Raw genomic sequence first — 72,089 nt, 5'->3', positions numbered from 1 at the left:
CAAAATACAATGAGGTGATTTAAGAAACCACAGTAACCGTCCTACCATGAAATGCATCATGAGAATCACAATCGGATTTAACCTTAATTTCACAATAATTTCATATTTGTTCATTTGTTGCGGCGTGCAATCTGATCCCATGCAATAATAAATCATATATGTTGTGGCGTGCAGCCCGATACCATACAATAATAATCATATTTGTTGCGGCGTACAACCCCGATCCCTCTCAATATTAAATCATATCTATTGTGGCGTACAACCCGATCCCTCTCAATATTAAATTATATCTGTTGTGGCATGCAACCCGATCCCTCTCAATATTAAATCATATCTGTTGCGGCGTGCAACCCGATCCCTCTCAATATTAATCAACTAATTTACAACCAACTACGGTATATGTAATGATCCGACCGGTCGTTTTGCCTTATAGATCCATGTTCCCCTAAATAAGACTCCCTCTAGGTACTTTTACTATTTTATGACTTGCGGAGATGGTTAGTTCGGGAATTGGAAGGGTCCGGATTGAAATCGGAACACTTAGTTCCATATTGTTGGCTAAATAAGGCTAAGTTTGACTTTGGTCAATGCTTTGAGTAAGCAACCTCAGAATCGGGATTTAAAGGTTCAAATAGGTCCGTATGATAATTTTGGACGTGGTCGTATGTTCGAATCAGGTTTTGGATGAGCTGGGAGCGTTTCAACGCTTAATAGTAAAAGTTGACTATTTGAAGGTTTTAAAGTTCTTTAAATTTGGTTTGGAGTAGGTTTTGGTGTTTTAGAGGTCCGTTTGGAATTCCGAGCCCAGGAATAAATCCGTATGGCGATTTAAGACTTGCACACAAAATTTGGGGTCATTCCGAGTAGTTTAAGTATGTTTCGGCGCGCTCAGAGTAAGTTGAAAAACTTGAAGTTACTAAGTTGATTCAATTTGGTTTGGGGTGTGATTCTTAGTTTTGATGTCGTTTTATGCATTCCGAAGATTCGAGCGAGTTTATTTAATGATTTCAAACTTGTTAGTATGTTTGGGCGGGGCCCCGGGTGTCAATCAGACTAGGCACGGACCAAGTTTGGACTTAGGAGCAGCAGCTGAAGCACCAGGCTTCTAGTATAACCGCACCTGCGGAGGGCTAGCCGCAGGTGCTAGCTCACATAAGAGCAAGAAGCCGTAGAAGCGGCCCAGGAAGAGCAACCTAGGAACCGCAGATGCGGGTGGGCATGCGCACCTGCGAACACGCAGGTACGATGGACGAAACTGCATGAGCGGCCTAAGCTGCAGGTAAGGCGTGTGAATCGCAGGAGCGGACCCGCAGAAGCGGAAGAAGGCCACTAGGCCAGCCGCATCTGCAATGATGTTTTGGCAGATACGGAGCCGCAGAAGCGGCCAACCAGCTGCAGGTGCGAAAATCGCAGAAGGCGGAAACCTCATTTAAGACGGGACTGAGTCATTTTGAGCTCATTTATTTCATTTCTTGGGCGATGTTAGGATCTCTTAGAGAGGGTTTTTCACGTTTTTCACCTAACACTTTGAGGTAAGTAATTTCTACACAATGTGAGTTAAATACATAGATTTTGGATAGATTTAACATGAAAAATTTGGGGAAGTTATGGGTTTAGATGAAAAACCTAGGTTTTTGATAAAAACGAGATTTAACCAAGAAAATGGTTATGGAATTTAGTGAAAATTATATATTTGAGTTCGTGAGGTTATGGGTAACAACTTTCTTCCAAAATTTCTAGAATACGAGCACGTGGTCCCGGGGATGAATTTTATGAATTCTTAAATTGGGATTGGGTAATCACTTTAATGGTTAGAATATGAACTTTCGAACATATATTGATTGATTTTCCCCACATTTGACTAGATTCGAGTCATTTGGCACCGAGTTGAGGGTTTAAAGCACAACTGTGGACCGGAAAGTAAGCTTTGAGACAAGGTAAGTCTCTTGTCTAACCTGTAAGAGGGAATTCTCCCCATAGGTGATTTAAATTATTATTATTATTTGCTTCTAATTATGGGAGCTACGTACGTACGAGGTGACGAGAGTCCGTGAGTAGCTATTATTCATGCTAATGTCCGGGGAGTCTAGGACCCAAATCATGAATTATTTGAAATGTTGGCATCCTACTTGTTAATTAAAGTGCCTAAATTACTTAGAACTTGTGGATTAAATTGTGGAAGGCCATTAATGGAATTTGTGGTACTTTATGTATTATCCCTTAATAACGGTTGAGTCAAATGCTTATAAATTATCCTCTCTTCCTGTGGAGCGGGCCGAATACCTCGGCAGTAGATAAATGCATCTATGGTTTGTGTCGCTTGACCCTCGGCAGTATACACATTATTCTGGATCGGGCCGTGCGACCTCTGCATAAATCGTGCTTAATAATACTTGGTGCCTAACCTTACCTTATATTATGTTGTGGTTTGAAAGGTTACGATATGTAAAGAAAGTGATCTATCTATGATTTTTTAAGAATTATGGAAGAACTATTTGCCCCTGCTTGTTGATGAGTTATTATTATTATTACATACGTTACTCATGTTATTTAGAAATTCATTTATTCATATTGTTAGCCCATAGTAAGTGCTGAAGTCGACCCATCGTCACTACTTCTTCGATGTTAGACTTGATACTTACTGGGTACATATTCTTTTGTACTCACGCTATACTTCTGCACTAACCGTGCATGATCTGAGGAAGGTGCATCTGGTGGTCCTATCCGTAGACCTATGGTCAGTCGAAGCAGGCAGTTCAGATCTTGGAAGATATGCTCAAAACATGTGTGATTGACTTCGGAGGGCAGTGGGATCGATTCTTGCCTTTGGCCGAGTTTTCTTACAACAACAGTTATCAGCCCATCATTGAGATGGCTCCATTTGAGGCTTTATATGATCGGCAATGTCGTTCTCCTATCGGATGGTTTGAGCCCGGCGAGGCTAAGTTATATGGTACTGATCTGGTGAAGGATGCCTTGGAAAAGGTAAAGTTGATTCAGGAGCGACTTCGCACGACACAGTCCATACAGAAGAGTTACGCAGATCAGAAGGCACGTGATTTATAATTTATGGTGGGCGAGAAGGTTCTCTTGAAAGTCTCGCCGATGAAGGGAATCATGAGGTTCGGGAAGAAGGGCAAGTTGAGCCCAAGTTTTATAGGCCCATTTGAGGTGTTGAGACGAGTTGGGGAGGTTGCTTATGAGCTTGCTTTGCCTCCCAGTCTATCTAGAGTTCATCTGATTTTCCACGTGTCTATGCTCCGGAGGTATTATGCCGACAGGTCGCATGTGATGGACTACAACACATTTCAGTTAGATGAGAGCCTAGGTTATGTGGAGGAGCCAGTTGCCATTGTTGATAGGCAGGTTTGCCAGTTAAGGTCCAAGAGGGTCTCTACGGTAAAGGTTCAGTGGAGGGTCCAACCAGTCAAGGAGGCAACTTAGGAGGCTGAGGAGGACATGCGAAGCAGATATCTACACTTGTCCAGCACTCCAGGTATGATTCTATACCCGTTCGAGGATGAACGTTTGTTTAAGAGGTGGAGAATGTAACGACTCGACCGGTGGTTTTTCCTTATAGATCCTTGTTTCGCTAAATAAGACTCCCCGCAGGTGCTTTTGCTATTTTATGACTTGCGGGGATGGTTAGTTCGGGATTTGGAAGGGTCCGGGTTGAAATCGGAACACTTGGTTCCTTAATGTTGGCTAAATAAGGCTAAGTTTAACTTTGTTCAACGTTTTGAGTAAACGACCTCGGAATTGGGATTTGACGGTTCCAATAGGTTCGTATGATGATTTTGGATGTAGGCGTATGTTCGAACCGGGGTTTGGATAAACCGGGAGCAGTTCGGCGCTTAATAATAAAAGTTGACTATTTGAATATTTTAATGTTCTTTAAATTTGGTTTGGAGTAGATTTTGGTGTTATCGAGGTCCGTTTGGAATTCCGAGCTCGATAATAGTTCCGTATGGCGATCTAAGACTTGCACGCAAAATTTAGTGTCATTCCGAGTAGTTTAAGTATGTTTCGGCGCACTCCGAGTAAGTTGAAGAATTTGAAGTTCCTAAGTTGATTCAATTTGGTTTGAGGTGTGAGTTTTAGTTCTGATGTTGTTTTATGCGTTACGAGAATTTGAGTGAGTTCGTTTTATGATTTCAAACTTGTTGGTATGTTTGGGCGGGGCCCCGGAGGGCCGAGTATCAATCGGACTAGGCACGGACCAAGTTTGGACTTTGGAGCAAACGTGCAGGTGCGATGGACGAAACCGTAGGAGCGGCCTAAGCCGTAGGTGCGGCGTGTGAATCAGAGGAGCGGACCCGCAAAAGTGGAAGTAGTCCACTAGGCCAGGGGCCGCATCTGCGATGATTTTTCCGCAAATGCAGAACCGCATAAGCGGCCAACCATCTACAGGTGCGAAAATCGTAGAAGGCAGAAACCTCATTTAAGACGGGACTTAGGCATTTTGAGCTCATTTATTTCATTTCTTGGGTGATTTTTTAGGAAACTACTCTTTCTTCATATCCTATCGTGGAGTTGTTGTAGTACTAAGTATTTTTCTCTCATTCTCTCACAGATGGTGAGGACGCGCATAACGGATGTACCAGACCATAGAGAAGCTACTCCCCATATCGCTAGAGGCCGAGGTAGAGGCCAAATGAGGGATCCAATTCGTGGTGGAGGACGAGGGTGTCCTAGATTTGCTCCAGTTACACCACCAGTGGATCCAGTATAGGATCCTATTATTGAGGAGCAGGGTGAGCTGCCTGCACCAGGGCTAGCCCAGGTGGATTTCATGTCTGCACCGGGATTCCAGTAGTTTATGGGCCGTATGCTATGGTTCATGGATTCTTTGACTTAGGTTGGTTTATTTCCAGTAGACCCTGCCACATCTCAGGAGGAAGTGGGAGCACAGACCCCTACCGCTCAAGCTCCAAGGCACGCAACTGTCGTATATCAGACCCCGAGCGCACTGCCCGTGGGCGGAGCTAAGCTAGTTGCAGCAGCCATACTGGCGCACATACCAGCTGCGGCCGGCGATCCACATAGGCTATTGGACAGATGGACCCAGCTACAACCTCCTGTCTTTGGAGGTGTGCGACACGAGGACCCCCAAGACTTTATCGACCGGTATAGGGACAGAATGCACAACATGAGGATATCGGAGTCCCATGGGGTGGATTTTACTAATTTCTTGCTGGAGGGCAGGGCCCATAGATGGTGGCAATCTTATCTTCTTGGCAAACCAGCAGGTTCTCCTCCCATGACTTGGGACCAGTTCACAAGCCTCTTCTTGGACAGATATATTCCACCCTCTTAGAGGGAAGAGTTGCGATTTCAGTTAGATCATCTCTAGCAGGGCCATATGTCAGTGACCGACTATGAGGCGAGATTTTCTGAGTTGTATCGTCATGCACTTATGATACTTCCAACTGATTTAGAGATAGTCCAGAGGTTTGTTGCAGGATTGCACTCTACCATCCAGGCCACTATGGCCCGAAAGATTGAGATGGGGACTTCTTAGGAGCTAGTTGTAGAGATAGCTCGGAGGATCGAAGGTGCATGTAAGCGTGATCGGGAGCAGGCTACGAGGGATAAGCGGTTATGGAATTCTGGAGAGTTCAGTGGAGCCCCGTTTGGGGGAAGCAGTCAGTCTAGCAGGCCTACATATCCAGCACTGTCACCTCCTCGGTGTGCTTAAGTGCGACTTATTTTAGTGCCATGCCAGAGAGTTTTATCGTCCACCAGCTATTCAAGGATCCTCTAGTGGGTATTCAGGCCATCGGGGTTAGACTTTAGGTCAGCAGTCCACCATACCAAGAGGTTGTTTAGAGTGCGAGGATCTTAGCCATGTGCGGAGGTTTTGCCCCAGGCTTCAGGGCAGGGCAGTAAAGCAAGGTCAGCAGCGTATTATTCTAGCACCACCTACCCCACTAGCCGTCCGACCACCCAGAGGCGAAGGGCAGGTGGGTAGGGTCATCCTAGAGATGGAGGTCAGTTGGGTGGGGGCCAGCCAGGGGGCGCTCCAGCCATATTCTATGCCTTTCCAGCCCGACCAGATGCAGTGGCCTTAGATATCGTGATTACAGGTACTATTTCTGTCTGCAGTATGGATGCTTCGGTACTATTTGATCCAGGGTCTACATATTCATATATTTTATCTATGTTTGCTCATTTCTTAGGTGTTCATCGTGAGTCCTTGGGTACTCATGTGTATGTGTCCACACCAGTGGGTGATTCTGTTGTTATGGATCGGATCTACCGGTCCTGCATTGTTACGTTCTGTGGTTATGAGACTAGAGCGGATCTTCTATTGCTTGATATGACCGACTTTTAGGTCTTCCTGGGCATGGATTGGTTATATCCATATCACGCCATCCTTGATTTCCATGCCAAGACTATTACCTTGGTTATGCTAGAGTTGCCTAGATTGAAGTGGAAGGGTTTGTATGTCTATACAGCTAGTCGGGTTATTTCTTTCCTGAAGGCTTGTCACATGGTCGAGAATGGATGCTTAGCCTATCTAGCCTATGTTCGTTATACTACCACAGAGACTCCGGCGATTGATTCGCTGCCCGTGGTCCAGGAATTCTCCGATGTGTTTCCTTCTGATCTTCCAGGCATGCCACCAAATCGCGATATCGATTTCTGTATTGATTTGGCTCCAAGTAACCAGCCTATATCTATTCCACCATACCGGATGGCTCTGAGAGAGTTGAACGAGTTGAAGGATCAGTTTGAGGAGTTGCTAGCAAAAGGGTTCGTCATGCCGAGTGTATCGCCTTGGGGTGCACCGGTGTTATTTGTGAAAAAGAAAGATGGGACTATGCGGATGTGCATTAATTACCGCCAGTTGAACAAGGTTACCATTAAGAACAAGTACTCGTTGCCACGTATTGATGACTTGCTTGACCAGTTGTAGGGTGCTAGGGTGTTCTCTAAGATCGACTTGAGATCAGGGTACCATCAGTTGAAGATTCGAGATTCAGACGTTCTGAAGACTGCTTTTCGTACTAGATATGGCCATTATGAGTTTTTGGTGATGTCATTTGGCTTAACTAATTCCCCCATGTCATTTATGGATTTGATGAAGATGGTGTTCATGCCATATATTGAATTGTTTGTCATTGTATTCATTGATGACATCTTGATCTACTCGCGTAGCATGAAGGAGCACGAGCAATATCTGAGAGCGGTACACTAGACCTTGTGGGAACAGAAGCTATATGCTAAGTTCTCCAAGTGAAAGTTTTGGTTAGATTCTGTGGCATTCTTGGGGCATGTTGTATCAGGCGGGGGTATAAAGGTTGATCCCAAAAAGATCGAGGCAGTTCAGAATTGGCCTCGTCCTACCACCGCGACTGAGATTAGGAGCTTCGTGGGGTTAGGGGGATATTATCGTCGGTTTGTGGAGGTCTTCTCATCTATTGCAGCACCTTTGAAGTGATTGACCCAGAAGGGTGCTCTGTTCCGATGGTCCGACAATTGTGCGGTGAGCTTTTAGAAGCTCAAGGCTGCCTTGACTTCAGCATCAGTGTTAGTGTTGCCTTCTAGTTCAGGGATATATATTGTGTATTGTGGCTCTTCACATGTTGGTTTGGGTTGTGTATTAATGCAAAAGGGGCGAGTTATTGCATATGCTTCGCATCAATTGAAGCCCCATGAGAAGAATTACCATGTACATAATTTGGAGTTGGTCGTGATTGTTCACGCTCTTAATATCTGGAGGCATTATCTTTATGGGGTGTCCTATGAGGTTTACACCGATTATCATAGCCTACAACATTTGTTCAAGCAGAGGGATCTCAATTTGAGGCAGCGTAGGTGGCTTGAGTTACTCAAGGATTATGATATTACCATCCTTTATCATCCGGTCAAGGCGAATGTAGTTGCATATGCCTTGAGCAGAAAGGCGAGGAGTATGGGTAGTTTGGCATTCATTTCAGTAGAGGAGAGGCCACTAGCTTTGGACATTCAGTCCTTGGCTAACATACTTGTGAGGTTGGATATTTCGGAGCCCGGCCGAGTTCATGCATGTGTCGTCGCCCAGTCTTCACTATTCGAGCATATCAAGGCTCGCCAGTTTGATGATCCGCACTTGTTAGTTCTCAGAGAGACGGTACTACAGGGTGGTGCCAAGGAGGTTACTATCAGCGAGGATGGTGTTTTACGACTCAAGGGTCATCTATGTGTTCCTAATGTTGATGAGATGAGGGAGAGGATTCTAGAGGAAGCACACATCTCTCGTTATTCTATTCATTCCGGTGCCACGAAGATATATCGTGACCTAAGGCAGCATTATTAGTGGTGGCAGATGAATAAGGACATAGTTGAGTATGTCGCGATATGTCTAAATTGCCAGCAGGTCAAGTATGAGCATCAGAGGCCAGGTGGCCTACTTCAGCAGATGACTATACCTGACCGAAAACGGGAGTGCGTTACTATGGACTTCGTAGTTGGGCTGTTGTGGACTTTGCGGAAGTTTGATGCAGTTTGGGTCATTGTCAACAGGTTGACCAAGCCGGCTCACTTCATTTCGGTTGTGACCACGTATACTTCAGAGAGGTTGGCCTATATTTATATTCAGGAGATAGTTCGGTTGCATGGTGTACCTGTTTCTATCATATCAGATAGAGGCTCTCAGTTTACTTCACACTTCTAGAAAGTAGTACAGAGTGAATTAGGAACCCTTGTAGAGCTCAGTATAGCCTTTCATCCGTAGACCGACGGTCAGTCGGAGCGGACAGTTCAGATCTTGGAAGATATGCTCAGAACATGTGTGATTGACTTCGGAGGGTAGTGGGATCGATTCTTGCCTTTGGCCGAGTTTTCTTACAACAACAGTTATCAGTCCATCATTGAGATGGCTCCATTTGAGGCTTTATATGATCGGCAATGTCGTTCTCCTATCGGATGGTTAGAGCCCGGCAAGGCTAAGTTATATGGTACTTATCTAGTGAAGGATGCCTTGGAAAAGGTAAAGTTGATTCAGGAGCGACTTCGCACGGCACAGTCCATACAGAAGAGTTACGCAGATCAGAAGGCGCGTGATTTATCATTTGTGGTGGGCGAGAAGGTTCTCTTGAAAGTCTCGCCGATGAAGGGAATCATAAGGTTCGGGAAGAAGGGCAAGTTGAGCCCAAGTTTTATAGGCCCATTTGAGGTGTTGAGACGAGTTGGGGAGGTTGCTTATGATCTTGCTTTGCCTCCCAGTCTATCTAGAGTTCATCCGATTTTCCATGTGTCTATGCTCCGGAGGTATCATGCCAACAGGTCGCATGTGATAGACTACAACACAGTTCAGTTGGATGAGAGCCTAGGTTATGTGGAGAAGCCAGTTGCCATTATTGATAGGCAGGTTTGCCAGTTAAGGTCCAAGAGGGTCTCCACGGTAAAGGTTCAGTGGAGGGGCCAACCAGTCAAGGAGGCAACTTAGGAGGCCGAGGAGGACATGCGAAGCAGATATCTACACTTGTCCAGCACTCCAGGTATGATTCTAGACCCATTCGAGGATGAACGTTTGTTTAAAGGGTGGAGAATGTAACGACTCAACCGGTGGTTTTTCCTTATAGATCCCTGTTCCGCTAAATAAGACTCCCCGCATGTGCTTTTACTATTTTATGACTTGCGGGGATGGTTAGTTCGGGATTTGGAAGGGTCCGGGTTGAAATCGGAACACTTGGTTCCTTAATGTTGGCTAAATAAGGCTAAGTTTGACTTTGGTCAACGTTTTGAGTAAACGGCCTAGGAATCGGGATTTGACAGTTCCAATAGGTTCGTATGATGATTTTGGATGTGGGCGTATGTTTGAATCGGGTTTTGGACGCCCCGGGAGCAGTTCAACGCTTAATAATGAAAGTTGACTATTTGAATGTTTTAAAGTTCTTTAAATTTGGTTTGGAGTAGATTTTGGTGTTATCGAGGTCCGTTTGGAATTTTGAGCTCGATAATAGTTCAGTATGGCGATCTAAGACTTACACACAAAATTTAGTGTCAATCCGAGTAGTTTAAGTATGTTTCGGCGCGCTCGGAGTAAGTTGAAGAACTTGAAGTTCCTAAGTTGATTCAGTTTGGTTTGAGGTGTGAGTTTTAGTTTTGATGTTGTTTTATGCGTTACGAGGATTCGAGCAAGTTCATTTTATGATTTCAAACTTGTTGGTATGTTTGGGCGAGCCCCGGAGGCCCCGAGTATCAATCGGACTAGGCACGGACCAAGTTTGTACTTAGGAGCGAACGTGCAGGTGCGATGGACGAAACCGTAGGAGCGGCCTAAGTCGCAGGTGCGGCATGTGAATCGCAGGAGCGGACCCGCAGAAGCGGAAGTAGTCCACTAGGCCATGGGCCGCATCTGCAATGATTTTTTGGCAAATGCGGAACCGCATAAGCGGCCAACCATCTGCAGGTGCGAAAATCACAGAAGGCAGAAACCTCATTTAAGACGGGACTTAGGCATTTTGGGCTCATTTATTTCATTTCTTGGGCAATTTTTGGAGCTCTTAGAGAGGGTTTTTCACCTAACACTTTGAGGTAAGTAATTTCTACATAATGTAAGTTAAATACATAGATTTTGGATAGATTTAACATGAAAAATTTGGGGAAGTCATGGGTTTAGATGAAAAACCTAGGTTTTTGATAAAAAAGAGATTTAACCATGAAAATGGTTATGGAATTTAGTGAAAATTATATATTTGAGTTCGTGAGGTTATGGGTAACAACTTTCTTCCAAAATTTCTGGAATACGAGCACGTGGTCCCGGGGATGAATTTTAAGAATTCTTAAATTGGGATTGGGTAATCACTTTAATGGTTAGAATATGAACTTTCGAACATATATTGATCGATTTTCCCCACATTTGACTAGTTTTGAGTCGTTTGGCACCGAGTTGAGGGTTTAAAACACAACTGTGGACTGGAAAGTAAGCTTTGAGACAAGGTAAGTCTTTTGTCTAACCTTGTAAGATGGAATTCTCCCCATAGGTGATTTAAATTATTATTATTTGCTTCAAATTGTGGGGGCTACGTATGCACGAGGTGACAAGAGTACGTGCGTAGCTACTATTCATGCTACTGTCCGGGTAGTCTAGGACCCAAATCATGCATTACTTGAAATACTTGCATCCTACTTGTTAATTAAAGTGCCTAAATTACTTTGAACTTGTGTATTAAATTGTGGAAGGCCATTAATGGAATTTGTGGTACTTTGTGTATTAGCCCTTAATAACGGTTGAGTCAAATGCTTATAAATTATCTTCTCTTCTTGTGGAGCGGGCCGAATGCCTTGACAGTAGATAGATGCATCTATGGTTCGTGCCACTCGACCCTCGACAGTGTACACATTATTCTGGATCGGGTCGTACAACCTCGGTATAAAATCGTGCTTAATAATACTTGGTGCCTAACCTTACCTTATATTATGTTATGGTTTGAAAGGTTACGATTTGTAAAGAAAGTGATCTATCTGGGATTTTTAAGAATTGTGGACGAACTATTTGCTCCTGCTTGTTGATGAGTTATTATTATTACATATGTTACTCATGTTATTTAGACATTCCTTTATTCATATTGTTAGCCCATAGTAAGTGTTGAAGTCGACCCCCCGTCACTACTTCTTCAAGGTTTGATTTGATACTTACTGGGTACATATTGCTTATGTACTCACGCTACACTTCTACACTAACCGTGCAGGATCTGAGGCAGGTGCATCTGGCGGTCCTATCGGCGCGCGTCCCAAATAGCTCGAGGCCTAGTGGTGAGCTGCTTCCCAAGCCGTTTTGCAGTCCCTAGAGTCTCTCTTTTGTATTTATATTATATCTACTCTATTTCGGATAGTAGCTAGAGTTTTGTATATTCTACTAGTTTCTCATAAACTTGTGACACCAGGTCTTGGAAATTATGCTAGTAGACACATGTTGATTTTGGTTATCTATTTTCCTCTCATTTACTCTTAAATTGTCTATTGCTCACTTTTATGAAATGTTTCACTTCATATCTATTCAATAATTAAAAATCAACTATTTCTAAATTATTAAAAGAAACAATCACGTGATTAGTTCACTATAGGCTTTCCTAGCAGTAACGTTGGGTACTATCACGGATTACACGGGAAATTGGATCGTGACAACACCACAAAATCAAAAGAAATAACAAGGATACACAAAGAAGTCACAACTAATGAAAATGGCTACACGATAGCTCACGAAATCAAATAGCAAGAAAATGACAATACATAAACCAAGGCACAATTTATGAGCATCAATTAACAATTAAGGCAGGTAAAGCATGAATTCAATGAGTGGTTACAATCAACAATTGGAATATAAGGTGATCTTGACAACAAAGATGGAACATGTGCTAACAATTTCCAGTAAAGCACGAACAAACAATTCTAACAACAAAAGATATAATCATGAAACAATATGTACAATCAATTATATACAAGGAACCTAACAGTCCAAACTGGTCAAATACCACATATAGGTCATGTTCCCACTCGTCACCTCGCGCACACGACCGTCACATAACACGAATGACAAATTCATCACAAATCCTAAGGTTAGACAAGACACTTACTTTAACGAAGTTAGGCCGATATTCCAAAATAGCCTTCTTGCACGAAACAACCCTCGAAGGGCTCCAATCTAGTCAAAATATTTTTATAAAATAATTACAATTCATAGAAAATAATTCTCGATAATAATACACTAATTTCCAATTTTATTCTAAAAGTCAGCCCCAGAGCCCGCATCTTAGAACCCGACAAAAATTGATGAAATCCGAATACCCATTCCGATACGAGTTCAACCATACCAATTTTATAAAATTCCGATAACGAATCGACCTCCAAATCTTCAATTTAAAGTATATAAAATTTCTACCATTTTCAACCAAATTCACTAATTTCATGATAAAAACAACAATAGATTCATGTATTTTAACCAAAATCGAGTTAGAAATTCCTACCCTAATATTTTCCTTGAAAAACTCTCGAAAAATCGCCTCACCCGAGCTTTCTTCGGCAAAAAATGGAAGAATGCGACGAAGTCTCATTTTTTGACTTTTTTCTGCTGCCCAAGGGTTTGTTCTTCGCGTTCGCGACCCTCCCCTCGCGTTTGCGACCCTCAAATTCCTCGATAGCCATTTTTAAACTCTTCCCAGATAGCCTCTAGTATAATGGTCATTACTTTTTGTACGAAACTCCAAATGACAAATGGTTTAACTTTATGAAAAGTAAACATCTAGGGCTACAACTTTCATTTTTGGATCATCTCTAAATTTTTATAGATTTCAAGATATAAGCTTCCAAAGTGAGACGACGGACAACAAGAATTCCTTCTTCGCGAATGCGAGAGTGTCGTCGCGAACATGAAGAACAAAATTCCAGAAGCCAAATACTTCTTCACGAACGCGAAAGGCTCCTCGCGAACGCGAAGAACAAAACCAGACATCAGAAAACCAGCATCCAAAGTAGCCCAAAATGATCTGATAACACCCGAAACACACTCGAGGCCCCTGAGACCCCAACCTAATATACCAACAAGTCCTAAAATACGATACGCACTTAGTCGAGGCCTCAAATCACACATCAAACAACACCAAAACTATGAATCGTACCTCATATCAAACTTATGAGTTTATGAAATTTCAAGATTTTATAACTTGTGATGAAACATATCAAATCAATCCGGAATGACTTCAAATTTTGCACACGAGTCTTAAATGACATAATGGAGTTGTTCCAATTTCTGAAATCAAAATACGACCTCAATATCAACCAATCGACTCAAGGTCAAATTTATGAATATTTTAAAACTTCAACTTTTCCAATTTTTGCAAAAATGTGCCGAATTGTCCTACGGACTTCCAAATCCAAATTCGGAGATATGCCTAAGTCCAAAATCACCATACGAAGCTATTGGAATCATCAAAACTCCATTCCGAAGTCGTTGCGCAAAAGTCAAACTCCGGTCAACTCTTTTCATTTAAGCTTCAAAAATAAGAATTGTTCTTTCGATTTAATTTTGAATCTTCCGAAAATCAAACTCGGCCGCACACGTACGCTATAATATGCATTATGAAGCTTCTCGAGATCTTAAACTGCTGAACGGGACGCTAATTCTCAAAATGACAAGTCGGGTCGTTACATCCTCCACCTCTTAAACAAATGTTTATCCTCGAACGTGCTAAATATTATTCTGAGGTTATCAAATTGTTGATTTTACTCTTTCACACAAATTTGCGGGTGATACCATGTCACGCAACCGACATAGGTTCGACAACACCATCTCAGTTGAGATTAATTTTCCTATCCACACTTATAAACCTTAAAACCAATTTTCTTACACTCCAATCATTTTCAAAAGGGCCCGATTTTTATATCAACACATGGTATTAGTCTCAGTCGGTTGCAGCAACTCGTGCCTACGCTCACACGGCACAACCACATAACGTAACGCAATATGCATACGCCCATAACCACATCTCTAGTCATAATAGTTGTTCATAGCCAATTATAGCATCGTCGTTTAACTTCATGTTAACAAAAGCTTCGTTTCAAACCTTCAGAATACTGACAACGAGGCATGAAGGCCTCATAAGTTTTTTCCTGAATTGACGAGTAACATTTAAAGTCACCTGGGCACTCACCTCGTAGACATGTAGCAAGTAAAGCATGAATTCAACGAGTGGTTACGATCAACAATTGGAATATAAGGTGATCTTGACAACAAAGATGAAACATGTGCGAACAATTTCCAGTAAATCACGTACAAAAAATTCTAACAACAAAAGATATAATCATGAAATAATATTTACAACCAATTGTATAAAAGGAGCCTAACGGTCCAAATCGAACAAATACCGCATATAGGTCGTGTAACCACTCATCACCTCGCATACACGACCTTCACATAACACGAATAATACAATCATCTCAAATCCTAAGGGGTGGTTTCTCCCACACAAAGTTAGACAAGACATTGACCTTAACGAAGTTAGTTCAACATTTCAAAATAGCCTTCTTGCACGAAACGACCCTCGTACGGCTCCAATCGAGTCAAAATATTTTTATAAAATAATTACAATTCATAGAAAATAATTCCGGATAATAATATATCAATTTCCAATTTTTATTCTAAAAGTCAGCCCCGGGGCCAGCATCTCGGAACCCGACAAAAATTAACGAAATCTGAATACCCATTCCGATACAAGTTTAACCATATCAATTTATCAAATTTCGATAACGAATCGACCTCAAAATCTTCAATTTAAAGTATATAAAATTTCTACCATTTTCAACCCAATTCACTAATTTCATGATAAAAACAACAATAGATTTATGTATTTTAACCAAAATCGAGTTAGGAATTCTTACCCCCAATGTTTTCCTTGAAAAACTCTCGAACAATCGCCTCACCCGAGCTTTCTTCATCCAAAAATAGAAGATTTTTTACTTTATTCTGCTGCCCAGGGGTTTGTTCTTCACGTTCGCGACCCTCCCCTCACGTTCGCGATGAACAATGTAATGACCCGACCAGTCATTTTGAGTTCTAGCGCGTTGTTCAGCGGGTTAAAGCCCTAAGCAACTTCACTTCAGGTATTATAATTTGTACGCGTGGTCAGAATTTAAGTTCGGGAAGTTCGGAGTTGATTTGGAACGAAAATTCTAATTTCGAAAGCCTTAAGTTGGAGGAATTGACTAAAGTGTGAGTTTTGAGTAAACGACCTCGGAATCGGGATTTTAAGGTTCCAACAGGTTCGTATGATGATTTTTGACTTTGGCGTATGTCCGGATCGGGTTTTGGATGACCCGGGAGACTTTCGGCGCATATTATGGAAGTTAGAATTTCGAAAGAATTTCATGAAAAATGGGTTGAGGTGTATTTCAATGTTATCGATGTCCGCTTGGGATTTAGAGCTTGGGAATAGCACCGTATGATGATTCTGGTATTGGGAGCACGTCCGAAAGTGGATTTGGAGGTCCGTAGGTCATTTCGGGGTCATTTGGCGAAAGTTAGAAATTTGAAGGTTTTAGAGAGTTTGACCGGGAGTGGACTTTTTGATATCGGGACTGGATTCCGATTCGGGAGTTGGAGTAGGTCTGTAATGTCAAATATTACTTGTGTGCAAAAGCTTAGGTCAATCGAACATGATTTGATAGGTTTCAGCATCGATTGTAAAAGTTGAAGATTCAAAGTTCACTAAGTTTGAATTGGAGGGTGATTCGTGTTTTTAGTATTATTTGATGTGATTTAAAGGCTCGACTAAGTTCGTGATGTGTTTTGGTACGTGTTGGTATATTTGGTTGAGGTCCCGAGGGCCTCGGGTGGATTTCGGATGATTAACGGATCGAGTTTGGACTTGGATGAAATGCTAAGGCAGCTGACACCTGGTGCAATCGCACCAGCATGAAAAGGGCCGCAAGTGCGAGCCACGAGTCGCACGTGCGAAGGAGAGGAGGCGGGTCAGTAACTGTAGGTACGGAACATTTGGGCGCACCTGCGAAGGCGTAGGTGCGAAGTGGGCAACGCAGGAGTGGGCGATGGGCACAAGTGCGGTGCATGAACAGCAGAAGCGGACGCACAGATGCGCTACATGGAACGCAGATGCGGGAATGTTGGGCTGAGCTTGAACCTCACTTGCGATGGAATTTCTACAGAAGCGGTTATTTGACTACAGGTGCGAAGGTCGAGCTGGGCAGAATGGTTTTAAAGCGGGGTTTGGGTTCATTTCACCCATGTTTCATTTAGTTGGGCGATATTTGGAGCCCTTGGAAGGGAGATGTTCGTCATCTATTTCAAGGTAAGTGATTCCCACCTATTGCAAGTTAAATACTTGGATTATATAAGGATTTAGACATGGGAATTAGTAGAAATTTGGGATTTTGAAGAAAAACCTAGAAATTGGTATTCTTGAATTTTGATCATGAATTTGGGCATGGAATTTAGAATAAATTATATATTTGAGTTCGTGAGGTTATGGGTAAAGTTTATCTTCGAAAAGTTTTGGAATCCGGGCACGTGGGCCCGAGGGTGCTTTTATCGACTTTTCGAGCGGAGTTGGAAATTATTATAAATTGATTAATTATGAGTATTAGAGCATATTTTGATAGGGTTGCATCTTATTTGACTAGTTTTAAAGCGCTGGGCATCATTTTGAGTTGCTGGAAAGGCTTTGCAGCCGGTTATAGAATTTCGGAGCGAGGTAAGTCTCCATTCTAACCTTGTAAGAGGGAATTAACCCCATAGGTGAATTGATTAAATATGTGCTTCTATTTGTGGGGGCTACATACGCACGAAGTGACGAGAGTCCGTACGTAGCTACTGCTATGCCTATGTCCGGGTAGTTTTAGGTTTACATCCTACCTTGTTGATATTGCTATTTGATTTGTGGTTACTGTTTCACTTGAAAAGAAGTAAGATTAAGGTTTGCGTATTAATTGTCTTGAGAAGAATTTAAATTGAGGAAATTAAGTTTTCAAAAAGATTTCATTTGGACTTCGTATTTTCGAAAAGAAATTTAGGAATATTATAATAACTTAATAAATTTATATTTGACCGCGTCGCATGTATGATCCGCAAGTGGGTTAAAATCTTCAAATCAAATTGCATTTATTTTGAAAAGAATCAAGAAAAGGATGCATGATTTACTGATAATTTATATTTGACCGCGTCGCATGTATGATCCGCGAGCGGGGTAATAGATGCATGATTTATTGATAAATTTATATTTGACCGCGTCGCATGTATGATCCGCAAGCGGGGTAATAGATGCATCTATTGTTCGTGTCGTTCGACCCTCGGCAGTGCACAGTTTATATTTATTTGTTGGATCAGGCCATACGACCTCAGCATGACTTGCGCATGATTGTATTAATTGCTTCGAAAATTATAATAATTGATACTGCTTCATTGGCCGGAGATATAAATTGTTAAACGATGAAAATGAATTTGGAGAAAAGTTTTATTAACAAAAGAATTGTTTACTTATTTCATGATATTGGGCTTACAGCCATTCTACGTGATCCATGTTTAATTATATCATTGGTATATTAACTATAGCCCATAGTAAGTGTCCGAGTAGACCCCTCGTCACTACTTCTTTGAGGTTAGGTGGGATACTTACTGGGTACGCGTTGATTTACATACTTATACTACACTTGTTGCACGTTTTTGTGGAGGTATATATATGTATAGGAGCCTTGTGTGCACAGAGGCGCGGTCATTGCGGGGACTTAGGTGAGCTGCACTCTCTACTACGATCCGCAGCCAGCAGAGTCTCCTTCAGAGTATTCATATTTCTCCTGTCCAAATTTGTATTCCGGACAGATGTTGTATTTTATTTTCCTTCCTCGTTGATGCTAATGCACTAGTGACACCGAGTTTTGGGGTGATTATGGGTTGTCCTATATTGAACTTGTTGAACATTATTATTTATCTTGTAAATTCCATCTTTTACTATTTAATTGAAGTAAAATATGATTTCAAAATATTAAAAACGAGAACCATATTGAGTATTTATTGTTGGTTTTCCTGACAACGGTGTCCGGTGCCATCACGACCTTTAAGGAATTTTGGGTTGTGACAACATGGTATCAGAGCACTAGGTTCACTTAGGTCTCACGAGTCATGAGTGAGTCTAGTAGAGTCTTGCGGATCGGTACGGATACGTTTGTACTTATCTTTGAGAGGCTACAGGACTATTAGAAGCACTTCCCTTCTTGATTCCTCGTCGTGCGATTCGAGTCCTTTGAGGCTTATGCGATGTGAAGCGCTTGTTATAAATTTGGAATCGAGGAATTTTAATGGTACTGCAGATATGGTGCGGGATGTTTCTCTCTGCGTAATCTATTGGGCTAATGTCGTCACCTTGTGGAGGGATGTTCTATCATCTCAGCTCAGTAGCTTTATTTCTGAAGGTTTTGAGGTTTGGCATTGATTGTTATGATGATTCGTGCATTGTTTTCGCACCGTGTTAGTGTAATGGTAGGATGCTTGTCTATGAATTGAAGCAGTGAATGACTTGGAAGGAGGTTTACTCAGTACAGGATTCAGAGATCCAGTATTTTATTTCCGGCGAAGGAAAGGCAATCAGACTATGAATGTTTAGGGTTGGGTTCACGGAGTAATGAGACTTGGTAATTCGAGCATAGTGGAATTTTCATCTGTGATGTGGTGTCGTCACCCTGGATTGAATGTGTTAAGTTCGCCGATGTTATGGTCTTCATCAATTTTCCTTCGGGGCGAGGTAGTGTGAAATACTGGCGGGGAAGCGGCTGTCAGAGATCGCAGTGTGCGATGGTTCAGGACTTAATCGGTGGTCAGGGTGTTGAGGTCTCAAGGAAGATGATCTTCGGAATGGTTTAAAGTTGGTAGCTATCTATTGGTTCAAGTGCTACAAAGATAGATATTGAGTTAAGGTAACAACTGGGCAACGAAGGATGAGGAAGGACATGTGGGAGGTGTCTTGCGGTGGTTAAATTTCTAGAAGGCCAAGTGTGAGAAACAGAAGTAGGGTAGTTGCTTAAAGGAGAGGGTTTGACCAAAATGGGAGAGTGGCAGAGTAGCATATGGGTTCTGTGGTAGGATAGCTACATGCCTTAAGGAAAGTTTTGAGTGATTTGGGATTCATGGTGGATAGTGACTAGGTCTACGGATTTAATTTGGAATATTGGCTATTATACGACGGGAAGGAGTTACCTGATAGGAAGAATACAACATGACTTTGGATGGGAATGTACTGTCGCACCTCTTAGTTGATGTCCATGAGGAGGGACCGGACTTGTATAGTTAGTGAATGAGCACGGGCTCAGGATGGGTTACTGATTATGTAGTAAGTGTACCCAGTGCAGCAACGTTGGAAGATGTTGGCATTTAATTTCCACAGGTGGGTTATCTTCTGTGAGCAGGTCAGCAGTCGTGTGGTTGACGAAGCTTCTACGAAGAATTCTACTGGCCATCAGGTAGGAGGTTGAATATGAAAACGTGGCTAGTGATTCAGAGTGTTCATGAAATGGGTAACAGGAAGATTTTGAAGCAAATTGGCGAGTCGATTGTGCAAGATCATATCAATGGGGGATAAGGAATCTTGGTGGGTCCCAAAGTTATGCGATGGTAGCTTCAAACTAAGTAGGAGAGCTCCACCGCCTACGATTGGATTGTATGGTTGTCTACTTGTGAGGTTTCGGGTTATCGGCATATTGGTGGGTTATTATGACCAAGGGAAAGAGGACATCAGTGGTAATTTGAGCAAAGGATTTGAGGAATGTGGATTATATTTTATCGGTTCATGTTCAGGTTTTAGGAAGACTTAGAGTCTATGCTTCGTGTGGATGTGATGTACAAGGAAAGGAATTCAGCTGGTTGCTTCATTGAGAGGATGTTCATGTGCCAGCAGGGCCTTGGAGCTTGATTATATTCGGGAACAAGTCAGAGTGGGTGACTCTCAACAATGGTTCTAGAAAGTGCGGTGACTAAGGATTTCGAGCCAGTAGTACGGTTAAGTATTGAGCTTTTGCAGTGGATTATGAAAGAGGCTTGGAGTGTTCTATGTTATCATCGGTCTGTGGTGTAGCATTGGAGGAATGGGAGAAAATAACTTCGGATTCGTAGAGGAATTATCAGAACGGGTGTACCAGTTGAAGATGTGAATGTGAGCACCAGGAGGATATGAGTTAGTTCATGGGTTTTGAAACAGCATGATCTCGTGAAATAAGGTCACTCAGATGAGTGAGGATTTGGGTTCGTTATGTTTTAAATGGAGCTATTATTATTCCTAAGGCAAATCCGGAGTAAATTAGAAGAAGTGGCTCGGTTGGTAATGGTTGAATTAGCATGGTTATGGCAGTGGCCAGTTTCTCCAGCGTGAAGTTATACATGTAGTTTGTGGTTGTACACTTGGGCTTGAGCGCCACCACATTATTCGGAGGCATTAGAGTATTATGGCTTGTTATGTGTATATGGATCCCAGAAGAGTTATGGTGGTTTAGACCACTACTTGAGGCTGTATTTTTTGCAGTTATGTGAATTTAGTCACGTGTTGCAATGGTTCTCCTGAAACAAGTTAAGTAAAAGGTTTATATATGATGAAGTGTTTACCCTATTAGCGGGTCAGGGGTTATTATGGAATTCTGGTACTCTCACGTATTGGCATGTTAGGTACAGTGAGCGGCATAAGAAATTGGAAGTTGAGGATCAAGATTGCGGTTCGGTGTTAACAAGAATGTCAAGGGCTCGGATGAGCAGGGAAGAATTCAGATGTTTAGAGTAAGCTGGTATTGTTTTTAGCGTCACCTGAGATCGGTGTCCTGTGTAAGAGGCTCTGTGTACTGAGTTGCAGATTCTTGATTTGATTTACAGTATTAGAGTGGCTGGTAGTATGGAGGTACAGATTTATTACCTGGTGCGGAATGTCGTGGGGGTGTATCCCACTGGAAGATTGTATAAGTGTGACATGTAGTCACTTGATTGATTAAAGATTTAAAACTAAGTATGGAGATTTTGGTACTATCGCTGATGTGAGAGTTTAGGCCTGAAAGGTGCTCTATCCGCTTGATTGTGAATTTTGGAAGTTTGTTCCGGATTCGACGATTGTTCTTGTGTGTCATGGGAAAAAGGTCATTGTGGACCCTTGAAATGTTATTAGCCAGTGCGGTACGATCAGGATTGACTTGAGTTCTATAGATGGATCTATATGTGAATGTGGGCTCTATATCAGGCCAGATGTGTTCATTTCAGCATAGCGCTATTTTCGGAGGGGTTTTCGGGCCTTGGATGTTATTTCTGTTGTCGGCCCTTCCGTGTAGTCTCTATTGTGCCATGTGGGTTGTGAGGCGGTTTGATTATTTGCACTCGTATTGAGATCCCATATAGTTTGTGGTGTTATATGAGCAGGATAGCTCTCGAGATGCAGGTCATTTATTGCATCGTAGTTGTGCTTGAGTTTTATAGCGTATGACGCTACCCGTCTCCCCAGGATTTGTATTATGCACTTGGCGTGCTTATGGTTGATATTCAGGCATTTCGTGAGTATAAGCGTTACGGCTCAATGTGTGTTTTCTTTAGATTATTATGTTGTTTGGATCGGGTGGCATGCCGCCACGGGTATCATGTGTGGATCAGGTTACACGACGCAACAGTGTGATGTTGAGTACAGTTTCCCATATCTATTCGTATGTTTTGTTTCTCATTTTCTGGGGAAAGTTCATAACATATTTTCGGTTGTTTAAAATAGCTACACTGGTTGAGTAGTTCTTTCCAGAGTTCATTTTCCTTATGTATCGTATTTGAGTCCGTAGCTTGTTAGCACATTGTGGCATCATATGAGGCTTTTGTAGTGTCTGTGGTGACTTATTGCCTGAGCAACTTGTACTGGGGTGAGACGAGATTATTGGACCTGGGATCAGTGCGATCAGATTTATATGAGGCGTATTAAAGAGTAAATATTGTTATTTAGTCCATAATGAGGTAATGGTTCTTGTCGGGAGGAGAGTCTCCATAAATTGTAATTCGGCAGGTGGCTATGAGTTCTACACATTTTCTCTGTCGTGGCATTTCAAGAATTGGAACAAGACTTATATGTGTCATGAAGTGTGTTGTGGGCATCAGATTCGTATGATTTCGGTTATTGTCGTCAGAGGATGATGGTCATGTGAATAATGCGGTGCATGGTGTGAATTCAGTGAGAGTATAAAATCATGTATTGGTACATCGTGTAGTGATTGAAATGGTGTTCGTATGTTGGAATTTGGCTCTAAGGCTTATTTGCCTCAATAAAGGGGAGGATCTTCAGATTTGCTCGAGCTAATGTCCTCAACTGAGTTGTGGTAGCACGGGTAGGTGCACGAGGTGTTAAAACGGTGATTTCAGATAACTCCAGAACAATTCTTAGCACGTTCGAGGACGAACGTATGTTTAAGTGGGAGAGAATGTAACGACCCGACCGGTCGTTTTGAGCTCTAGCGCGTCGTTCAGCAGGGTGAGGCCCTAAGCAGATTCACTTCAGGTATTATGACTTGTACGTGTGGTCGGAATTTAAGTTCGGGAAGTTCAAAGTTGATTTGGAAAGAAAATTCTAATTTCGAAAGCCTTAAGTTGGAGGAATTAACTAAAGTGTGAGTTTTGAGTAAACGACCTCGGAATCAGGATTTGAAGGTTCCAACAGGTTCGTATGATGATTTTTGACTTGGGCTTATGTCCGGATCGGGTTTTGGATGACTCGGGAGCATTTCGGCGCCTATTATGGAAGTTAGAATTTTGGAAGAATTTTATGAAAATTGGGTTGAGGTGTATTTCAATGTTATCAATGTCCGTTTGGGATTCCGAGCTTGGGAATAGCTGCGTATGGTGATTCTGGTATTGGGAGCACGTCCGGAAGTGGATTTGGAGGTCAGTAGGTCATTTCGGGGTCATTTGGCGAAAGTTAGAAATTTGAAGGTTTTGGAGAATTTGACCGGGAGTGAACTTTTTGATATCGGGGTCGAATTCCGATTCTGGGAGTTGGAGTAGGTCCGTAATGTCAAATGTGACTTGTGTGCAGAATTTAAGGTCAATCGGACGTGATTTGATAGGTTTCGGCATCGATTGTAGAAGTTAAAGTTTCAAAGTTTACTAAGTTTGAATTGGAGGGTGATTCGTGTTTTTAGCGTTGTTTGATATGATTTAAAGGCTCGACTATGTTCGTGTTGTGTTTTGGGACGTGTTGGTATATTTGGTTGAGGTCCCGAGGGCCTCGAGTGGATTCCGTATGGTTAACGGATAGAGTTTGGACTTGGAAGAAATGCTGAGGCAGGTGATACCTGGTGCAATCGCACCTGCGTGAAATGGGCCGCAGGTGCGAGCCACGAGTCGCAGGTGCGAAGGAAAGGAGGTTGGTCAGCAACCGCAAGTGCGAAACATTTGGGCGCACGTGCGAAGGCGCAAGTGCGAAGTGGGCAACACAGGAGCGGGCAATGGGCGCATCGAAAGGCGCATGGACCGCAGAAGCGGACGCGCAAATGTGCTACATGGAGCGCATATGCGGGAATGTTGGGCCGAGCTTGAACCGCACCTGCGATGGAATTTACGCAGGTGCAGAGCCACAGAAGCGACTATTTCACCGCAAGTGCGAAGGTCGGACTGGGCGGAATGTTTTTAAAGCGGGATTTGGGTTCATTTCACCTATTTTTCATTTGGTTGGGCGATATTTGGAGCTCTTGGAGGGAGATTTTCGTCATCTATTTCAAGGTAAGTGATTCCCACCTATTATAAGTTAAATACTTGGATTATATTAGGATTTAGACATTGGAATTAGTAGAAATTTGGGATTTTGAAGAAAAACCTAGAAATTGGTATTCTTGGATTTTGATCACGAATTTGGGCATGGAATTGAGAATAAATTATATATTTGAGTTTGTGAGGTTATGGGTAAAGTTTATCTTCGAAAAGTTTTGGAATCCGGGCACGTGGGCCCGAGGGTGCTTTTATCGACTTTTCGAGCGGAGTTGGAGATAGTTATAAATTGATTAATTATGAGTATTAGAGCATATTTTGATTGGGTTGCATCTTATTTGACTAGTTTTGAAGCGTTGGGCATCGGTTTGAGTTGATGGAAAGACTTTGGAGCCGGTTATGGAATTTCGGAGCGAGGTAAGTCTCCTTTCTAACCTTATAAGAGGGAATTAACCCCATAGGTGAATTGATTAAATATGTGCTTCTACTTGCGGGGGCTACGTACGCACGAAGTGACGAGAGTCCGTACGTAGCTACTAGCTATGCCTATGTCCTGGTAGTTTAAAGATTACATCCCCGCCTTGTTGATATTGTTATTTGATTTGTGGTTACTGTTTGCCTTGAAAAGAAGCAAGATTGAGATTTGCGTATTAATTGTCTTGAGAAGAATTTAAATTGAGGAAATTAAGTTTTCAAAAAGTTTTCATTTGGACTTCGTATTTTTGAAAAGAAATTTAGGAATATTATAATAACTTAATAAATTTATATTTGACCGCGTCACATGTATGATCCACGAGCGGGGTTAAAGCTTCAAGTCGAATTGTCTTTATTTTGAAAAGAATCAAGAAAAGGATTATTATTTACTAATAAATTTATATTTGACCACGTCGCATGTATGATCCGCGAGCGGGGTAATAGATGCATGATTTATTAATAAATTTATATTTGACCGCGTCGCATGTATGATCCGTGAGCGGGGTAATAGATGCATCTATGGTTCATGTCGTTTGACCCTCAGCAGTGCACAATTTATATTTATTTGTTGGATCGGGTCGTACGACCTCGGCATGACTTGTTCATGATTGGATTAATTGCTTCGGAAATTATAATAATTGACATTGCTTCATTGACCGGAGATATAAATTGTTAAACGATGAAAATCAATTTGGAGAAATTTCTGATTAACAAAAGAATTGTTTACTTATTTCATGATATTAGGCTTACAGCCGTTCTACATGATCCATGTTTAATTATATCATTGGTATATTAATTATAGCCCATAGTAAGTGTCTGAGTCGACCCCTCATCACTAATTCTTCGAGCTTAGGCGGGTCGACCATCTCTACCTCTTTGAGATTAGGCTTGATACTTACTGGGTACACATTATTTACGTACTCATGCTGCACTTGCTGCATATTTTATTGTGCAGGTACATATATGTCTAGCGGCCTTGTGGGCGCAGAGGTGTGGTTAATAATTGTGGGGACATAGGTGAGCTGCATTCTGTATTACGATCCGCAGCTAGCAGAGTCTCCTTCAGAGTATTCATATTTCTCATGTCCAAATTTGTATTCCGGACAGATGTTGTATTTTATTTTCCTTCCTAGTTGATGCTCATGCACTGGTGACACAGGGTTTTGGGGTGATTATGGGTTGTCTTGTATTGAACTTGTTGAAAACATTATTATTTATCTTGTAAATTCCATCTTTTACTATTTAATTGAAGTAAAATATGATTTCAAAATATTAAAAACGAGAACCAAATTGAGTATTTATTATTGGCTTACCTAACAATGGTGTTCGGCGCCATCACGACCTTTAAGAGATTTTGGGTCATGACAAACAAATTCCTCAACATCCATTTCCAAACTCTTCCAAGACAGCCTCTAGTATAATAGTTATAACCTTTTGTACAAAACTCCAAATGACAAATGGTTTAACTATTTGAAAACTAGACATCTAGGTCTACAACTTTTTTTTTGGATTGTCTCCAAATTCCTTATAGATTTTAAGATATAAGTTTTCAAAGTCAGACGACGGACAACAAGAATTCCTTCTTCGCGAACGCGAAGAACAAAATTCTAGAAGCCAAATCCTTCTTCGCGAAAGGCTCCTCGCGAACGCGAAGAACAAAACCAGACATTAGAATATCAGCATCCAAAGTAGCCTAAAATGATCCGATAACACCCGAAACACACCCGAGACCCTCGGACCCCAACCTAATATAACAAAAAAGTACTAAAATATGATAGGAACTTAGTCGATGCCTCTAATCACATCAAACAACACCGAAACTATGAATCGCACCTCGAATCAAACTTATGAGTTTATGAAATTTTCAAATTCTATAACTTGTGCCGAAACATATCAAATCAATCCGGAATGACTTCAAATTTTTTACACGAGTCTTAAATGACATAATGGAGTTGTTCCAATTTACGAAATCTAAATCCGACCTCGATATCACCCAATCGACTCACGATCAAATTTATGAATATTATAAAACTTCAACTTTTCCAATTTTCGCAAAATGCGCTGAATTGTCCTACGGACTTCCAAATCTAAATCCGGACATATGCCTAAGTTTGAAATCACCATACGAAGCTATTGAATCATTAAAACTCCATTCTAGAGTCGTTTGCTCAAAAGTCAAACTCCGGTCAACTCTTTTCATTTAAGCTTCAAAAATAAGAATTGTTCTTTCAATTTAATTCTGAATCTTCCGAAAACCAAACTCGACCGCACACGTGCGTTATAATATGCATTACGAAGCTGCTCGAGATCTTAAACCGCTGAACGGGATGCTAATTCTCAAAACGGCAAGTTGGGTCGTTACAGCTTCACATTTTAGCATGAGGTCATGCTATTTGCATGCAACAACTCTTGTGCGAATCAGGCCCACAAGTTATTATAAAGTCTCCCCATTACAATAAGCTTTTGGTCAGGAGCCAAATATTTCCCATCTTAGAATATTTGGATGTGCGGTGTATGTTCCAATTGCTCCACCACAACGCACAAAGATGGGTCCCCAAAGAAGATTGGGGATATATGTTAGGTATGAATCTCCTTCTATTATAAAATATTTGGAAATTACAACAAGCTTTGTTGTTTTCCATTTCAATGAATCAGTATACCCAACATTAAGGGGAGAGAATAAGTAGTTGGAAAAAGAGATAGATTGGAATGCATTATCACTATCTCATTTAGATTCTCAAACAAATCAATGTGAACATGAGGTTCAAAAGATAATTTATTTGTAAAATATTACAAAATCAACTTCCAGATGCATTCACTAACCTACCAAGGATGACTAAGTCACGTATTCCAGCTGCTAATGCTCCTATTCAAATTGATGTCCCAACTAGACAATATATAAATGCAAATGATTCTAAACCACGCTTGAAACGTGGTAGATCAATCGGTTCCAAAGATAAAATCCCCGAAAGAAAAAAGGATCAAATGATCTAGGGGATCATAATATGGAGGCAAATACTCAAAAATATCCATGTGACATAACAAATTATCAGACCTCAGAGGAGGCCTAGGTACCTGATAATAATAAGAATGAAGAGATTTTAATAAATTATGTCTCTACAGGGAAAAGGTGGAACCAAAATAACATTATTGTCGACAACATTTTTTCTTATAATGTTGATGTTGAAATAATGCAACAAGATAAGCATCTTGAACCAAGATCTCTCGATGAATGTAGATAGAGAAACGATTGTCCAAAATGGAAAGATGCTATCCAGACAGAATTAACTTCACTTGAAAAACGTGAAGTATTCGGACATATAGTTCGAACACCTGAAGGAATAAAGCTAGTGGGATACAAATGGGTTTTTGTGCGAAAACGAAATGATGAAAATGAAGTCGGTAGATATAAAGCACGACTTGTGGCACAAAATTTTTTGAAAGGCCTGGCATTGATTATATGTAGACATATTCTCCTGTGGTGGATGCAATCACCTTCAGGTATCTTATAAATCTAGCAGTCCATGAAAAACTTGATATGCGTCTAATGGATGTTATCACAACCTATTTGTATGGCACATTAGATAAGAAAATTTATATGAAAATCCCTGAAGGGTTTAAAGTGCCTGAAGCTTAAAAAGGTTTACGGGAAACTTGTTCAATAAAGCTTCAAAAATCCTTATATTGATTGAAACAACCAGGGCGAATGTGGTATAATCGCTTGAGTGAATACTTGCTGAAAGAAGGGTAGAATGATCTAGTTTGTCCTTGTGTCTTTATAAAAAGGTATGGATCTGAATTTGTTATAATCGATGTGTATGTTGATGATCTAAATAGCATTAGAACTCTTGGGGAACTTCCAAAAGCAATAGAATGTTTGAAGAAAGTATTTGAAATGAAAGATCTTGGAAAGATAAAATTTGTCTTGGTCTAAAAATTGAGTATATGAAAGATGAAATTTTTGTCCATCAATCAACTTATACCGAAAAGATCCTAAAACATTTTTGTATGGATAAAGCACATTCATTGAGTACCCCGATGGTTGTGAGATCATTCGATATAAATAAAGATCCATTCCGACCTCATGAAAATGATGAAGAGCTTCTTGGTGATGAAACTCCATATCTTAGTGCAATTGGGACACAAATGTATCTTGCAAATAATACTCGACCAAATATAATTTTTGCAGTAAGTTTATTAGCAAGATTTAGTTCCTTTCCAATAACAAGACACTGGAATGGTGTTAAGCATATTTTCATATACTTCCGAGGGACTATTTATATAAGATTATTTTATTCTTATGAATCTGATTCACAAATAATTGGTTATGCAGATGTAGGTTATTTGTCTGATCCGCATAAAGCCCGATCTCAAACAAGCTATCTATTTACTTTTGGAGGTATAGCTATTTCATGGCGTTCAACAAAATAAACTTTAGCTGCTACATCTTCCAATATTGCATAGATAATAGCTATTCATGAAGCTAGTCGAGAATGTGTATGGTTGAGATCAGTGACTCAACACATTCAACGATTGTGTGGTCTTTCTTTAAAGACGAAGATTCCAACGATATTGTATGAAGATAATGATACTTGCATAACTCAACTAAAAGGAAGATATATCAAAGGAGACAGAACAAAGCATAGTTCACCAAAGTTCTTTTTCACGCATGATCTTTAACAAAATGGTGAGATAGATGTTCAACAAATCCGCTCAAATGATAATCTAGCAGATTTATTCACTAAGGCATTACCAACATCACCATTTGAGAAGCTGAGATGTAAGATTGGAATTCATCGTCTCCGAGATATCAAATAAAGTTTTCATCAGGGGGGGTATAATACGCATTGTACTCTTTTTTCCTTAATCAAGTTTTTTTCCCAATTGTATTTTTCTGGTAAGGTTTTTAATGAGGTAGCACTCAATGCGCATTATAAGATGTATGTACTCTTTTTTCTTCACTAGGCTTTTTCTCACCAGGTTTTTCCTAGTAAGTTTTAACGAAGCACATTATCTATGGACATCCAAGGGGGAGTGTTATGAATATATTGAATTTGTAGATGTCCAACAACTCGTCCATGAACCATTTTGGATTGTACATGAATATGTTCACTCATTTAATATCTTGTAGCCTTCAAGTAAATTGTACACTATATATACGGTATTTCTGATTCTACAAAGGACATCAATAACATAGACTCGAATACAACTTGACAGAAGAAACGTTTCATCTATATTTCTTAGCTTGTATTTCTATAATTTTATAATACATGCATCTTTGTCCAAACCAATGTGAAAAACTGGTAATTTCCTATAATTTCTATTCATAAAATAAATTTTAATATCTAAATTTTCTTAAACCCTAATTATTTACCAACCACTTTCATTTAATTAAGACAAACAGGCTCTTAAACTTTGTTGAACTAATTTCAATCAACACCTTAATATAAAATTGGGCATGAGTATTTTCTTTTAACTGATAAATTAGAAAAAATAATAAAAGTGGTCGCTTATGTTTGAGGTATATATATATATATATATATATATACATACATACATATTCGAGCAATTTTGATCCTTTAAATTTATTAAAAGTGGACACTTTTGATATTTAACAAACACTGGCTCTTAGATTTAGTTGGAACATGTGAAAAAATAATTTAACTAGAAATACCAGAAAAGGATACAAAAAACTGCACTAGACATAAAAAAGCATACCAAAAATAACTATAATTTCACAAAACAAATGCATCAGACACTAGAAATAAACTAAAAATAGCAAAAACTAAAAAGTTGAACCTCTAAATCTGAGTTCTTAAATATTATTACATCTAATGTCTGAAGTTAAATATTGACGAAGATCAAAGTATTCACTTTTAACCAACTTAAAGGATAGAAATTGCTCAGAAATATATTTAAAAGACAACTTTAGACTCAATCCAAAACATAAGGACCGTTTTTGTCATTTTCTCGGGTAAATTACAAAAAAAATGGGTGGTCCAATTTTGGACCAGCATAGAAGCGCCTCTAAATAACTTCAAGAAAATCGTAAAATTCTCAGTTATGGCCTCTGATTCTCGTAAAGGTCTGATCACATGCTTCAATTTGGTCAAGCTTCCAACTATTCCACCCTTTGGCACAGTTCAACCTACTGGCCGTCTTGCTACCACCATGAACCTTGCTCTGCTCCGATACCAGTTGTCACAGGGCCAATTTTTCGTAAATGGCACTGCGCAGCAACAGCCTGACACTCGAGCTACTCAGCCTTTCTTCCCAGCAAGTTTGGCCTTACACCAACATAGGCAGCAAATATAGAGAGAACGCAATCAGATACAGGAAAATCCCAATCATTGTATTAATATGAAAATTTACAAAGAAAACCCTCACTTTGCTATGAACACAAGCCATTCACAGCCCACTTCATTTAGTCAAGATCACAAGTCAATCTTGCACACTAAGATTTTCCCAATGCCCAGCCTTGGCCCCTTTTTGAAACACTTAGAAACCCTCATGTTTCTCTCTCGTTTCCCACTTGGAAGGCTCACAACTGAACTCCCTCCTCTCTCTTCTTTCTTCACAAAATTCCTACCTAAATATACATATAGGGGCTGTCACTGGCAGATTTCAAAGGGCAACGTACAAAGGGGCAATTACATCATAGTGCTTATCCCAATCAAGCACTAAATAAGCACTTAGTCATATAATGGAGCACTTCCCACGAAATGGCCCCTCTTCAGCACTTAGCCATGTTTGGTGGAGCACTTCCCTGTTTGGTGGAGCACTTACCCACGAAATGGTCCCACCACCCACTTTAGCCCACTGTAACATGTCTTGCACACAACTTTGCTAAATCTGATCCTAACTTATAGTTGGCATCCCCAGCTACATAGGTCATTATCTCCACGAAATGATAGTAGATACAAGCACTAAACAGACATGGGTACAAGTTGTTACAAAAAGGTATCAGCCCATTACTTTGGCATGTTCACTGCATGTGCCCCTTCGATTTGGTCAGTTGTTGCACGCCCAAGGCAGGCATTGCACCCAGCCTTGGCTCATTTTAACATTTCTTCGTACTAATGCCTTGTCCGCAACATGCTGCCCATGATTTTGCCACACACGCCCGACGCCACTACTGCTCGCACATGCCTTGGCCGAGTTTCTACATTACCCATATCAATACTTGTTTCACCCATGCCATTGCTTGTTTGTTGCCTCACATAGCCTTGTCTTAGCTATTGAAAGTGTAACGACCCGACCGGTCGTTTAGAGTATTATAATCCCGTTCCCCATTTACTGCTCAAGTTATGCTTTACAGTTAATTTATGACTTACCGGGTTAGTTGGTTCGGGTCCGAAAGGATTTCGAAGTGAAATGAGATACTTAGTCTCATAATTAAAAACTTAAGTTGAAAAAGTTGACTGGATGTTGATTTATGTGTAAATGACCTCGGATTTGAATTATGATGATTCCAATAGCTCTGTATGGTGATTTTGGATTTAGGAGCGTGTCCGGAAAATTATTTGGAGGTCCGTATTGGAATTAGGCTTGAAATGGCAAAAGTTAAATTTTTGGGAAGTTGACCGGGGGTTGATTTTTTTATATCAGGGTCAGAATCCGATTCTAGAAATTTGAATAGGTCCGTTATGTCATTTATGACTTGTGTGCAAAATTTGAGGTCAATCGGACATAATTTGATAGGTTCCGGCGTCGTTTGTAAAACTTGGAAGTTTCAAAGTATATTAGGCTTGAATCTATGTGTGATTCGTATTTTTAGCGTTGTTTGATGTGATTTGAATACTCGGCTAAGTTTGTATGATATTTTAAGACTTGTTGGTATATTTAGTTGAGGTCTCAGGGGCCTCGGGTGAGTTTCGGGTGGCTGCTAACGGATCAAATTCGGACTTAGAAGAAAGCTGAAGTTTCTGCCTTCTGGTGCAATTGCACATGCGGAGCTTGGCTCGCAGGTGCGAGCTTGCAGAAGCTCTATGGGTATCGCAGGTGCACAAGGTCCGCAGAAGCGGATGAAAACTCGCAGAAGCGAGTCCGCAGAAGCGACTCAAAAGTCGCAGAAGTGGAGGTGAGGGGAGCTGGGCAAGACCGCAGAAGTGTGTACCGCAGAAGTGACTTAATGAGCCGCAGGTGCGAAAGCAATGGGCAGTGTACAAAATAGAAGGGTCCGATAAATTGTCATTTTTGACATTTCCAAAAGCGAGTGAGGCAATTTTTGAGCGAGAAATCACGACAAATCATGAGGTAAGTCACTTGTGATCATTTCTACTCTATAATATTGAATTATCATTATATAATCCGACTATATTACATGTTTTTGAGGTGTAAATCGTGGATTTGAACCTAGGGATTTGAAAAGAAGATTTGAGGATTTTGAGATCGAGTTGAGGTCGGATTTTGGTAAATTTGGTATGGTTAGACTCGTGGTTGAATGGGCTTTCGGATTTTGTAACTTTTGTCGAGTTCCGAGACGTGGGACCCATGAGCGATGTTTGAGCTAAATTTTGGATTTTGTTGGAAAATTTGTATTTTCATATGGAATTAATTCCTATAATTTTTATTGACTGAATCGGATTATTTGTGGCTAGATTCGAGGCGTTTGGAGGCCGATTCGCGAGGCAAAGGCATTGCAGAATAAAGAATTTCACGGTTTGAGCTAAGTAACAGTTCTAAATTTGGTCATGAGGGTATGAAACCCCGAATTATGTGTTATGTGATTGGTTTTGAGGTGACGCACATGCTAGGTGACGGGCGTGTGGGTGTGCAACGTAGGAATTGTGACTTGGTCAAATTCCATAGAACTGTGTAGTTGAATAATTTGTCGATATTCGTAAATTCTCTATGTGTTATAGAAAATTGAGATGGGAGACGGTGTCGGTCTCCGGTGGGTTGGTTTGAGCCGGGTGAGGCTAGGCTATTGGGCACTGACTTAGTTCAGGATACTTTGGAGAAGGTTAAATTGATTCAGGATCGGCTTTGCATGGCGCAGTCGAGACAAAAAAGTTATGCTGACAGGAAGGTCCGTGATGTTGCTTACATGGTTAGGGAGAAGGTTCTGCTTAATATTTCACCCATGAAAGGAGTGTTGAGGTTCGGGAAGAAGGACAAGTTGAGCCCTCGGTATATTGGGCCTTTTGAGATACTTAAGAAAATTGGAGAGGTGGCTTATGAACTTACTTTGCCACCTAATCTATCAGGTGTTCATCTAGTATTCCATGTATCCATGCTTTGAAAGTATGTCAGGGATCCGTCTCATATTCTGGATTTTAGTACAGTGCAGTTGGACGGTAATTTAACTTATGATGTAGAGCCGGTGGCTATTTTAGATCGGTAGGTTCGAAAGTTGAGGTCAAAGAACATAACATAAGTGAAGGTATAGTGGAGAGGCCATCCAATCGGAGAAGCTACTTGGGAGATTGAGCAGGAGATGCGGAGCAAATATCTACACCTATTTGAGACTCCAGGTATGATTCTAAACCCGTTTGAGGACGAATGTTTGTTTAAGAGGGGGAGAATGTAACGACTCGGCTGGTCGTTTTGAGTATTATAATCCCGTTTCCCCATTTACTGCTCAAGTTATACTTTACAGTTGTTTTATGACTTACCATATTAGTTGGTTTGGGTCCAGAAGAATTTCGGAGTGAAATGATACACTTAGTCTCATAATTGAAAACTTAAGTTGGAAAAGTTGACCTGATGTTGACTTATGTATAAATAACCTCGGATTTGAATTATGATGATTCCAATAGCTCCTTATGGTGATTTAGGACTTAGGAGCGTGTCCGAAAAATTATTTGGAGGTCCGTAGTGGAATTAGGCTTGAAATGGCGAATGTTGAATTTTTGAGAAGTTTGACCAAGGGGTTGACTTTTTTATATCGGGGCCAAAATTCGATTCTAGAAATTTGAATAGGCCTGTTATGTCATTTATGACTTGTGTGCAAAATTTGAGGTCAATCGGACGTGATTTGATAGGTTCCGGCGTCGTTTGTAGAAATTGGAAGTTTCAAAGTTCATTAGGCTTGAATCTATGTGTGATTCGTGTTTTTAGTGTTGTTTGATATGATTTGAAGACTTGACTAAGTTCGTATGTTGTTTTAGGACTTGTTGGTATATTTGGCTGAGGTCCCGGGGGCCTCGGGTGAGTTTCGAGTGGTTAACGGATTAAATTCGGACTTAGACGAAAGCTGAAGTTTCTGCCTTCTAGTGCAATCGCACCTGCGGAACTTGGCTCGCAGGTGGGAGCTTGAAGAAGTGCTATGGGCATCGTAGGTGCGCAAATTCCGCAGAAGCGAGTCCGCAGAAGCGACTCAAAAGTCGCAGAAGCGGAGGTGAGGGGAGCTGGGCAAGACCGCAGAAGCGTGTCCACAGATGCGAACAAAGCTCCGCACAAGCGTAATTATCCACAAAAGTGGCAGATTGGTCGCAGAAGCATGTACCGCAGAATCGTCTTAATGAGTCGCAGGTGCGAAAGCATTGGGCACTGTACAAAACAGAAGGGTCTAAGAAATTTTGTCATTTTTGACATTTGCAAAAGCGGGTGAGGCGATTTTTGAGCGAGAAATCACGGGAAATCTTGATGTAAGTCACTTGTGATCATTTCTACTCCATAATATTGAATTATCATCGTATAATCCGACTAGATTACATGTTTTTAGGTGTAAATCGGGGATTTGAACCTAGGGATTTGAAAAGAAGATTTGAGAATTTGGAGGTCGAGTTGAGGTCGGATTTTGGTACAATTAGTATGGTTCGACTCATGGTTGAATGAGCTTTAGGGTTTTGTAACTTTTGTCGGGTTCTGAGATGTGGGCCCCACTTGCAATATTTGAGCTAAATTTTGAATTTTGTTGGAAAATTTGTATTTTCATATGAAATTAATTCCTATAATTTTTATTGACTGAATCAGATTATTTGTGGGTAGATTCGAGGCGTTTGGAGGCCGATTCGCGAGGCAAAGGCATTGCAGAGTAAAGAATTTCACGGTTCGAGGTAAGTAACAATTCTAAATTTGATCCTGAGGGTATGAAACCCTGGATTATGTGTTATGTGATTGGTTTTGAGGTGACGCACATGCTAGGTGACGGGCATGTGGGCGTGCAACGTAGGAATTATGACTTGGTCAAATTCCATAGAACTGTGTAGTTGAATAATTTGTCGTTATTCGTAAATTCTCTACGTGTTAGAGAAAATTGAGCTAAGACTTGTATTAAAAATCATGCTTAGACATATGATGTTATTATTAGTACCCACTGGGGTCATTTCTGTGGTTGAATTATATGCTCAAATTGTAATTTCACACTCAATCATGTTCATTAATTTCATATCATATCTCAGTCTCTGTTGTTATTTATTGATACATCATATTATCATTTTTGGGCTGATTTTCATGACATCTTGAGCCCGAGAGAGTGGAGAGGTTGATGACTGAGTAAGGCCGAGGGCATAATTATGAGGATATTTTTGGGTTCGAGCTGCGCACCGCAGCATGTTTCATTGTTATATGTCATGATTGGCTTAATATAGCGCTTGGGCTGAAGGAGCCCCTCTGGAGTCTGTACACACCCCCAGTGAGCGCAGGTACCTACTGAGTGTGAGTGTCGAGTGCTGAGTGATTGAGAGGAATGAGTGACTGTGAGGAAAGAGTGATTATGAGGTTGGAGTGAATGGGAGGATTGAGTGACTGTTACTTTGAGAGGATGCATTGATTTCATTATTGCTGCATTTCAGCTATCATATATCACTGTTTTGGAAATTTCTAAAAGACATTATCTTCTGTTTCAGACGAAGTTGATATGAAATTATCGTGGAATTTAAAATGTTGAACTTAAGAGCATGCCCACCCTTTTGTGTTGAAAATCACTCTATTTGGACTTAGCTGTGAAGCTCGTCACTACTCTCAGTTCTTATTTATTATTGTTACTTACTGAGTTGGTTGTAGTCATACTACACCCTACACTTCGTGTGTAGATTCAGGTGATCCCGGACACAGTGGGGGTTGATTCTTTCACACAATTGATTATCCGGAGATTCAGAGGTAGCTGCTATGTTTCGCAGACCTTGTCTCTCCTTTCCTATCCATTTGTTTATTGTATTTGGTCTCAGATTATTATAGACCGTGTTTCCCAGACTTGTAATGCATAGATGCTCATGTACTCAGTGACACCAGGTTTTGGGAGTGTTTGTATTGGGATTTGCGAGATTTTTGGTATTATATTTAAACATCATGTTTTCAAACTTAAAGGAAATCGTAGGTTATTGATGTTGTCGGCTTGCCTAGTATTGAGATAGGCGCCATCACGACAGGTTAGGATTTTTGGGTCGTGACAAGTTGACTTTCCCATCATCCCGCGCAGTCGTGCTTTAGTTTAGCCCGAATTGCCCGTACCACTGACTTTGGCGCACATGCCGCCCCAACTTGCCCGCACTGCCTTATCAAGCCTTTGCCAAGCATGTCTTACATGTCTCACGACCTTGGCCAATACTTGTTCATATGACAATGTCTTGTCCATTGTCCACATGATCATTTTGCCTGTGCATAAGCCAATGGCAAGGTCATCACACCCAATCCTTGCCAGAGCCGCGCCAGGCCCGATGTCAAAGAGTTGGGGGCCCCTAACAAACCACCTGCACCCTTTGAAATCGATATCCTCATCGATCCCACTTAATTAATCAGCCCAATGGGTTGTTGGCATACAATGCCCTTGTTGCTCCATTCGCATCCACCACAATGGCTATTGCCTCTGCCACTTGTTCCTGTCTTTCCACAGCCAGCATAGAATTCACTCTAGCCTGCACCGGACAGTCCTTCTTTAAGTGCGGTCCACCACAAGTATAACATCCTTTGAATTTGCCGCTTCTTTCCTTGCCAATGGAAGTCTCCACCTGCCTCCTATTCTTGGCAAACCCAACATCTTCGGCAACTTGGCATTTCTCACTTTTCTTCCATTCATTTTCTTTGTCCTTCCTTCCGTCCGATTTTGAATGCGAAGACTCAGTGGGGTCATCACCTATATTGAGGTCAGCCAACGTATCTGCCGCCGCAATAGCAGTAGAGAGGTTTTGAACATTCTGCCTTCTCAACTCTAATTGCGCCCAACCCTTCAATCCGCTCATGAAGTAATGCAGCTTGTCTTCCTCTGCCATATTACTTACATTCAGCATCAAGGATGAGAATTCCTTGACATACTCCCTCACCGTGCCACTTTGTTTCAAGCGACGCAGTCCATCTCTTGCAACCCATGACGAGTTGGTTGGAAGGAATTGAGATTTTAACTCCTTCTTCATCATCTCCCAAGTTCCAATCTTGGGCAGTCCAACACTTTCCACTTCTATCACTCGTGTACGCCACCACACTTTTGCATCATTAGTCAAATACATAGGTGTGATGGTCACCTTTTCATCATCCGGCACACGAGCAGCCTGAAAATACTGCTCCATATCCCACAAAAATTTTCCAGTTCTTTGGCACTTCTTGCACCGCCATAAGCCTTTGTCTCCAGAATCCTCATGTTGGTGCGATCATGGCTTCTAGGGGCAGTGTTTTGTAATGCCCTTTGAAGTTGAACCACCTCCTCGCGAAGTTCTTCCTCGTCTTTGCGTACCAAGGCTATTTCTGCCAGCGTAGTTTCATGCCTCGCCGCACAATCTGCCTCCAAACGTGCCATTCTCGCAAGAACAGAAGAATCAGAACTTATTTCAAGAGCTTGCCCAACTAGTGCTTCCAACTGTTTCACCCTTTGGCGCACTAATTATTTACCAACCAATTTCAGTTAATTAAGACAAACAGTCTCTTAAACTTTGTTGAACTAATTTCAATCAACACCTTAATATAAAATTAGGCATGAGTATTTTCTTTTAACGGATAAATTAGAAAAAATAATAAAAGTGGTCGCTTATGTTTGAGGTAGAGCTATAATAGTTATATATATATATATATATATATATTCGAGCAATTTCGATCCTTTAAATTTATCAAAAGTGGACACTTTTGATATTTAACAAACTCTGGCTCTTAGATTTAATTGGAACATGTAAGAAAATAATTTAACTAGAAATACCAGAAAAGGACACAAAAAACTGCACTAGACATAAAAAAGCATACCAAAAATAACAAAAATTTCACAAAACAAATGCATCATACACTAGAAATAAACTAAAAATAGCAAAAACTAAAAAGTTGAACCTCTAAATGTGAGTTCTTAAATCTTATTACATCTAATGTCCGAAGTTAAATATTGACGAAGATCAAAGTATTCACTTTTAACCAACTTAGAGCCCGTTTGGACATAAGTTTTTTTTCACTTTTTTCGAATTTTTTTTACTTTTTTTCTAAATCAACGTTTGTCCATAAAATTTCTAATTTTTACTTGAAGATGAATTTTGGAATTTTTCAAAAATTTGAAAAACTCCAAAAAGCTATTTTTCAAAATTTTCACTTAGATCACTCACAAAAATTTAAAAACAACCTAAAATTATATTTATGTGCAAATATAACTCTAATTTTCAAATATCATTTTCGGTTGAAAAAAAAATTCACCTTTTTTTTTAGAATTTTACAATTCTTATGTCCAAACGCTCACTTAAACGATAGAAATTGCTCAGAAATATATTTAATAGACTAGTTTAGACTCAATCCAAAACATAAGGACCGTTTTTGTCATTTTCTCGGGTAAATTACAGAAAAACGGGTGGACCAATTTTGGACCGGCATAGAAGCACCTCTGAATAACTTCAAGAGAATCGTGAAATTCTCAGCTATGGCCTCCGATTCTCGTAAAGGTCTGATCACATGCTTCAATTTGGTCAAGCATCCTACTTTTTCCCAATTATTTTGCTCTTTAAATAGATTAATGCTTGTTGTTAATTATTTTTTCTGTTGATTTTGATGTTTATGTAGTGATTGTTCATTTAAGAGCGACTGGCGATGCCCCAATTCTTAAACAAGCCAAATTTAAGGTTTGGTTTTTTCATCTATTTTATGTATTTTTTATCAGATAAATTGCTGGTGTTAAAATTCTAGGCTGAGTTATTATCCAAAGCCCTAAATATATTTCCGCTTTACCGTTTTTCTAAATTACAGTTTCTCCTTTGACTATGCGTTTTTAAGATTCTTATTATATTTTTAACTTCTCCATCCGTCTCATTTGATGTGATGCTGTTTGACCGTGCACAAAATTTAAGAAAGAAAGAAATACTTTTGAAACTGGTGAGGTAAAACAAATCATAGAGAATTTTGTGGCTATTAATCATCTTATTAAGAGTAAAATGGAAAGTAATATTAAATTGTTATAGAAAGGTGTCATTTTCTTTTTGGAATAAACTAAAAAGTAAAGAATATCACATAAGTTGGAGTAGAGGGAGTATAAAATATTTTAGCAGCGCTCTAGTTTCTAAATATTTAAAGTTTATTTAAAAAGAAGAATTGATGTCTGAATTTATGCTTGAAATTTGATGTGTTAGACATCGGTACATAGAATCTTGGCGGTCTTTTTAAGGATGGACGGAGTATAAAATTTTGAGTGATTGCCTCTTTTATTCCTATGGAATCTTCACTGACGCCTATCCAGCCCCTTGTGTGATGAAAAGAAGAAAGAGAGAAGATAAATTAATATATGGTTGAGCACCTTTTGTAGGGATGTTTAATGAAAATTGTTTCCTTGTGTAATTGATTTCATGTATTCCTGTTTATTTCAGTGTTGATCATGCATCGTTTATCAATGAGTATTCAATTTGCATCAGTCACTCTATGGGTTTTAAGAGAAATTTCTGCTAATGGTTAAAATGAAATGAAAATTAGAGCTGTTTGGAAATGAGAATGCACCTTTCGAACTTTGTCCAGTTTTACAGCGCAGATGATAGATGAAAAGAGACTTAGAATGCAAGTCAAAATTTGTATGAATCAATTAATTAACTATGCCTAAATTCGGAATTAGTTGGAGTCAACTGTATAAATCCTTAGTATCAATTCTCCTTTATTAAGGAGATAATGCCTTGGTGGGTGTGCCCGAATGAATTCTGTATCTAGAGGATTCTTCATTTAGACTTTTACGCTAACCATTAACCTACAGCAAGTCTTCTCGTTTTTTCAGATCTTGGGAGCGACTATGCTTTGTGGAGCTCACCTAGTTAAACTGATCCCCACGCTCCCACCCCCTCCCCACCCCAAAAAAAGAAAGAAAAAAGAGAAGGAGATGTCAGTGAGAATGAAAGGGTAGTTCTGTGCTGCTGTAAATTAGGAATGTATGGCTCGTATGGCTATCCTTACAGGTAGAGTGGATAGAGGGGCAAATCGGGCAAATTAGGATTCTAATAGTGTTCCTGAGGAGAGTCTGAGAGGGTCACACAATTTTTGCCACCATCCTTCAAGCTTTCATACACTATAGTGATTATCCTTGGGCTTTCTATCCTTTCTCTTAAGCTATAGTGTTGTAGGTCGTGGAGATTGCTTACTAGGGATAGGTGCACTCTCTGCAGCAGTTAGACATGGTTGGGAACCGACTGGCAAGGGAGCTAGTGTAAAATATTTTGAATGACAAGTTAGGTTATAAAACAACCCTTGGGTATAATACCAGCATAAATGGAGCGGTTGGTCATCTCTCAGTATTCAGTAGTACCACTGGTGCTAGCCTGATGGAGCTGCTTATAAGTGGGGCTGTTGCTTTACTTTATAAATGGAGCTTTCATAAAGGAGCTGTTGGTTTCTCTTGGTAAAAGTAATACCGGTAGTAGCTTGTGAAGGGTGTGACCACAAGGTGCTCTGGTTAGTTTCAATAGATCAAACACGGAGTGGTACTAATAAAAGCAGATGTTTCCCTTTGCAACCAGCACAAGGAACAAAGAGGGCCCACTTATCCAGGAGAAGCACCTGATTCTGCAGGAGTATGTTGTTAGAGAAGTCCTTTTCTTCAGGGAGCCTGAGAAATAATAGGGTAGTTGAGATTATTCCATGTGGTGTCAGTTGAAATTTGATTTGAGCAAGCTTGGCACTAATTCTGCACTCTCTTTATTGTCATATTTGCCCAATGGAATAGTATACTACTCCATTTGTCCCAATTTGTTTGGCACCATTTGACTAGACGCGGAGTTTAAGATATATAGTTTCTAAATGTCATTTACTTTCTTGTCTGGAGCCAGCCTTCAGATCTCTCCTACTTTAGTTTTAGAAGAATTCCCTTATAGGATTAATGTTATTGTAGCCAATTGAAGATGGAAAAAGCTCTACTTCCTAGATTTTAAATGGGTTCTTTGTTTTATTATTATCAGTCAGTATTTTCCCTATCATGCTTCATCTAATCATCAAATTATATATAAACATCAACATAGATTGCAGGTACTGACAAATTCATCAAAGTAATAGATTTTCTGCGCCGCCAACTTCATAGGGAGACATTGGTATGCCCTTTGTTTTGATTGAAATTCTAAAGTACAGAGGAAAGAATTGCTCTCAAAGTTTTGAAATTCTAAAGTACAGATACTGTACATTATAGTTGTGATTACTGATATAACCTTTCCTCTCTAGTTTGTGTATGTTAACAGTGCCTTCTCACCAAATCCAGATGAGTTGGTAATTGACCTGTACAATGTAAGTTTCCTGTACATGTAAGTTTTCATATAATTATTTCAAGATCAATGTTTTTTGATTAATTTCCTTTGGTGATCGTCATTTTACTTTCATTTGAAAATTTTGTTTTCTCCCTCCAGAACACTTATGTGATCCTTTTCTTCTCATAGCTTACAGAAATTTTTGGCTTATAACAACAACAATTATTATTATCATTATCATCATTATTATTATTATCATTATCATTATCATTATCATTATGACCATTTTGTGAGCTTCAAAAATTCAAACTCACATGACAACATGAATTTTTAAGTATTTTGTATGAACTAAAGTATGGACCAAACATCTTCAACCACCACTCAATTTCTAGGCAGTCAAACAGCCCGATATTTCATTCTTTTAAATGCACTTAGATGCTGTATGCCTCGAGTTCTTTTTGCTATTGGAAGTCAAACATATGTTAGCAACTGAACGTCATACATGAGCTCTTGATGCTTTTCTGGGCGATCTCTAGAAGATTATATGTTTCTTTCTGAGTTTTTCCTAATTTTCCTCCCCTCTTTTTCTCTCCCTGTTGGTGTCAAAATCTCTGTATTGGTAAAATTGGCTATTCACTGTTTGTTGAGCAGCTATCTGAACTTGATTAGCCTGTCAACTCGTGCATTTAGAGCTTATTATTGAACTTGATTAGCCTGTCACTGTTTCTATTCTCTTGCATTGCAGAACTTCGGTTTTGATGGGAAGTTGGTGGTTAATTATGCATGCTCCATGGCGTGGGGCTGAGAACTCTTGGTTGTTCGCACTACATTGTTTCAAAGCTCCATACTTAGTAAATACATTTAGTAGTAGAATAGAACCCTGGCATCAACTATGAGTTAAATTGTTCTTCAGTAGATTGTTCAGTATTGAGTTACGATTTATAGAATGATGCTTGCCAATTCTGCTTCAGTAATTCTTTGATAAACTATTCTGTCTATACTCAGGCAGGAAACGGTTAGCGCTTTTGCTGTCCCTCTTTGTCCACCATCCCCTGAAGCGTAGAGTTGAATATCTGACATATTGGTGTGAAAACTTTAAGATCCCTTTCTGCTCCCACCATGGTGACAGTTTCTGTAAAGTTAGCAATCCTCTCTATTCATTTGTATCTAGAATTCTAGTTGTTACTAACTTGCATCTCTATTTAGGGGTTCGACTGCCCCTCCAGGTTTGCACCCTCCCCAGAAACGTTTTACATATTATCTGTGTCTTTTATGAAAACAAGCTACAGTTTATGATGGAGAGAATGCTTGAAACAAGGACCATATGTACTTCTGTTGTACTTGCTTATTGAGTTGAATGAACTGATTGTGCTCTTACTAGCTTCTGCGGAAATTAAGTGAGGCGAATCAGATGGTACTTTGGAGGGTGAAATATTGAAGGGTGATAGCAGAGAATACAACTTAATAATAGCAAGGAAGTCCAAAAGTCCGTTCGATCAATAAATGGCAGGGCAGCCCGGTGCACTAAGCTCCCGTTATGCGCGGAGTTCGGGGAAAGGTCGGACCACTAGGGTTTATTGACGCAACTTTACCCTATATTTTTGTAAGAGCTTATTTTCACGGCTCGAACTAACTTAACCAATTTCCGCAAGAGGTTGTTTCCATCATATCTTGCATTTGAATGATTCCCTTGCTCAAGAATACCTGTAAATTGCTCCCTCATTGCTAGATAAAGCTACCAATGTACACCAATCAAACAAAGCTAAAATAATCAGGCCTAATAAATTTGAATAGCGTTTTAATTTGATATCCTTTTGGAATGCAGTGGCTATTACAATTGCTCTTTCTTCCTCGTTGAAAGAAATTTTCTGGTTAAGTGTACCCCTTAAAGATGAAAAAGAAAGTATTACACACTTGCTCTTTCAGCAAGCAGTCTAACTTCAAAATCTTTAACATTTGCAAGGAAATAAATAAAAACACATCACTCCGTTATGATTTGCTACTATTTGTACTACTATTATTCGTATGTTTGTTCTTTTTTTTTTAAAAAAAAATACAAGTTAGGGAGGGGAATTAATCCTCTGAATGGATGGATAAAAGGATTCATTTTGTCACATTGTAACTATTTTGAGATTGACACAATCGATTGAAAGAGAAGTATGTGAAATTACATTTAAATTGTAATATCTCAATAGATAGAGCATACTAGACTAATGTATGCAACTAATAAATCTTTTCCCTATTTTTGAGAATCTGGGGAAGAAAATAGGGATAATCACTTAGAATCTATTAGCATTCATTACACAGAGTGAATTTGGCAGTTCCTTGGTTGGAATGAAGAGCAGAACATTAGATTTAGGGGTGGCAAAACGGACGGAGCGGGTCGGATATGGGCGGGTAAAAAACGAGTAATGCAAAAAAACGAATAAATTACCCGACCCAACCCAACCCATATTTAATACGGACAAAAAAACGGGTTAACCGGCGGATAATGTGGATGTCCATATTATACATGACTTTTTGAATATACTTTTGGAGAATTTTTAATCTCCCAAATTTGAGTAACTCCCAATTTGAGGCTTTACAAATATATAAGTTAAACGCATTGGTTATCCATTTTCTAAGCGGATAATATGGTTCTTATCCATATTTGACCCGTTTTTAAAATGTTCATATCCAATCTATTTTTTAATGGATAATATGGATGAATAACTGATTTCTTTTAACCATTTTGCCACCACTAATTAGGTTCAATAATGAGGCACTAGTTGCCATATCTTTCACTGTTGACAGCCTTTGTTGAAGGGCAATTGCTGCAGTCCACAAATTCCTTTTCCAATAGCTTGCCATGCATTTTAGCAACTTGAAGGACATATACTAAGTTCTTTTATCTTGGGTTTTCTAGTTGTCATTCTGTCATCTTTTAGACTTATCCCTTTCTCACTTTCTCCAACCATGTGCCCTTAGGACCACTTAACTCAATGTACCCCTTGCCTTCTAAGCTGCAAGTTTCTGTGATGGTAATTCATTGGTAATTAGCATTTTATAATTTTTATTACAGTAATGGTGAAAAAAAAAAGAGTGAAAGCTGAACTCCTTTTCGACAGGCTTTAGTTGAAATCTGCACTAATCAACGACGACAACAACAAGTTCAGTGCAATCCCACATAGTGGATTTGAGGAGAGTAATGTGTACACATGCCTTACCTTTATCTCGTTGAGATATAGAGGTTATTTCCAATAGACCCTCGGCGCATTGATCATTATTTTTAACTTTGAATTAGTTTACAACAAGTATAGCAATAACGAGAATAGTCATGGAGGATACTGCAGATGTATTTAAAATGGTACACACTTTGTGCCATTTTAGCTTATCAAGTTATGAGGAAATATTTTTGAAAAATTAAAACAAGAAAATATGAAGAGAATACTGAACTTACTCTAGTTTAAAGTGTTGGAACCAAAATACTTTAGAGATGAACACCATCATCTCTTACCCAATATATATCATATCAAATCATCGAGAATAAAACTAGATGCGGAAGCGTACCTGAATCTATGAAAACGAATGAAACTTGTTGTCTTGTTTTTAGCAGTCTTCCAAACCAACACGTAAGGCGTTCTCTTCTTTCCAACGATGGAATGCTAGAAAGAAAACTCTACATCTGATTTGGGGACCATTAACCCATTTAATAGGTGCACAAGTTTATGTATTTTTAATTTAGCCCATCATTAAACTAGAAATAACATTCGGGTATCTATACATAAGACCCCATACTTTGTAAGGTGTCCTTTTGGCCCTTTTAACTTTAAACCATAGTAGATCACTTTAATTTAGGCCAACCTTATAGTGATAGTAACCAACACACTATTATTCTTAATACAATATATGTGCAAGTCCATAAATTCTAACAATCTCCCACTTGGACTATACACACACACAAAAACACACACACACACACACACACACACACATATACCTTTGTAATTTTATATCACCTTATGAGCTCAAAATATTTGCTATCACAATATGAAATACCTCAAAACAATCTCATCCATTGATCATGCCAATATTGGACCAGGGCGGCTTTTGTTACATTTATCGCAACTAAACCTTCCTTGATCATGAATACTAACATAACCAAATGACATAGATCAAGTATGGATGTGTAGCATGGAAATTATATGCAATGTGATCTAAGTCTGCATATTTCAAACTGGTCCAACTGAAAAATAAGTCAAAGTGAAAAATAAATTGGATACTTTATTTTTGCAGAAATAACCTCAAATATCCTTAAACTGAAATTCATTACCTGAAACCTTAAACTGAAACCAAATCGTGTCCATAAAGAACATTTAAGAGGTTACAAACTCCTACTGAAACTAAATATTCTTAAATGACATGACACCCATAGAGCAATATGCTCATAAAAACCTTGGGTGGTAGCCCCTTAGTAAATGGATCCACAACCATGGAGTTTGTACCAATATGTTCTATAAACACCTAATCACTTTGAACTCTTTCTTTAACAACCATAAACTTTATGTCAACGTGCTTTGACTTTTTACCGAACTCCTGTCGTTACTGGAATACAAGACTACTAACTTATTGTCACAAAGTAACTCAAGTGTGCTTTCAACTTTAACCATAAACTTGCAGCCAATGACAAAATTCTGCAGTCATGTTCCATAATCATATGCTACATAATATGTTATATATTAACTGCCATGGTGAAAAGAGCTATGAGTGTTTGTTTAACACTCTTCCTTATATAGCTCATCAACCAAGTATGTCATATTATATCAACATCTAGTGAAGTCGATATCCAAATACCTGATTATCTTTAACTTTTTCGACATCCTTTATGTGAGCATAAAATATTTGTTCTCTGTAATTACCTTTTGAATCTTTAAGATGCTTTCAAAAGATAAGTTTATAAATTGTTTAAATATCTGCCCAACATCCCTAAATTAAATGAGATATTCAGACGCATACAAAGCCGATCATACCTCACACAATAAAAAAATATATTACTCCCACTAAACTTGTGGTATACACAATAATTAACAAGATTTATCTCGAAACCAAATGAGGCAATAATTTGATGAAATTAGCAATACTATTAATGAGACACTTTCTTAAGTCCATAGATAATTTTCTTTATTGAAATTTATTCTTGAGATTGTAGAGTTTGTTCTTTGAGAACTACTTCTTGAAAAACGGGTTGAATGATATTGTCTTTGATCCGAATTTGCTTCTTGAATAATGTCAGGTATAGAAAGTTGTTCCTGAGCATTGACAATCACAACTAGAGGAATATCAATATGTTCCTCCTCAAAGACAAAGTCCTTAACTCTCTCTCCCCTCGCAAACTTAACATCCTCAAAGAATCTCATATTGTTGAAAAAAGTAGCCTTAGTAGTGAGATAAAAATTCTGAAAAATTGAGGGGATAGAAAATATTATTGGACAGAAGTCTCTTAATTCTCTTTTAGAGATATGATCTAATCTCTCGTGCCATAAAGAAGCTGTCTATTGGATGATTAATTTACTCTTATTACAGTTATATTAACATGCAAGGTTCATTGAACGAAGCAATCATATCAAGTAAGTATGTATTATTGTAACCTGATAAAGAATCGGGACCAACCAATTTTGAATTATGAAAGAGACTATTTTTTTTTTATATATTTCCAAATAAATAAAAACAATCAAACTTGTCTAATATAGAAACAGAAATCAAATCCTATCAAAGAAATGGTGCAACATAAGTCTCGTTCAAATTTAAATAAAACCGGTTTGTAACAATAATCTAAAGGTTTCAATTGCTTCGAATTCCACCAACTTGCCATTACCATCGTAGATGTATCTTTCACCATCATCGGGCTTTCGATAGTTTAGGAAACCCTGCACAGACACAGTGATGTGAATTGTTATACCAGAATCTATCCACCATCTGTGTCTTAGTACCAAATTAAAATTAACCTTAAAACAAATAAAATTAAGGGGTGTACCTTTCTTTGCACGCCATGCATGATAGTTGGTACAATCCATATTCTTATGACCTTCAGCTTTACAAAAGAAACAACCATCTGCAGTTGGTTCCTGATGCTGTTTCTTTTGTGTTGCTATATCCGCAGCTTCTTTAGGGGTCGTTTGGTATGAGGTATAAGTATATATAGTGCTGGTATAAAATTTTAATACCACCTTAATACATTATTTGGTTAGCAAACCTGGTATAAGTTATCCCGGGATTAAAATTAGTACCGGGATAACTTATACCTTGTAGGGATGGGCAATTAGTGCCAGGATAACTTATACATTTTTCTTAGAAATTATGCAATTATCATTTTTAATACAACATACCAAACAGTGGATAAAAAATAATACCAGAATAACTAATCTCAGCATAACTAATCCCAGCATAACTTATCCCAGCATAAGCCGTATTCATACCAAACGACCCCATATTCTTTCTCTTCTTGTCCTTAGGCACAACGGCCAAGTGAGCACTTTCTATCTTTTCATGCTTCAGTCTATCCTCTTCTTGAACACAGTGTGAGATGAGCTCATTTAGAGACCAAGTCTCTTTCAATTAGAGCTCACCTTAAACTGGCTAAACTATGGTGGAAGAGATATAAAAAGCAAATGCACTAGCAAGTCCTCAGAGTGGTCCAACTTAAGTACTTTCAACTTAGAAGCAAAATGAGACATTTGCATAATGTACTCCCTGATGTTACAGTTACCTTGATACTTCATTGAAATCAGACTTGTCAAGAGTGTACCAATCTCATCCTTTTCACTCTTGACAAATACTTTTTCAATTTCAGTCATAAATTCCTTAGCCGTCTTTACCTTGTTGGACATAGTGCCCCTGAATATTTCTGGAATGGCTTTCTTCATGATCATCATTTACATGTGATTTGATCTCTCCCACCTTTCCATCTCTCTCTTTTCATTAGAGGTACTCTTATCTGTATGAGGTGGTGGAGAATCAACCCTTAACGCAAGGTTGAGATCCATGACTCCGAGAACTATGTTGAGATTCTCTTGTCATGACTTGAAGTTAGTGCCATTTAACATAGGAATTGAATTGATGTTGGCAGTTATATTTGCAGGAGTAATTTTAGCTGAATCAAAGAACAACAACTAACGTAATAAGCTCACATAATACATAAAATCAAAATCAAAATAAATTTGAATAAAGATAAACCCCATCTCAAGGTACTGAGCACTCCATTAATATTTCATCTTTGGACAAAATATTAACTTGTAAGTGGTATCTTGGTGTAGTAATCAAATGCTGATAATAAAGAACATGTCAAATAATAAATCTTCCTTTGGGCCGATTTATTATTCACACCTAAAACTAAATAATTATCACACATTTATTACCACAAGATGCATATATAATTTTGTTAAACATTGTACTTCCTTTGGGTCGATCAATATTTACATAGGTTATATATACACAACCTTTTATATTTCAAACAAATAGATCTCCACGAGAGAGGTCACTTTAGCGACATCAAGCTTTGATTTTATTTATCTCAAAATATATACAAACTTTTTCATATTCAACTTTAAATTCTCCAAAAACAGTGATATATACATCTTAAATTATGGTGGGCTCCAAAATGAATTAACCACAAAGAAGAACTGCCTGCACTTAAAAAACGATGAATCTAAAAAATTAATTCACCTGAATTAAAAATTCACTCAATGAGCTAAACTTTTCTAGCAGTAAGTATGCCACAAAACGGCTCTAAAACCCCAAACCCAAAATAACTGAATGGTAGCTCTCAATTAAATTTCATAAACTGTAAGTCCGCCAAAGAGAAACAGTGAAATCCTACTATACCTCAAAAAAGCCCTAAATAGGATGTTGTCATGCAGTTGACTTAGAGGCAAAAACCTTCACCTTCAAAATAAGTCACGAACACCGTTATGGCACCGCAATTCTGGTGTATTAACTTATTTGAATTCTTAAAGCATATCTCAATACAATAGATTATATAATCTAAAAATTGCTAAATGACAACAACTTCAAAAGCCGTATCGAAACCGTGAGTTAGAAAACCCACATCTGCCATCGCCACAAAATTTCATAGTTTATAATTCTTATTTATGATTTTAAATAAAATTGTGTGTATCTCAATGATTTAACTATGATACAGGCTCTGTAATACAATCTCCAAAAGTGAAGATTGAATCAAGAAACCTAAAGAGCAAAATTGGAAGAATTGCTCTTGAACAATCACTCGAAGAACTGGAAAGTATTGAGAGAGAGAGAGATAGAGAGAGAAATATTATTGATCAATACTAGTGAAAATCACGTGTACAATTGGGAGGATTTCAACTGATATAGGCGAGGGAATCTGGGGAGGAAAAGTTAGTTACAACTAACTCTAGGAATCCATGTGCCCCTCACGTGACTGTCTAACAGATTTAACTAACTCAGCTGCTACTGTTGTAACTGCAAATGCGAAAATGAAAGCTACAATGAAATGTAATCCCAATTACAAATGAATCATAACAACTACCCTCTCCTTCAAATAATTCTTGTCCTCAAGGATTGAAATGGGGAAATCGAAGTTGGAAGTCATGTAGATCCTCCCAAGTGTTGTCCTCTAGTCTTGTGTTGAGCCATTTGACAAGTATTTGAGTAGTTGCACGCCCATGTTTTGGAACTAGGTGTCTATCCAAAATAGCTTCAGGGGCCATCAAAACATAACCATGTTCAGTATGAACAATAGGTAGAACTGGTGAAACAAGGTGGTTACCAATCTTCTTCTTGAGCTGGGACATGTGGAAGGTAGGATGAATTTTTGAATGAGCTCGTAAGGCTAGTGTGTAGGCAACATCTCCAACTTTGTGAGTGATCTGGAATGACCAATGGAACTTAGCAGAAAGATTTTAAAAAGAGTGATCCTTCAAGGAAAGCTGCCTATAAAATTGTAATTTAACATATACCCAATCCCCAACTGCATAGGTTATGTTAGTTCTGCCTTTATCTGCATGAGCCTTCATTTTATTTTGAGCTTTGAGCAGGTGAGCCTTCATAGCTCTCAGAGTAGCCTCTCTTGCTTGTAAGCTTCTGTCCACAGCCTCTATCTGAGAGTCGAAGGGCATGTAAGGGAGTAGAGATGGAGGTGGCTGGCCATATACAATCTCATAAGGAGTCATTTTTGTGGCAGAGTGATAAGAGGTATTGTACCACCGTTCAGCCAGGGATAACCATTGAGGCCACTCCTTTGGTCTGTCAAATGTCATGCACCTGAGATAATACTCTAAACATCTATTGAGCACCTCTGTTTGGCCATCTGTTTGAGGATGGTAGTCAGTAGAAGTGAGCAGGTCAACCTTCTGAAGCTTGAACAATTCCTTCCAAAGCTTACTTGTAAAAACTACATCCATGTCTGACACTATGGATTTGGGCATGCCATGCAGCTTAAAGATGTTGTCCATAAAATCTTGGGCTACTTCTAAAGCTGCGTATGGGTGCCTTAAAGGAATGAAGTGTGCAGCCTTACTTAGCCTATCCACAACCACATAAATGACATCCTTGCCTCTAGATTTGGGTAGACCTTTAATGAAGTCTATAGAAATGTCCTGTTCTACCTTTGATGGAAAGGGGAGGGGTTGCAACAAACTTAGATAAGCCACATTCTCATGTTTGCACCTATGACATGTGTCACATTCTCTGATGAAAACATAAACAATCTGCTTCATCTTCTTCCAAGAGAAATCTTGCTTATGCAAGGTGGCTGAAATCTTAAATGACCTCCAATAGAGCTACTATGATAGGAAGCTACCAATTTCTTCCTCAGTTGTTCATCAGCACCTACCATCATTTTGCCTTTCCTGCTCAGAATGCCATTCTGCCATTTGTAGTGAGCCTTAACAGGTGAACCAGACTGTAACTTAGCAATGAGATCTTTTAGTATAGGATCCACTTGCCAAGAACTTTTGACCTCATCCAACAACTCCACTTGATACCCAGAGATGCTATATAATTGGACTGAATCCTCTCTCCTAGAAATAGCATCAGCAACAGTATTCTCCTTGCCTTCTTATAAGATATGGTGTAATCATACCCTAGTAATTTGACCAACCACTTCTACTGACTAGGTGTTAGGTGCCTAATTCTCTGAATGGGGCGTGGCGCGGTTGTGGCAAGGATTGGGGCGTGATGGCCTTGCCATTGGCCTATGCGGGAGAAAAACAATCATGCGGGACAATGGGCGAGAAACATTATCAGGGGAACAAGTATTGGCCAAGGTCTTGGGACAGGCAAGACAAGCTTGGCAAAGGCTTGATGAGGCAGTGTGGACAAGTTGAGGCGACATGGCACGGCATGCACGCCAAAATCAAAGGTGAGGGCGATTCGGATTGTGGTAGCGCCAAGTACAAGCTAAGCTAAATTAAAATGGTGCGAAATGATGGCAAATGGTTTCAATAGCTAAGGCAAAGCTATGTGAGACAAAATACAAGCAATGGAATGGGTGAAACAAGTATTGACAAAGACAAGGCAGAAATACGTCTAAGGCAATGTGCGGGCGATAAGAGTGTCGGGCGTGTGCGGCAAAATCATGAGCAGCAGGTTGCGGATAAGGTATTGGCGCAGAGCAATGTCAAAATCAGCCAAGGCTGGGTGCAATGCCAGTCTTGGGCATGCAATAGCTGACCAAGAAAAGGGGCACATGCAGTATACTTGCCAAAAGTAGTGGGCCGTTGTATTTTTGTCATGATTTGTATTCATGTCTATTTAATGCTTGTATGTAATATCATTTCGTATGGAAAATAGCCTAAGTAGTTGGGGCTGTCAACTACAAGTTAGGACAGATTTAGCAAAGCTGTGTACAAGGCAGGTTTCAGTGGAAGGTGGGACCGGTGCTCCACAAAATAGGGCCAAGTGCTCCACAATACATGCTGATGAGGGCCATTTCGTGGGTAATGCCCCATTAAGTGGTTAAGTGCTGATTTAGTGCTTGAAGTGGGACAAGCACTAGAATGAATTGCCCCTTTGTAAGTTGCCCCTTGAAATCTGCCAATGGCAGCACCTATACTTATAAATAGGTGGGAATTTCGTGTGGAATTCAAGAAGAGAGAAGCAAGAAGAGGGTCTTCAAAGAAGAAGAGTGTCTTCAAAAGGAAGTTCAGTTGTGAGACTTCCAAGTGGGAAACAAGAGAGAAACGTGAGAGTTTCTAAGTGTTTCAAAAGGGGGCTAAGGCTGGGCATTGGGAAGGTTTTAGTGTGCAAGATCGACTTGTGATCTTGGCTAGTCGAAGTGGGCTATGAACGACTTGTGTTCATAGTAAAGTGAGGGTTCCTTTGTATATTTTGAAATTAATACAAAGGTTGGGATTTTTTCGTACTTGATTTTGTTCTCTTTATGTTGCTGCCGAATTTTATTTAAGGCCGAACTTGTTGAAAAGTTGGCTAAGTGGTGGAAAAGGCTGAGTAACTTGAGTGTCAGATTGCTGTCGCGCAGTGTCATTTTGCAAAAATATTTAACCCTGTGACACTAGGGGTGGTGATTCTCTGCTCCAATAGGTACTTAAGACTGTGATGATCAATATTGATAGTAAAGGGTCTACCTAGCAAGTAGGGTCTCCATTTCCGCACTGAGCTCACCAATGCCAGTAGTTCTCTCTCATAGACAGATAGGGCTTTATTCTTAGAAGATAACCCCTTACTGTACAAGGCTATAGGTATTCTTTCTTGTGCTAATATTGCTCCTATACCATCTCCTAAAGCATCATTTTCAACTACAAATTCTTTAGTATAGTCTGATAGTGCCAAAACAGGAGCTGAAGTAATAAGTTCCTTCAGCTTTTCAACAGCTTGGGTAGCAGCATCATTCCAAATGAAATTTCCCTTTTTGAGCAGATCAGTAAGTGGCCTGGCAATGGTGCCATACCCTTTCATAAACCTTCTGTAGTAGCCAGTTAGACTAAAGAAACCTCTCAATGCTTTGATGGTCTTAGGCATGGGCCAAGTGAGTATTGTACTCACCTTGTCTGGATCCATAGCAACATCAACTGCAGAGATTAAGTGACCTAAATAGTCAACTTGAATTTCACCAAATGCACACTTGCTTTTCTTAGCAAACAGTGTGTGAGATCTCAGAACCTCAAAAGCCAACTTCTAATGTTGTAGATGATCTTTCCAGGAGGCATTGTAAATTAGAATATCATCAAAGAATACAAGAATGAGTTTCATGAGGTAAGGCTGAAAGATTTTGTTCATCAAACTCTGAAAAGTAGACAGGGCATTGGTAAGGTCAAATGGCATAACTAAGAACTCAAAATGGCCATGATGAGTTCTGAAAGCAGTTTTAGGAATATCATCCTCAAACATCCAGATTTGATGGTACCCTGACCTAAGATCCAACTTAGAAAAGAACTTGGCACCATGTAACTCATCGAGTAGTTCTTCAATAACTGAAATTGGAAACTTGTCCTTAACAGTATGGCTGTTAAGTTCCCTGTAATCTACACACATCCTCCGACTTTTATTCTTTTTTTTACCATGACAATTGGTGAAGAATAGGGACTGGTACTGTCCCTAATTACACCAGCAGTCATCATCTCATCAACCATCTTTTCAATTTTTTTTTTTTTGAATGTTGGGATATCTATATGGCCTGATATTGATAGGAGATGTGCCCTCTTTCAATACTATTCTGTGGTCATGATCCCTGTGTAGAGGTAACCCTGTAGGAACCTTAAACAGATCACTGTACTCCTCTAGTACCTCCTGAAACCTTGTTTTGTCTTCCTTTACAGATCAGTGTCCTTATAAGCCTCATAGGCATGGTTCAGAGTCAGGATCTGTTGTGAACATACAGACAGACATCATGGGCAATTCAGCTGGTTTGGCTAAGAGCTTATGCATGTGCCTTTGCTCTACCAATTTCAAAGCTTGTGGTTGAATGCCTCTCAAGGACACCTTCTGGCCTTTATGTTTAAACTCCATTCTCAAATTCTGGAAATTCCAAAGAATATCTCCTAGAGTAGTGAGCCATTGTATGCCCAGAACCATGTTACACCCTCCTAAAGGAAGTGTTAACATGTCAGATAGGAATTGCACTCCTTTCATCTTCCACTCAAAACCCTTGCACATGGACCCACTGTACATCTTGTTACCATCTACTACTGACACAAAGACAGGCTGTATTTGAGTCAAGTAACACCCCATCCTCTTGGATATCTTAAGATCTATAAAATTATGTGTGATGCATGTGTCAATGAGGATCTTAACAGCTTTACCCTTCACAGATCTTGCGACCCTCATAGTCTTGAATACTGTCTTGTAGTTATATATACCAGTGATAGCATGCACTGATACATAAGCTAAGACATCTCCCTCAGAATCTACATGGCCTTCTACTCCCTCCAAGCACAAGAATTCAGAAGGATTGAATCTTATGTCTACTTTCTCATCCCTTACTTCTTCTATTGGTTCCTCTACTTCAATGGAGAACAACTGCCTCCTCTTGGAACACACATGTCCAGGTGTATACTTCTCATCACAATGGAAACAAAGGCCCTTAGCTTTTCTCTTCCATTACTGCAGGACTCAAGAATTCAGGATTTTTATATATGGTTTTGCTGGTTCCAGCTTAAGAGCTCTGGGGTCTTTGGAAGTTTTGGTTGGTTTTAGGATAGAGAGGATAGGTTTGGTTACTACTATGAGGGTTATTTGGAAGTCTTTGAACAAGTCTAGGCTGTGAAAGAATTGGAGTAGTTCTCAGAGTTTCTTTTCTAAATGAGTAGTGTTTCTTCTTGGATTCTTGCAAGGCTGATGTCTTTTTGTAAGGATCTAAGAGCAAACATTTTCACTTGTAGTCCAATTTCTCTTTTAAGACCTCTCAAAAAACAGCTAACACTTCACTTAACTCTACTCGAGTTAGCAATTCATCAAACACATCTATGTAATCCTGCACAGTGATGGTCTGTTTCAGGTCTTTCAAATCCCCCATTGGATCATCAAAAAGTTCAGATCCAAACCTAGAATATAGACTACTCACATATTCCCCCCAACTAGGCAATTCTCTAGTAATTTTAGTTTTCATATAAACTTGATGGCATTGAAGAGCCTTACCTTCGAGCTGGCAGGAAGCCATTTTAACTCTTGAGGTTGCTGGAGTTTCAGTCACTTCAAAGTGTTGATCACATTGATATAGCCAATCGCGCAAGCCTACTCCATCAAACTTAGGAAATTCCAGTTGATGACCTCTGATAGGCAGCTGATAACCTTCATCTCGTCGAGCCCTAGCAACTTCAGGGGCAACTTCTTCATCTTCAACCCCTCTTGCTCCCGGTCTATTAGGATTTCATCTATTGGCCTTTGATTATCAACAGTCGTTAGTAAGATCCTTCTAAATTTCTCCATAGATGCCGCCAACTTCTCATCTACAGTCTTCCTCAATTCCTCCATATTACCACTAATACCATCGAAGGATCTACGAAGCCCATCGAGATCTCTGTGTAACTCCTGAATTCTCGTATTATGCTCACCCATTTCCCCTCACAGATCCAAGGAAAGGAAAGTTCTGATACGAATGATACAATCTCCAAAAGCGAAGATTGAATCGGAAGACCTAAAGAGCAAAATGGAAGAACTGCTCTTGAATAATCACTCGAAGAACTGGAAAGTATTGAGAGAGAGATAGAGAGATAAATATTATTGATCAATAGCAGTGAAAATCACGTGTACAATTAGGGAGGATTCAAACTAATATAGGCGAGGGAATCTAGGGAGGGAAAGTTAGTTACAACTAACTCTAGGAATCCATGTGCCCCTTACGTGATTGTCTAACAGATTTTACTAACTCAGTTGCTTCTGCTTTAACGGCAAATTCGAAAATGAAAGCTACAATGAAATGTAATCCCAATTACAAATAAATCATAACACTCTGATACCAATTGTTGGAATCAAAATACTTTAGAGATGAACACCATCATCTCTTACCCAAGGCCTATCATGTCAAATCATCGAGAATAAAAACTTGATGCGGAAGCGTACCTGAATCCATGTGAACGAATGAAACTTGTCGCCTTGTGGTTAGCGGTCTTCCAAACCAACACGTAAGTCGTTCTCTTCTTTCCAATGATGGGATAATAGAAAGAAAATCCTACGTCTGATTTGGGGACCATAACCCATTTAATAGGTGTACAAGTTTATGTATTTCTAATTTAGCCATCATTAAACTAGAAATAACATCCGGGTATCTACACATAAGACCTCATACTTTATAAGGTATCCTTTTGGCTCTTTTAACTTTAAACCATAGTAGATCACTTTAATTTAGGTCAACCTTATAGTGATAGTAACCAACACACAATTATTCTTAATACAATATATGTGCAAGTCCATAAATTCTAACAATCTCCCGCTTGGACTACACATATATATGTATATATACCTTTGTAATTGTATATCACCTTATGAGCTCAAAATATTTGCTATCACAATCTGAAATACCTCAAAACAATCTTGTCCATTAATCATGCCAATATTGGACCAAGGCGGCTTTTGTTACATTTATCGCAACTAAACCTTCCTTGATCACAAATACTAACATAACCAAATGACACTGATCAAGTATGGATGTGTAGCATGAAAATTACATGCAATGTGATCTAAGCATGCCTATTTTCAACTTGTCCAACTGAAAAATAAGTCAGAGTGAAAAATAAACGTGTACGTGTTATTATCATTTAGAGCTTGCTTTATTAGCTTCACATAACACTTAATTATTTTGATTCTAACACATATTGCACGGAATAAATATAGCTTTATCAATCCACCAAGACATGATTCTATTTTAGTATTCAACTGCTGTCAAAAATAGAAACCAAGATATCCCAATACAATACCTCCGCAGATCAATAAATGTATCTTGTTCTATCTGTTTTGTGGTCTATTCACCTTTTCAACAGACAACTTTCATGAAAGGCCATATCACGCAATTAGTGGTTATCGTTTCCTATCTAAAATCAAGTAGCACCTTCCTCTGTAATGTCCAAAAATTTCACTCACTCACTCACTTAAAAATGGCAGCCCGGTGCACCAAACTCCCGCTATGCGAAGGGTCTAGAAAAGGGCCGGACCACAAGGGTCTATTGTGCGCAGCCTTACCCTGCATTTCTGCAAGAGGCTGTTTCCACAGCTCGAACCCGTGACCTCCTAGAGGTTACATGTCAGCAACTTTACCAGTTACACCAAAGCTCCCTTTCAGTCAGTCATTCACTCACTTGACTCCCTATATATACATTATTCCAAGAAGTTTTGATAACAGATTTTCACATACAACTCATTCCTAGCTAGTGAAAATGTTCAAACTCCTCTTTCTTTTTGCTCTCCTGATATCAAGCAGCAATGCTGCTGTACAAGATTTCTGTGTAGCAGACCTAAAAGGACCAGAATCCCCTGCAGGCTATTCTTGCAAAACTGCTACAAAAGTCACAGTAAACGATTTCGTTTTCTCTGGCCTAAGTGCAGCAGGAAACACATCAAATATAATCAAAGCATCAGTAACACCAGCATTTGCAGCTCAATTCCCCGGCTTAAATGGTCTCGGTCTCTCTGCAGCACGTCTCGACTTAGCCTCTGGTGGTGTAGTCCCATTTCACACTCACCCTGGTGCTTCTGAAGTCTTGCTCGTCGTCCAGGGATCGATTACTGCGGCTTTTGTTTCCTCAGCAAACACTGTTTACTTAAAGACACTAAAGAAAGGTGAACTTATGGTATTTCCACAAGGTTTGTTGCATTTTCAAGTGAATGCAGCTGGTTATACTTCTGTAGCTTATGTGTTCTTTAGCAGCTCCAGTCCTGGCCTTCAGATAACCGATTTCGCGTTGTTTGCCAACGATTTGTCTACTAAGTTGGTTGAGGCTACAACATTTCTTGACGAAGCTCAAATCAAGAAACTCAAGGGTGTTCTTGGAGGCACTGGCTAACAATGTGCTAGCATGTAATGTGTTTGTTTCTTTTTATTCAAAGTTGTTATTTTTGTTTCTTTGTTTTGGAAATTCTTGGCAACTACTTTGCTATTGTCTTTTGATGATTCTTTCTGTCAATGCCATGTTATTGCGAGCTTAATTAGTTCTTTAACTTTTTCAGCTATGGAATTTAACTTTAGTAATGGCTGTCTAATTAAGTCATAGGAGTACTATGTATGTCCATCAGTAGTAGAAAGTGTTGTTCTTTCTAGTTTCCTTAAGTAAGGATTCTATGCATATTTCATGAAATAATTAAGTTATGTGCACCTCACAACATAAAAGGTATTTATACAATCAAGTAGGGAGGCAATTTAAGCCCAAACGCATTCAGCGCCGCCTAACCCGCCCAAGGTTAGGCTGCTCATTGACCAGCCCATTATTGAAAGGTGAAATTAAAAAATAGTCAGATTTACATGTGGTAATTAAAAAATAGCTACAGTTTCAAAAGTATTCGAAATTTAGCCACTTTTCATGTAAAGATAAATCTGAACGAAAACACTGTTCAAAATCCGAAAAATATTCTAGCATAATATACTGAAGTTCAATCTTTTTACATGTGAACTTCCAGCATAATATACTGGAGTTCCAGTACATTATGCTGGAACTCCATCATAATATACTGGAGTTCTAGCATAATATACTGGTCCAGCATAATATGCTGGAAGTTCATAAACATGTGCTCCAATCTCCAGTATATTATACTGGAACTTTCCGTGTGCTGGAGTTCCAGCATAAAATGCTGGAAGTTTATACACAGGTGCACCAATCTCCAGTATATTAGGCTGGAACTTTTCGTGTTGTAGAAAAATATTAGCTATTTTTCAATGACTTTGCAAACGCTAGCTATTTTTCAATTACCAGTCCGAAAACTGGCTAGCCCGTGCTATTTTTACATTGTTGAACCCAGCCCATCTTGACCCAACTCATGTGAGCCCATCTAAAGTTGGACTGATTTTTAACCCAAATTGATCCATAAGCAACTTTGCTAAAATATCTTTAAAATAATTCTTTTTTGTTTAATATGTTATATATGACCATAAGAAAGAAAAAAAATATCTTATTTGGTTATTAAAAAATTATAAGAAAACACATAAATAATTAAAGCTTGGTAAGAGTTGGGTGGGTTGGGCTATGACCATAATTTTAGTCCATCTTGATCCAGCCCATTTTAGTTTTTGGACGGGTCTTTATTGACTAAGCTCCTTTTAACCCGTCCAAATCAGTCCAACCCTACCATTTGACACTTCTGCAATATTCAAGTCCTATATAAAAATAATTACAATTAAATCTTTATAAATATAACTAACATTCTATCATATGTTAAATCTATACTCATAGTGTAAAAAATCCTCACATAAGTCTAAACAATCGCATGATTATTTATGCGTTTGGTTGAATTGACATCTTGTTTGCTATAATGGACGAAAGCAAGAGAAAATTAAACAGGAAATTTCCTTCCCTTTGTTCGGTTTATGGAGGAGAGCAACTAGAAGTGATGTAGCAGAAGCTAACAAATCATAGAGGGAATTCAAGAACTTGTCTTTAAACGTTGAGAATTAGATAAATTATAGGACAAAGATAATTGCATTTCAGCAATAATTAAGCATTAAACTACAACGATTATTTATACAAACAAATATTACTTCGTACTATAAGCTCTTTGTCCCGTAAAAATACTCTTTACGAGGCAGCTCAAAAAATGATTAAAATTCCGTGTGAAAATTAAACATATAATGACAAGATTGTAATGTACTAGTCAAATTTCGTTTTTTGACAGTTTTGTTTGCCTGTTATAGCAATTGTAGTTGTTACACACCTAGAACTGCATTTTGTTGTAGCAGTGGTACATTGAAGTTAAGCTCTCTTCCAATACCAGCTAAACTGAAAAATTTATATATGGGAAACAATGCAGGATCCAAGCATTTCCGAACGTATATTAGAACATATAATAATCTGTTTGATTTTACATCACTTGGTGTCAGTTATGATAAAGATTTAGCCAAGAGAAACCGTAGTATCTATACGTTCAGAGTTCAAGGACAGATGTATCATTTGATAGATGATTTGTATCCCAGAGAAAAAAGACTAAGAAATTTGCAACTATACTTTTATGATAATGCAAATGAGCTTGGAAATAGAATGGCCTGTTCAGACAAATTAAATGCATCAACATTGAAAGAATTGATGGACATACTAAAGGATAATCCGTACTCAATATTTCTATGATCCTTGGCAGACACTTGCAAAACTTTCATATAGCACTGAAAAGTGATGCTGGATTGGATCAACGTTTATATAATTTACCTACTACTGCTGAAATTGCAGCAATATGGGTTGATGAAAATGATGGTTCTCCTACTCATGCACCGCACCTTCAAATTTATACTCACAGTGACAGGACACAAAGAGTAAACTACCATTTTGGATGCTATGACCCTTTACAGTACCCGTTGTTATTTCCATATGGTCAAGGGGGGTGGCATTGTGGTATTAAAAAGTTCCCCAAAGCAAAATATATTCGTAGAAGTAGTACTCTGGTTGAATTTGAACAATTGCCGAATATAAAAAATTTCACATATGTTGATGGATATCTTGATATGGAAGCTCAAAATCTGCAAAAAGGAAAACACAAAAGAGATGCAGTTCCAGTTCGCGAATACTACTGTTACAAACTTCAGATGAGAAATGATGATGAAGATGAAATTTTGCATACAGGAAGATTACTCCAGCAGTATTCAGTTGATGAATATATAAAATTAGAGACACAAAGATTAGACTTTGTTTCATTCAATCAAGATTTATTCAGAATGGGTATACTGCAAGGACTTCTTGATATTCTAAGACTTGGTGAACGAGATGCTTCTAATGTTGGAAAACAAAATTTTTTGCCAAATTGTTTTATAGGAGGTCCTAGAGATATGCGTCAGCGTTATATGGATGCTATTGCATTAGTGCAACATTTCAGAAAACCTGATTTGTTTATAACTATGACATGTAGCCCATCTTGGACTGAAATAAAAGAACATCTGTGGTCAACTGACAAGGCACAAGATAGACCTGATTTGATTACTCGAGTGTTCAGGGCTAAAATAGAAGAACTGAAGACGGATATATTAAAACGAAATATCTTTGGAAAAGTTGTTTCTTTTATGTACAGTGTGGAGTTTCAGAAATGAGGTTTACCCCATGCTCATTTTCTTATTATACTAGGTAATTAGCACAAATTGTGATAGCGGATGCGCAGGATGATATTATTAGAGCAGAATTACCAGATGATAAGATAGAATCAGATTTGCGTAAGCTTGTCATTAAACATATGATGCACGGTCCTTGCGATAGTTTAGACCCAACAAATTCTTGTATGAAAAAAAAGGGTTATTGCAAGTTCAAATATCCAAAAATATTTGTCGATCAGACAATAAAAGGAAACGATTCTTATCAAGTGTATAGAAGACGAAATACAGGGGAAGTTGTGAAAGTAAGAGAACAATATTTAGATAACTCCTAGGTTGTTCCGTACAATCCATATTTACTTGGGAAATTCAATTGTCATATAAATGTTGAAGTTTGCTCTGACATCAAAGTCATGAAATATCTCTACAAATACATTTATAAAGGACATGATAAGATTGCATTATGTGTACAAAATAATAATACAAACACAGAAATAGATGAGACAAAAGAATATCGATATGCTAGATGGGTATACCTCCAGAAGTTGTTTGGCGTTTCTTTGGTTTTCCAATAAGTGAAATGCGTTTATCGTCTTCAACTACATCTTGAAGGTCAACAATTTATTTCTTTTAAGAGCAATGTGGATATACATACAATTGTGAATAATCCGATCATTCAAAAAACAATGTTAACATAATTCTTCTCCAAACACTGTTAGACAAGAGTGAGTTGCTCTAGTGGTAAGCACTCTCCACTTCCAATCAAGAGGTTGTGAGTTCGAGTCACCCCAAGAGCAAGGTGGGGAGTTCTTGGAGGGAGGGAGCCGAGAGTCTATCGAAAACAGCCTCTAACCCAGAGTATAGGTAAGGTCTGCGTACACACTACCCTCCACAAACCACACTAGTAAGATTGTTATTGTTGTTGTTGTTGAATGAAACTAATGAAGATGCTAAAGAGCTCAATTTACTATATAAAGAATTTCCTAAATACTTTTTGTGGTCCTCCAGTGACAAATTTTGGGCACGTAGATAAAAACGTTGTGTTGTTGGCCGCATTGTGACATATCATCTAATAGAAGGAGAACGATATTATCTTTGATTACTACTAATGCATGTATGAGGACCGACATCATATAAGGATCTTTTGACAGTGAATGGAGAGCCTTGTAGTACTTTCACAGAGTCCATAGAGAAAAGAGGATTGTTACACTGTGATAATAGTTTGATAGAGTGTATGTATGAAGCCGCAAGTTACCAAATGCCATATAGTTTAAGGCATTTATTTGCTATATTATTGGTCTGTTGCAACCCTGCCAACCCCAGAAAATTATGGGAGCAATTTGAAGAATCAATGATCGAAGACTACAAAGTGTTACAAATTACTAACAGAAGAGAAATTCGATATCAAGCTTTGAATCATATCAATGATATTTTACATTCTATGGATCATGATATAAATGAATATGAACTCATTCCAGAAACTATTAGGCCTTCTACGGCAGCAAAAGAAGCAAAAGAGATACATTTTGAAAGATCTATTATTGTTAGTGAAGACGACATTAGCAAAGAAAGCTCACTTGCAAGGTTAATCCGAGATGCAAAATTGATTGTGTGGGATAAGGTATCTATGGCCAAAAAAAGAATGTTAGAAGTTTTTGATCTACTGTTATAAGATCTGATGAATACAAATGCATTATTTGGTGGAAAAGTTATAGTTTTAGGAGGTGATTTCAGACAAACTCTTCCTATTGTGCGATACGAAAAAAAGAAGAAGATTTCATTGGCGAAAGTTTGTTATATTCTAGCATTACTTGAAAAATTAAAGTTATATGAGAATATGAGAGCTAAAACAGATCCTGCATTTTGTGATTATTTGCTAAGAATTGGAACTGGACAAGAACGAGTCAATTCAGCGGACAAGATTGAAATTCCAGATTCTTTGATTATTCCTTATACAACCGAAAGAGAATATCTTGATAAATTATTCACAGCGACATTCAAATTTGGATTCGTTATATTCTAATTCATCCTGTGTAGATTTCCGTGTGATCTTGACAACAACAAATATTTTCGTTGATGAAATTAATGACAAGCTTATTGATCGATTCGCAGGAAAATAAAAAATATTTATTTCCACCGATGAGGTTATTGAATTTAACAATCAAACACAAGAAGATCCACTACACACTTTAAATCCTCCTAGTTTGCCTCCTTACAAATTATGTTTAAAAGAGAATTGTCCAATTATATTATTACGAATTCTAAATCCATGTGAAGGTTTATGTAATGGCACGCGATTGACCTGTTGTGATTTTAAAAGTCATGCTATTAGCTCTAAGATCACATTAGGTGATTTCAAGAATTAAGAATATGCATGTGTTTATCCCAAGAATACCATTACTATCATCACAAGATGAGAAAACGTCTGTTCAGCTCAAAAGAACGCAATTTCCTGTTAGATTATGCTTACTATAAACAAAAGAACAAGGTCAAACTTTAGATTTTGTTGGAATTTATTTGCGGGAACCTGTATTTTCACACGGTCAGCTTTACGTTGCCTTATCAAGAGCAAAGAGTTCAAATTATGTGAAATTTTTGATCCGACCATCTACACCAACTAGCCATGACGATCATTCTACCTCTAATATCGTTTACGATCAAATCATTAAGAAAGCAGGCGACTGATGTCTTAGACATACGATTCTTCCGGAGGTCCTTTGCTCTTTCCCTCTCTTATTATCCCGTGTACACATTTTTCTGATATTTTCTTACATTCTCTACTTTGCGTCTTCAATCCGTTAATGCTTTAATCTTAATTTTCGTCTATTTAAACTCTATCAAAGTGCAATAAGACTTGATTCCAACAGGTCCTTATCAGGCAATTCTCATCCTCACCAGCGTCTGTACTATTTATGTGCGAAAATTTTGATGAAATAAGCTTTTTGGAATTTAACAACTGAAAGGTTTTCACCTTAGTTCAGGAAATGATTTTGTAAGACAAACAGAACATAGAGTACTTATTTCCCTGGAATTTTACTATGACCACCAGTAGATAGCACTCTTGATGTCTTATTAAATTTTATTTTCTTCCCTCTGACTGTGTAAAACATATAGATTATATAAAGCAGCTAGGCGAGGACTGCAAACTAAAGCTGAAAAAGATTTTAAAAAATCAACATATCTTTGTGATGTTGCTGACCACAACTCAGGTGAATTAGTAGTCAGATAACAATTTCAATGCTGAACTTGGATCACGAACTCCTTATTGGAACTGCACTTTTCTTTATGAATACTGAGAACAAAAGCCTTATCAACGTTAGCTATTCTTCTTGAATTACTAATATGCAGAAGCCTTCGGTTGAATCGATTGTGAATAATTTAGCATACGGTGGACAGGTAGTTGCTCAGACCTTCTATAGTGTAAATTAGCTAATCATTCTTCTGTGTGCATCAATTTGACTTGCTATACCTGCTTGATGCTTGTCATTGTGCATTGCTCAGTTTGGCTTTTCCAGTACCTAGGCTTTGTGTATCATTAGTTGGTGTCATAGTGTTTGAACTTTTAAGTAATCCAAAACTAAGTTGTATGGTTTAACTATTCCAACTGTAATACCATTTGATGATCTTCTTAAGGAAAAATAAATTTATGATCTGAGATATCTTAGAATGTAATGACAACTATTTTGCATCCTTTACTGGGTATAGGTAACATGTTTGTTGTGATAACACCAATCCAAGGTAGTGGAAGAGGGGTTAGGCCGGGGAGCAGGTGAGGTAACTTTGTGATTCTAGAAGATGTTGCCTTATAGGCATCTAATTCATATGCTTGACTATTATCTGTATTGCTGATAATTTGATTGGTCATGAGATGTGTTAGGAAAACATGAATGGCCACAGACTATACGTAAAGACTTTTTGATTCCCATAGGGAATCACCACTTGCAATGACAAACATATTAGGTATATTGGGAAATATAATCTTTTTTGCCTATTGAGTATGATACAAAAATCTGATTCTTCTTTTCAATGTCGATAAAAAAAAGTCACTTCTGCACGTTTATCAGCGGCAAGAGATTATGTTTTCTATTTTACACAATCAACACCTTTGAAAACAACTAATGGGTTTTATTTTACTCTATCAAGACCCTGTTATTCGTCCATTGGTCGAGCAATATTCTCAAAGCTTGCAGCAATTACTTCCTGAAATTTTTGTTTGGATTTACTGTACGAATAATGACCGTGTACGTATTCAGCTACATGTTTAACCTGCATTTTTAGAGTTGCTTAGTTATGTATATATAATTATTTTCTCTATGTGTCGCTGAAGTTGGACTGGCTCAATGAATTGCTTGAGCACGAGTCCTTATCTGGACAAGAAATGAAAAGTATTTTGAATTTTCTTTTCATAGTAACTAGCTTGTGCCAAACTATTTTGTATAAACAAGCTATTTACAGGGTTGCATAGAATATTATTGGAGAGCAAATTTCCAAGTATAAAATTAACCCTGTTGAATTTGAAACATCGAATTGGGTTCTTTACCTACTTTGCTCTGCTTTTATTTTCAGATAGTGTTCCGAAATTAAACTGTGGCAATTTTCGTTGTCATTCATCTTTGATTTTGGTTTTCTCCTAGACTCCTTTATGCTCGACAAAATATTTTAAAGAATCAAGCTTCCATCCAAAAGGTGTTTGAACTTTTCTTACTTTAAATCATTGTTGTTAATAAGAAAAACATTAGGTCATAACAATTTTAAACCCTCTTCTAAGCGTTCTCTCATTCCTTGGATTGTCACTATACCCTTATGTACACAAGAATACAGGAAAAAGCTATGAAAGAGTATTTTGGTTTGTGATCAGCTAAAAGATGTTTGTTAGAATATTATCATTAGTTGGTCATATACAAAGTTACTACATTGTAATACTCCAATATTGCAAAAGAAGGAAACTTGGGACATCGGCAATTTAGTATGTTTACTTGAGACTACAGCAAGATAATGGCTGTCAAACGGGCCGGGCTAGCCCGGTTTGGGATTGGCCGTTTTAGACCGGCCCGGTAGTAAGGGGCCTGGCAGGGTTGGGACGGTGACAAGACTGTGCCGGGTAGTTTTTTGGTACCGGTTAATCGGATCGGTATGACCCATTATGGTCAAGTCACATGAGAATCGGTTAACCAGTCCGGCCCGGTTCAATGGCTATTTTTTTATTTTTTTATAATTACGATTGTTATATAAAATTTAGAAAAATAATTTAATTAAGCCCGGCCCGGCCCATTAGACCTGGAACCGTTCCGGTTAAATTTTGCACCGGGGAAGCCCGGAACCGGTAAACCTGGTAAAAAATAACCGGAACCGGCCAGTTCCCTTTTCCTCTACCCCTAACCGGCCCAGCCAGTTCCCTTTTCCTCTACCCCTAACCGGCCCGGCCCCTTGACACCTACCGAACCTCTTTAAATGAAGAATGTGATTTTTTGCTTCACCTCATCACAAGGATTCAGATCAGTCAACGGTTCCAGTATGTGCAAGTATAAAAAAAATCAATTTTGTAATTCTAATCTAAACATTGATAAAACTCAAAAGCAGATATCACTCCTTTTTTACTTAGGTACTGCTGTTTTACAAGTGTTTAATAGTAAAATCATTTGTACAATATCAAAATTATTTCCTGCAAATACCTTCTACACAAACAGACTGAGCAATACTATGCATGTTTTATCCTTTTTGCTTCTTCTAAATTATCAACATGACGTTTAAAATTATGTCTCTTAATTATTTACAGGTATGTATCAGCAGATGCTACTGGAAAGCAACACGTTTTTGGGTAACATATGAATGAATTAGAAATAAAAGGATTAGAAAGAGTAACATTTTTGTAATGGGTTAATTTCACTGATGGTCATCCAACTTATCATTTATTTTACAAAAGTCACTTATCTATTTTTCATCACTTAAAAGTCACTCAACTTTACTTTTGTAACTTAAAAGTCATTCTAGTTCAAAACCTATAAAATATCCTATAAAAATATGATATGATATTAAATTTAATTAAAAAATTTAATTATAGTGCCACATAAGCTTAGATGGATCATACCCGGACTAGCACTTTTCCTTCTTTAATTGTTCTCTTCTTTTCCTTCTAATGTTCAAAATATTAACCACAAAATCAAAGTGTTAGTCCGGTTAATTGTTCAAATATTAATAACTCATTTTGGTTATAGGTCAAATCGGGTTAAGGAAGAAATGAGTCTAACTTAAATATGGTCTATTTAAGCTTAAGTAGCATTATTGTTAGATTTTTTAATTAAATGTAATGTCATGTCATATTTTTTGTTGGATATTTTATAAGTTTTGAACTAGAATGACTTTTAAGTTACAAAAGTAAAGTTGAATGACTTTTAAGTGATGAAAAATAAATAAGTAACTTTTGTGAAATAAATGATAAGTTGGAAGTGAAAATAACTTTTTTGTAATAGCTCTGTATTTCTATTTCTACACAAATTTATTTCTTGCTGATAACGGTATAACTTTATTGACGTTCTACGCCCCCACTAGTAAGTTATATACACCCGAATAAATAAGTATTGACCTTTGAACAGATTGTGAAGCTCCTAATTAAGATACTGCCAAAGTTATCAATCTCTGTGGTGGAGTCTATGCCTATCATTTTAAACACGTGGTGTTCCTCTCTGTCCTTTCTTTTTCTTCATTAGATTTTTCAGAAATCTTTCTATTATTTTATAACAATGATTGGTGGTCCTAAAATTGTATGATATAGAGACTTGGCAAGTAGTAATAATTTTGTTATCTAATTATTTCGAATTCATTTGGAAAAGTAGATAATTAAAGAAAGGAAAGCAAGAGGGGAACCCTATATAAGACTGGAACCTACAACTTGCATTAGTGGTGGGTATCGGTAGTTTCGGTTCGGTTATGAATATTATCGGTTCGACATATCAGTTATCGATTTATAAATATGTTAAATCGATAACCAAACCAATAAGTATCGGTTATGGGGTATCGATTTGTAGGTTATTAATTTTTATTGGTTCAATTATAGATTTACCGGATAAGAATAAAAAAATATCCAAATTTTTTTATTTTTATCGTAGAAATCGTGATCATACTGTTAAGAGAAAGGAACTAAATTTTTGTTGTTAAAAAAATGGATTAAATTTCAACTTTAAAAAAGAATTTTCTTTGCACGTGAAAATCCCAACGAATGATCTCAATTTTCAAAGTTATAAGTAGGAGTAAGTAATAGGACATTCAACAATCTAATCTTACTAATTATTTAAGTACATGGTGGATAATTTGCTGTTGACGGCCTAGTTGTGGCGAGGGATGCCTTTTGTGAGCCTCCAGCACTCCCATTGTAGGAAGACTTTTGTGCGAATAATTCAACCGCTGCTAAGGCGATCCAATCTCTACTGAGGTAATCCAATTTCTACGAAGGTAATCCAATATTTTTGAAGTTTGAACTACAACAAAAATATTTATAGGTAGGGTTCAAGATTTTTAAAATTCCGAAAGTCATCACATTTAAACTCCGTAAGAATATAGTATTGATGACATAGATACTAAAAGAACATAAGAGCTCATATGGAAAATTCCTAGCATATGCCGTGAAAACCTGGCAATATGGATACTCCGGATGGATTATGCCTGCCCTGAAAACTTGGAGTTCATAAAAATTCCCGCTTCCTAACAAGATGAATGGATCAAGAGGATCCGAAAATTCTAATAGTTTCAGCGGGTGATGTGATGATATTGATGAGGGACTTGGGGGCCTTGGAAAGCATGAACATTTGGCATGCTAGCCTCTTCTTCCTGTGTCTGATACCACATGGGGTGGAACCTTTTTTAAACCCATTGAAAAATTCACTTGGCCTCAAAAGGAAATCAGCAAAAACGTTATATTTTCCTTTCAAGTGTTTGACCTGAAACTTGTACGGAGAGAACCACTAAGCCCATCTGAGAATTTGTGGATTCGGAATGACCTTTGGATTCAGCTGGATCTTTCTCGCAAAAGATTTCATATCCATCTCAATAAGAAACTCTAAGTGAATTAGGAAAAAAATAAACTTTTTAATCCCATTTTTCATTGCAAGAATCTCATTGAAAATGGAATGATAGTGTTGTTCAACATCTTTGGATCTTCCACTGGCGTAACCACATATTTTTTTCTGATGATTTTCTTCCTCAAACAAAATTGCGCTCCAATATTCATTACTGGCATCTGTCTGCAATAATTTCTTTCCATTGGAGGGAATGTGCAAAAATTTGACACTTTGGGACATCTCTTTTATTTTTTCCACTCTATCATTTTGTTCCTTGCCCCATGGCTGTGCATTTTTCTTCAACATTTTCGTGAGAGAAGAAATATATTTAGAAACATTAGGAATAAAATCTCTCATATAATTTATTATTTCCAAAAATTATTGGATTTGTTTCGTTGTGAAACCAGTATAGAGGAAGTTGAGAAGTTCCTGAGAAATAGGAGGACTTGGGGTGCATTCTCCATGGAAAAAATGCATGCCCAAAAAATTAATTTTATTTTTTCAAAAATAATTTTTTTGGCTGAAAGCATGATGCCATTTTTTCGCACTAAAGATACAAAATAATTGAGCAAATTCGTGTGCTCCTCCCAACTCCCAAGTACACTGAATAGTAAAATATCATCAATATATACAAGTGATGTGTTGAGGATGGGCTAAAATACTTTTATCATGGCCTTTTGAAATAAAGATGGAGCAACTTTTAAATCGAAATGCATGACTTTTCGCTAAAAATGGTAATGCGAAAACTAGTTTTTTCCCTATCATCCGGGTGGATTCCCAATTGCCAAAAGCCTGATTTGAGATTAAACTTAAAAAAATATTTTGCTTTGGCAAGTTGAAAGAAAAGAGTGAGCTTATTTGGGATGGGAAACTTGTCATCAAAAATAAAATGATTGAGTGGTCGGTAATTGATTACCAATCTCAATTTACCTCTTGTTTTCTCGGCTCTTTTGTTAACATAAAATGCTTCGCACGCCCATTGTGAATTAGGCGGCTCAATGAGATCAAAATCCACTAGTTCCTGGCATTCCTTCTTTGCAAGCTGAAGGTGGTCGGGATTCATACAAGAGTGACTTGCCTTTGTAGGATTGATATTCTCATTTTTCTTGTAAGGCGGCTTGATGAAGAACTCTTTATTTTTTCGTAAAGGATTGTCACATTTGGTTAAGAATTCAGTGTGAGATTCTGCACAGGAGTGTTGTGTGATTTGTGCTTCAATTTCCTTGACTTGATCTTCTTCTGTGAACTGGAACAATCTCGGGACTGCACAATATGACTTGAATTGCTCTTTGAATGCTATCCCGTTGGCTTTGATATGGAGTTTGTCCTGTAAAATCCTGTAAATGTCAAGACTAATAATCAAATCCTTACCTGGGATATCTGACCCAATCAATTTAGTCTTGTACTTCAGTCCTGGGAAGAATTCGATGGTGATCGGGTGCTTGGTAATGACAGTTGTGGTCAGTATTCCATTTGAGGTTGTGTTGAAGTTCTCAAAGTATGGCACCCAATACTCATCTGGAAAGACCGTAGGATTAATGAGTGAGGAGGTTGCTCATGTGTCAAAGAAGGCTATGCATGTGTTGGTTTATCCCACTTGGATGCATAGACTGCAATTTTTG

General features: G+C 38.6%; 3 protein-coding genes across 6 annotated transcripts; 2 read left to right on the top strand and 1 right to left on the bottom strand.

The window, feature by feature from the left end:
• Window positions 1–37,356: 37,356 nt before the first annotated feature.
• On the bottom strand, window positions 37,357–38,124 carry LOC142169816 (uncharacterized). Its single transcript, XM_075231737.1, has one exon. It carries the CDS (start codon window positions 38,122–38,124, stop codon window positions 37,357–37,359), a length of 768 nt encoding a protein of 255 aa, XP_075087838.1.
• A 1,183-nt stretch (window positions 38,125–39,307) lies between these two features.
• On the top strand, window positions 39,308–43,345 carry LOC107781400 (ubiquitin-like protein ATG12). Of its 4 annotated transcripts, none has more exons than XM_016602097.2 (5): window positions 39,308–39,465; window positions 39,584–39,642; window positions 42,010–42,078; window positions 42,206–42,268; window positions 43,234–43,345. In XM_016602097.2, the coding sequence occupies exons 1-5, from the start codon at window positions 39,444–39,446 to the stop codon at window positions 43,246–43,248; spliced, it is 228 nt and encodes a 75-aa protein (XP_016457583.1). In that variant the 5' UTR covers window positions 39,308–39,443; the 3' UTR covers window positions 43,249–43,345. The 4 variants fall into 4 exon arrangements, with proteins under 4 accessions (XP_016457583.1, XP_016457582.1, XP_075087248.1 ...); XM_016602096.2 differs by having other exon boundaries at window positions 42,974–43,345; XM_075231147.1 differs by having other exon boundaries at window positions 42,206–42,285.
• A 15,177-nt stretch (window positions 43,346–58,522) lies between these two features.
• Window positions 58,523–59,398, top strand: LOC107781399 (auxin-binding protein ABP19a). The gene has a single exon (XM_016602094.2). It carries the CDS (start codon window positions 58,572–58,574, stop codon window positions 59,196–59,198), a length of 627 nt encoding a protein of 208 aa, XP_016457580.1. The 5' UTR covers window positions 58,523–58,571; the 3' UTR covers window positions 59,199–59,398.
• Window positions 59,399–72,089: the final 12,691 nt, after the last annotated feature.

Source organism: Nicotiana tabacum, chromosome 15 (genome assembly GCF_000715075.1).
Source record: "Nicotiana tabacum cultivar K326 chromosome 15, ASM71507v2, whole genome shotgun sequence".
Classification (NCBI taxonomy): Eukaryota; Viridiplantae; Streptophyta; class Magnoliopsida; order Solanales; family Solanaceae; genus Nicotiana; species Nicotiana tabacum.
This window is presented reverse-complemented; position numbering and strand designations above follow the sequence as displayed.

Excerpts from the sequence above, each read along its gene's own strand:
- LOC142169816 (XM_075231737.1), bottom strand. The coding sequence starts at position 38,124 with ATGGAGCAGTATTTTCAGGCTGCTCGTGTGCCGGATGATGAAAAGGTG.
- LOC107781399 (XM_016602094.2), top strand. The coding sequence starts at position 58,572 with ATGTTCAAACTCCTCTTTCTTTTTGCTCTCCTGATATCAAGCAGCAAT.
- LOC107781400 (XM_016602095.2), top strand. The coding sequence starts at position 39,444 with ATGGCCTCCGATTCTCGTAAAG. Across the intron at positions 39,466-39,583 it reads GGCCTCCGATTCTCGTAAAG|TGATTGTTCATTTAAGAGCG; the intron begins GTCTGATCACAT and ends ATGTTTATGTAG. Across the intron at positions 42,286-42,973 it reads AATGTAAGTTTCCTGTACAT|AACTTCGGTTTTGATGGGAA; the intron begins GTAAGTTTTCAT and ends CTTGCATTGCAG.